Genomic DNA, 72089 nt, shown 5'->3' on the forward strand with positions numbered 1-72089 from the left:
TCTCATTTCTACCATTACATTGCCTATGACCAAATCCCAACAAAATAATTACACACACACACATTCATGAGCAGGTGACATGTATCTATTTATTTACTTATTTACTTATTTCCAAGAGGTAAGCCTAGGTGATGTTCTGGATGTTTCATCATTCAAATGCCTTCCTCAACTTTTCTAAAGAAACATTTGATCTGAGAACATCTGTGTTCTCCTTAAACATATTTTCCCAGTGTAGTACTTGACTTTAAGCTGACTAGAGATATCAAACTTTCTTTCACAGATTCTTTGACATTCTTGAACATTATTGAACAAATGTCAGTTATGTCTAACTCTCAAATTGTTGTCAATCTGAATTGAAAATGTGCTGACTTTTTTTTTTTTTTTTTTTAGCGTCATCACTCTGTTTCCATCGCAGCAGCACAATTGGACATGACTGGAAATATCGGTCACATCTATCCCTAGAATGTTTAGTTAGTTCTTCCACTGGAATTTTAGGACTTGACATTTACACTCATGCAGAACTATACCTGAGAAATTTTGACGGTAATTGCAATTCTTTTGTAATTATACAAATATGGTTGCTGATAGAATCCCAGTTGATAAAGTCATTAATTTTATAGGAGAAGTGAGAATTCTGTGGTTTTATGAAATTCATGTATCTTACTTCCTATAATAGTATTCAAACTCATTAATTTGCCTTGGTTGAGAAAAAGGACCCTCTTAACTACTGACAATTGGAATTATAAGACACTTTTGAAGTGAATAAGACTTTAAATTTTGAAGTGGTATAATGATAACTACTAACCTAGCAAAATGTTTTAAAGTAAAAGATGTATTAATAAGCAAATAATAGTAAATAAGAAGAGTACATGCCATTTATTAAAGGTTTGTTACTGTTCATGACCTGAATCAAGCATTTGTATATATTACCTAATTTACTCCTCATAATTACTTATAAGGGTAGTAACTGTTGTCATCCCCTTTACAAATGGTAAGACTGAGGCTGGGTAAGTAACTTGTCCAAGATAGTACAGCTGGCAAATAGTAAAAGATAACTCTGCCTCACTCAAAATCCCATTTACTCATAAAAAAAGTAATCGAGTACCTATTATATGGCGGGCACTATTCTAGACTCAGGGATCTTACTTTGAACATAACAAATAAAAATCTATGTCTTCCTAGAACTTATTTTCTAGTTTATTTTATACATTTATATAAGCAGGATTTTCAGTATCTCACAGTAAAGTGAATTTGCTTTCTCTAATTTTTATTAGTCTAATCTTCATGTTAGAGTATAAGTTACTTAAGGGCTGGTAATATTTTATATTTCATTTTTTAATTTCAATTTCTCTATAGCATATAGTGAAGAGATGATGGCCTGTGCTGTTCAATATGTGCTTTTTAATTGATATACATTTTCCCTGATTTCTGAGTGTCACATCATTAGCAAGCAGTTGAGAAATTACCAATCCAGGGTGGTTTTATTGTTTGTAGTTGCTACTGATTCATTGTAAGTACAGCAGAAAGGTGATTAATCCAGGTCCCTAGGGTGTCTGCAAGACTTTATTTTGCAGATGTTGTGTTGACTTGACTCATGTGTCCCATGCCAACATCTAGAGAAAAAAAGAAAAAGTAGGTTCTCTGGGCATTTAGCATCACATTGAGAAATATCCTTGTGTGATGTTGACAAAGTTCTTTGTGTGCCATGCACTTGTGTCTCCTTGTGTAGCCCTTTGGCAGAGAGAAGCGCTAGAAGGATGGGTTAGAATGACATCTGACCACTTAAGATAGCACTGCCCTCTTCTAATTAATGGATTGCTGATAGGAGCCATGCCCTTGTTAATAATCTCATGTCCTGTATTTTGGTGAATGCAGTGAAAAACAAGGATCCTCTCTGATTTCAAAACTCACTTAAAATGATGTCTAATTAGAATATTAGTTAATTATTCCTTCCTGATCCTCACAGGTATGTTAAAAAGATCCACTGATGACTTATGTTCCAGCAATGTGGTAGACTAAACATCTCTCAGTTCAGAATACCTTTGGACTGAATGCTAATGAAAACACCGTATGTCAAATTTGGGAGACACTGGGAAAACAGGATTTTGAGGGAAATTTAAATTAATGCTTATAATCAAAAAAGAAAGAAGACTAAAAATTAGTAACTTAAGTTTAACTTAGAAGTTATGAAAAGATCACACATACACAAAAGAAGAAAGTAAAAGAAAAACAAGGTAAAAGCTGAAACTAATGAGAGAAAAAACTAACAGACAATAGAAAGGAACAACAAAGCCAAAAGCTGTTTTTTTGCAGAGTTTGATAAAATTGATGTTCCAGTTTGCTAATGCTGCCATTATGCAAAATTCCAGAAATGGATTGGCTTTTATAAAGGGGGTTTATTTGGTTACAAAGTTACAGTCTTAAGGCCACAAAGTGTCCAAGATAGGCATCAACAATAGGGTACTTCACTGGAGAAAGGCCATTGGCATCCAGAAAACCTCTGTTAGCTGGAAATGCATGTGGCTGGCATCTGCTTGCTCCCAGATTGTGTTTCAAAATGGTGTTCTCCAAAATGTCAGTGTCAGCTTTCAATGGCCGTCTTCAAAATGTTTCTCTAAGCTGCAGCTCTTCTACTGTCTGAGCTCTTATAGGGCTGCAGTAAACTAATCAAGGCCCATGCTGCATGGGTGGAGCCACACCTCCATGGAAATTATCTAATCAGAGTTATCACCTACAGTTGGGTGGGTCACATCTCCATGGAAACAACCTAATCCAAAGGTTCCAACTTAATCAACACTAATATGTCTGCACACAAGAGTGCATCAAAGAACATTGAGTTTGGGGGGACATAATACATCCAAACTGGCACAATTGACATGCCATTTGCAAAACTAATCGCAGAGAGAAATCATGAGAAAAACAGGGTAGAGTGAAAGAAGACTCCAAAACAGAATATTAGGAATTAAAAGGGGAACATAACCACAGATGCTGCAAAGATTAAATAGACAATAGCTGGATAGTATGAAAATTTTGCACCAATAGATTGGACAGATTATTAAAATTGTATTAGAAAAATATAAATTACTCCCAAAAAGTCGATTTAAAAAAATGTTCTATGGTCATTTGCCTTGTTAAGTACTGAAACATCTATACACGGGCTTTTAAAAGTCCCACCCTTGAGCCTGTCACCTGAGTTACATTGCCCCCCTTCCAGGACCCTTTAAACCTCCCTACAATCCATTAACTGAAGGTAAACTGTCAGCTGAAGGGGTCCTCCAGATCTTGCTTCAGGGCTTTTGGTTGGCATCTATCCTGATTAGTGAAGCACCTGATCCAAATCACTAGTTAACTATTCTGCCTATCACTCCTGCCTGTAACTGTTAATTAAAATAAATCACAAGTTGATGATCTATCCATTAAGAACACACTATATTCAAATGGTTTTACAAATTAATTCTACTAAATATTTAATAAATAGGTAATTTTATATATTTTTATACATATTCCTCCAGATATTATAATGAGGAACAGCCTTTGATTCATGCTACAGCACCAATCTAGCTACAAATTAAAAATGAGACAAGGACATGTGTAAGACATGAAAATTACAGGTTAATTTCATCCACAAATTTAGGTGCAAAAGTTTTTAGCATAATATTAGCAAACTAAATTTAACAATGTATAAAAATAATAATACATCATTAACAAATTAGATTTATTTTAAGAATGTATCATAGCTTCAATATTAAAAATACATTGATATGATTTACCATACTAAAAGAGTAAGAGAAAAAACTAGAACCATCTCAACAAATGCAGAAAATCCATTTGATAAAATTTATCAGCTAGTCATGATTTAAAAAAACAGATTCTTAGCAAATTTGGAATAGATGTGACTTCCTTCATCCAGTGAAAGGATATGCAAAAAACTACAGCAAACTCTGTATTTCATAGTGGAATATTAAAAACTTTCTTTTTAAAATTAGGAAAAAGACAACTGTTACCACTTCTAGTCAACAAATTACTAGATCCTAGATAGCTCAGTTTGACTACAAAATAGCATAAAAGGTACAAGAATATGAAAAAAAGAGACTAACCTGTCATGATTTGCAGATGAAATGATTGTCTATAAAGAACGTCTGTGAAAGACTGCAGAAATAAATGATTACAATTAATAAGATAAATTAGCAATGTTTCCAGTAATAAAATGAATCTACAAAATTTAATTGCATGTCTCTAAAGCAGTAAGAAAACATTAGAAAATGAAATGTATAAACACATACACATACACACCATATATATATATATATATATATATATATATGTACACAAACATACTTACACACACATCTATTTATGATGGCGAAAATGATAAGAAATAAGTCTTTCAAAAGATGTGTAAAAACAATCTTTAGGGAGAATATAAAATTTTGTTGAAACACATTAAAGAAATCTTAAATAAATGGTTAGATACATCTTATTCATTCATGGATGTCAAGTCTCCCCGAATAGATTTTTATATTCAATTCAATTCCAAGGGAAATTCCACAGGTTTTTTTCAAGCTGATGCTAACATTTATATCTTGGAATAAAAGTGCTTCTTGTAAGACAATGTAGATTGGGGACAGGGACAGACAAATAGACAGAAACAACAGAATGGAAATCCCAGAAACCTGGAAACTTAGTATATGACAGAGCTGGCTTTGCAAATCAGGAAGTAAAGTAGACCCTATTCAATAAGTAATGCAGGGACAATTAGTTACCCATATGGAAGAAAATGAAATTGGAAACTTGTTTCCCATTTTTCGGAAATATCAGTCACAGATGGAATTAGGGCCTAAATATAAAAGACAAAACTTAAAACTTTTAGAGGAAGATAGGAAAAGATTTGTTAAATGAAACTCAAAAAAACAAAAATCATTGAGAAAAACAAATTGATAGCTTCAGCTGTATTAAGTTAGCATGTACCTTTAACAAAAGACGTCTTAAAGAAAGTGAATGACGTAATCCACAAACTAGGAAAAAATATTCACAACCTATATAATGAAAAAGGATTTGTATTCAGGAAAAAAAATTGACAGTTCAAAAAGCAAAAGACAAAATTTCAATAGGTAAATTAGCAAAAGTCATGAACATTCATTTTCCAGAAAAGAAAACACCAATGGTCAATAAACATATGAAAAGGTACCACATCTCATTAGTAATTAGGGAAAATAAACTAAAATCCCTGTGAGATATGCTACACAACCAACAGATAGGCAAAAATTTTAAAATTGGGCAATACCAGAAGTTGGCAAAAATGTGCAATGAGAACTTTATACTCTGCTGATTGGAGAGTAAACTGGAACAACTACTTTGGAAAATAACTTGGTAATAAACGCCTAGCAACATTGAGGATGCGTAAACCCTACAACCCAGAAATTCTGCTTCAGGAGACATGAACAAGAATGCTCAGAAAAGCAAGGCTTGTAATAGTAAAAACAAATTTCCAACAACAGTAGAAAGAATACATAAATTGTGGTATATGAAAAACAGGGAATACTATGCAGTGTGAGTGACTATAGCCATATGACAAAGGTTAGATGATCCTCAAAAATATAACATTGGGCAAAACACTCAAAATAGAATATATGCAGCTGGATTTCCTTTATAAGACCCAAAACCAGGTCGAAGTCAGTAACAGATTGTTTAGGGAGACATCCATGTGTGAAAGCAATATCAACAGGAATGATTAACAGAAAATCCAGATCATGGTTAACCCCAGCAAGGAGAGAGGGAATGCCATTGGCAAAGGGCATGCAGAATCCTAAGAGTTATGGATATTGTTCTATTTTGTATGCAGGCTGATGGGTACACATGTGTTCATTTCAATATTTTTCTTTAAACCCTGAGTATATGTTATATATACTCTTCTCTGTGGATGATATATTCTATAATAAAAAAATTTTAATATTGTGGAACTCCCATGTTGAAAATATGTTAGGAGTCTCAAAAGAAAAGCCCTGTGGATTGCATATCAAGACACAGTAGTAATTCAGTGTAAGGAATAAGCTCAGAGGCAATGTGCAGAAAATACAACTCATACAAAAGAACCCTGCTATACAGAGTAGGCAACCAGGCACAGAAGCAAAATGCAATTTAGGATCGCCTGAATCTACAAATAAATAAATAAATGACAAAAATTATATACTGGTTTCAGAGTGGAAACTCACATTTACATTTGATTGAGAATACCTCGTGCAATGAAACCACAAGGATGTAAACATGCATGCAGTCTGTCTGTGGACATTGGAAACAACTGTGAACTCCTCAGAGGGTCCTGGGCAGGGCATCCAGCACTTGCCCTAGAACGAGAACCCTGGGACGCCTGATCTGGGAGAAAGGAACAGCTGGCAATTAGAAGTCCAAGGGAGTGGGTTAGCCCACAGCTGGTGGAAATCCACCAAGTGACTAAGAAGACAAAGGAAAGCATGGGGGAAGTGCACAGAGAGAGAGAGACCAAGAGGGGAAAGAAGCTGACTAAATTAAACCAGACATCCATATAAATTAAGCTTTATTAAAACAGGGCCATAGTTCTGATTCTTTTAATACTAATTTATTGGTTTGATAGATTCATATAGCTAAAAAGAGCTCAAGGCACAGAAAGGCAGGATGTTTGTTGTACTCTGGACAAAGACCACTATGAGGCTTCCCATATTCTCCTTTTCCTTTCTTCCCCACATTCCCCCGTCCTCAAACAAGGATCTGGCCGTTTCTCTAAATAAAACCCCTGGAAGCATGCACCCACACACACACCCGAGAAAGAAAAAGACCTGAGTCAATGGCTTTAGTGATAAAGTGTAACACACACTGCAGCTGCACTATTCAGAAAACATGTCTTACTGTCAAATGCAACAGACTAAAATATATTTTGCTAAAGAGGCTGTTTTACCATTGAGGCACTAAAAGCTAAATGGGCCACATTTCTGAAAGATCTATAAAGCTTAAGAGGAATTAAAGGAGAAATATATCAACATTTATGGAAGATTAATGAAAGACTGCAAAAATGTGAAATGTAATGTCCTTAAATTAGTCTGATAAAAGAGAAATTGAACAAAGTGTTGAGAGAACTGAGATGAAATTCAGAAAGAAACCTCTTACACTTGAACATCAGAGAAATGAGGGACAAGGAGAAATCTACAGTGAAACAGGGGCTTTCCTGAGAAAAGAAGAGAAGTGGCCTGGAGGAGACAGATCATTCCGGGGCCCACTGTCAGGACTGGGTGAATGAAATGATCTGTTTTGTACTGTATCTTCCATCTTTAATGTCTCATTCCTGTCAAAACACACCAACTATCTATCTTATACCAGGACATTTCATCAAAGATGTGTCATTCCTGGGGTGGGCAAATTGACCTTAGGACAAAATGAAAATTCCGAATTTACTCAAACAGGAGCTCCTTTCCCAAGGGGCGTTCTTAACACCCTCTGACCAATTCTTCAGAGTTTTCTGGAGGTTGGGGAGAAGTGAGGGGGCAGAGGAGGGCAGTAGGGGGTAAATTGCTTTGCTTTAAATAAAGATAAATAACATCTTGGATTTTTGATAGAGCAAAAAATATTCCTGGGTCTATAATGTTAGAATCTCTGATAAATCAGAATGGATCTAATAAAAATACAAACAGGGCAGTTACTTAATTTCTCCCATTTTGTGTGTTTATTTATTTACTTATTTTCCCAAGTAGAAAAAAGAGTAATACCTCCTGGATTCCTGAAGAGCATATGAGAACTGATAAGTGAAAGTTCTTTGTAACTGTCAACAGTAAAACTTCCATAATAGAGAGGCTCCTTTGGAGTTAAGACAGCATATATGTTGAAACACTTTACATCATAAACTCTCTTTCTAACTAAATGTACAGTGAGGTAATTATGTTGACACCCTAACCAAAACAATACCATCCCACAACAAGGAGTGAGTGCTTTCTATATGCAGACATCGTCCTAAACACTTACTCATTCTGTGCAAACACCCCATGAGGTGGACACTACTGCTATCTTCATTTTCCAGAGGAAGAATGTAAAGAGATTAACTAATTTGCTTGAGGTCAAGTTGCATAAGTAATGGCAGAGGATCCAGGCTACTTCTGTCACTCAGCAACCATATGACCCTGGGAAATGTTCCTTGTCTATTAAATAGAAAAGATAGAACCTTCCTCTTGGGATTAATGGGGGACAGGGAGGAGAAGGGGGTAATGAAATAATTCTCGTAGGACACCTGGCACTAGGTAGACATTAAGCATTAATTATTTTAATTAATTGCAGAAAACAGCAGTTTCTAGATTTGGCTCACATTAGTACTTGCTGAGAAACCTTTAGGAAAATACAAAGTCCTGAGCTCCTCTTCAGATTTGTCCTACTGAGTCTAAATCTCCAGGAGTGGAGCCCATGAATTTATATTTTGAAAAATACAAAAAAAGGATTCCCTTTGCAATAGCTCCAGAGCCTCATATTTAGAAATTGTTGTCATTGGAACTCTATGCCATAGGAAGTCAGTGGAGTTTATCATATGCTCCCTGGTGACCTTCCTGCCCTGTTAAGATGCATAAGATTTAGGCTGATTGAGTCAGGTTAACAAGCACCTCCCAGTAACTACCCAATTGGTCAAGAGCATTCACTCTTCTCATTTGTGGAGCCTCTTCTAGATGTCCCAGGCAGTCAGGAGGGGAAGATCCAACTCAGATGGCTCTGCTTCCCATGCAGGCTGCAACTGGATGGGGACTTCTTGGACTCAGAAAGAAAACCATGTGGGAAGGAGGCTTGCTAGTACCTGATTCAACGTACTCAAGGTCCTGAAAGCCCATCTCACCTTAAAACTAAGGTCAGAGCAAGGTAAGGAGTCTCTGCTGACCTCAGTGCCCCCATCTAGAAAATGAGAGGGGTCAAATTAAATGACCTTATGGTCCTTCCTCCTTCCTCCTGTTCCAACATTCTATGAGCTTGAGGCTATTTATTTGTGTGCTGTGGCAGGGGGTAGTGGAGCAGGCAATTCATCTCTGGTTACTTTCTGTTATGGATTGAATCATGACCCCCAAAAAGATATGTTCAAGTCCTAACCCCAGTCTCTGTGAATGTGAACTTGTTTGCAAATAAGATCCTTGAGGATCCTTGAAGGTGTTACTCATTTAGATGAGGCCAAGCTTGGTCAGGGTGGGCCCTAATCCAATACGACAGGTGTGTTTATAAAGGGGCCAATTTTTTTTTTTTTTTTTTTGGGGGGGTGAGAGATAGAGAGAGAGAGAGAGAGAGAGAGAGAGAGAGAGAGAGAGAGAAACCTCCTTCTGACTGAGCAGAGCCAAGCCAAGGAACACCATCAAGGCTTGCCGGCCACCCACCAGAACCCAAGGGAGATAGATGCTTGGAACAGACTCATCCCTTTGAGAGGAAGCACGGCCTTGCTGAGCTCTTGATTTTGGACTTCTAGTCTCCCAAACTGTGAGACAATAAATCTATTTTATTTAAGCCAGCTAGTTTGTGGTACTTTGTTACAGCAGCCCTGGAAAATAAGATATTCCCCCATTTCAAAGCACCAACAATGTCAGGCACCCAGATTCCTACGATTCAAAATACTTCCCTTTTTCCCTTCACTGTGAATGCTGGTCCTCGCGTCTTTGTTTCTGCTATGGCTGCCCATCAGGAATCCCTCCTTCTTTTCACTACTGAGTATTAGTCAGCAGGGCCCTCTCCACATTCACCACTTTGGAAGCAGCTGTGATCTCATCTACACCCTCCCACTACAGTTTCTCTCCTGTATGTTTATCCTATTTAGAGCTATGCATGTTGTGCTTGAAATTTGACCTTCTCTTTTGTTCAGAAAATCGGCAGCACTTTCCCTGCTCCATGTATCTATACTAGTGGTAAATCAGAACTATAGTCTTCCAGAGTCCTTTCGAGCTACTAAGTTTTGGAGATCTGTTGATTCTGCATTTGCATATATATGTTAGTGAACATTCAAGCGTCTCATCTACATAAGCACAAGAAGAACATCTGTTTTCCTCTCCTAACTAGTATTGATCATAGATTTTTCAGGGGCTGTATTGCTGGGTACTCCTTGGAATCAGATCCCAGCGTGTATTAGAGAGCCACCTCCTGGCCAAAAGGAAGAAAGAAGGGAAGCCTTGCCTGTGGGAACAGCGGAGTCGCACCCCCAGGGCTTGTGCAGCCCACCTGTGAACCGAGAGTCCCTCCGACCCACGGCAGTTGGGGGTGCGTTCCCAGTGATGTTTCTGACCTTCCTTCTCTGGCAGCAGCAAATGCCATGGCCAAGGTGAAAAAGGGCTGTGAGCAGGTGTGATTTGGTTCTTAGTGATACAGGATCTCAGAGAAGTGCCGGGGACTCTGGCGGTTCCCCCAGGTCACAGGGTTTATATTACTTTTAACCCAAATCTGGAAACTGTCACTTGCTGCACTCCTAGAACCAAAATAAATCCTTTCACACTTTTGTCCAGTCAACATAAAACAATGCATAACTAGCATGCCTGACACAGAATTGTGAATTGGAAAGATAATTATGCAATTTAGCGAGACTGAAGCGGGGAGTTATGTAACTATTTTTAAAAAGAATAGCAAAGCATGTGGAGAGCACTGGACTAGGAGTCTGAACTCATGGAGTTCTTCGTGAGGAGTGTGAACTAAGCCCGTTTCTGCCCCTCCAAAGATGAATGAGCCTGGACGCCTGCTTCCTCTTCTGGCCTTAGTTTTCTCAACCATAAACAGATGAATTATAAAACCACTAAGAGCCCTTCCTTTTTATAATGGTGAGTCAGCGGGAAATCAGTCCTCTTCCCCCATTTTTATGCTTTCCCCCGCTGTTTAGCTCACCCAAAACACACACACACACACACACACACATTCACACATGCACGCATGCAGAATCCTTCGGAACAGTACCCAATGGTGACAAAATCCTCTCCTTCATCAAAATGATGCCTGCAGAGTCAAGCAATTCCTGACCTCAGTAGCTTGTATTCTTATAAGTAGAAATGAATGGAGGAGATTTTCACTGACTAAGTGAATTCCTACAATGAGGAAATAATTAAACTCCCATATCATATCATACTTTAACTTGGATCAAATCCTTCACTCTTTGAGAAAGCTTTTTAAAACTTGGGCTAAATACTAGACTTTTTTTTTTTTGGCCAGAAATGGAGACTTTTGTGGAAAATATATTTGAGAAGGGGTGGGGGTGGGAGTGCATTCAGGATACCTACTATCACCTTCTCGCAGAATATTTAGACCTCAGGTGAGGGAACTGAAGTCCAGATGTGGCACACCAGCAGCCAGATGCAGATTCAGGAACAAGGCCGGGTCTTCTAACCCCTGGGCTTGTGCTTTGCCGGCTTTCATCATATCTCTTCCCTTTGGCGTCCCCTGACATAGCAGTCACAGGAATTATGAAGTCATTGGCATGAGCAGGTGGGGTGTGTCAGGCTTTGGATGATGTCCTCCCTCAATGGGAGCAGCACAAGGGCAAGCAGAAAATGGATAAAATCTTGAACCTCAAGGGCAACAGAAGCATCATTTTAAGTTTTATTCCCAGCCATCCGGTCTCAGGCACAGCATCTGACACAGAGCAGGTACAATGAACAAAAGGTGATTAAGGAGAACGCCAAGGAAGCAAGAAGCTGAAAGCAGTGAAACCCGAAAGAGAAGGGAGAGATCAGCAGACACTGCTATGTGCCTTGCCAGGTGAAAGAAGAGTCCAGGATCACTGGCAGTCTGTCTTCTGATGATGCCTTGATTTGGACATTTTTCTCAGTCTTGAAACTGTAAGCTTGTAAGCTAATAAATTCCCACTGACAAAATCCAAAAATAAATAAATAAAGTGATTGAGTAAAGCAGGAATGGAGGCAAACACTCTGCCCCTTAGGGACCAACATCTGGCAGAACTGTCTCCTTGTTTTCTCCAAAAAGTAGGGCTAGGGCAGAGTTTCCTTGGCCATCATACAATTAAAGTGACTCATTCCTCTCTGTTGAGCTTGCAAATCCAAATGCCTACTTGGCATCTCCTCTTGGATGACTAATAAACCCACAACACAGCCAAAACACAGCTCTTGTTTGCCTATCGCCCCCTCCTACAACTTTGCACCTCTCCTAGTCTTCCTTGACTCAGTAAACGACAACATCACCCACTCAGTTACTAAGGCCCCCAAACCCAACTGTTGCCCTTTGTTGCTCTTTTTTCTTCACACCAGACATTTGATTCTTCAGTGTGTCATGTCAAAAATAATTCCAAAATGTATCCAGAACCTAGACGCTTCTCACCACTTTCCTTGAAACAACTTTATTCCACAGTGAGTGAATGAATGAATGATGTGATTGGACCTACAGAGAAAAGGGGGTTTAGGATAATATTTTTCATTGTTCCTATGGTGTAATGTCAGATCAGCATGAGGAGGGAGTTTATGAGATGTGAGCTCTGATATCTATATTCATCCTGGAAGGGAGGTCATGTCACTGCCATAATTCATTGGGGCTTTGGCTGAAAGCAAATTAAAAATTGAGTCCAGGCAGGTTTGCAAAGGTATCTTTCAGAAATTTAGAGCCCTGTTCTATTTAACCCTCTCTGTTTCTATGTACTGCAGATATCCCACTTCTTACAAAGATAAGCTTCTGGTAATGATAGCATTATGAGACTTCCACTTACAGACAAGTTGAAGTTACATGGACTGGATTTATTCTCCTCTTTGAATAAATAAAATCCCATACAAAAATATAGGAGACAACAATTTTCAAGACATTGGCTATCAGGCAAAAAACAGACAGGGAAACCTCAGACACAGGAAGCAAATGACGTGAGCCCTATGATTGTCCCAGCTTGCTGATAAGGAACCCTAGTGATCTTCTCCACTAACAATAACTAGCACTTACAGGGTGCTTACAGTTTGCCTGGCATTAGCTCAATAAACCCTTAGACCAACTCTTGGAGGTAACTATACTACTATTATCTCCATTTTCCAGAAGAGAAAGCTGTGAAAATAAAAAAAAGATTTAAAAATCTTACCCAAGGATACATAACTACAATATGGCAGAGCTGGGATTGAGCCTACATAGTGTGGCTCCAGTATTTGTGCTCTAAGCTACTACCTTAAACAGCTACTTCAATGAGATTTCTTGAGTGTGTGGCAAAGGGCGGGGTAGGGAGAGCTGTAAATGATGTATATGTAGTGAGGATGACAGAGAGGGATGAGATTTTCAAGTCAGTGTCAATGTGAAGAATTCAGAACATAAATTATCAACTAGCTCACAGGGAAGAAGACCATGTGAAGATGGAGGCAGAGATTGGAGTGATGCTGTCACAAGCCAAGGAATGACAGGAGCCACTAGGAGCTGGAAAAGGTAAGAAAAGAGTCTTTCCTAGAGGCTTCAGAGGGAGCATGGCCCTGCTGACACTTTTATTCCAGACTTCTGGTCTTCTGAACTGTGAGAGAATTTGTTTCTGTTGTTTGGCCACCACATTTGTGGTAACCTGTGATTGGCAGACTTGGAAAACTAACACAGATTTCAGTTTTCAGTGCCTGGGTTGAATGAGTGTAGCCTCTCTGAGTGCCTCAGACTGTATCGTGCTACCTGCCACTGTGGTTTTCTAGTACTCTAGAGTCATACAGCATCACATGGAGCTGCACAGACTGCGAGTTCTCAGACCCTTCTAAGAAAGGTGGAGGAGAAGTATGGTCTTGTGAACTAGAGCTTTGGCAGGGCTAACAGTTGACTTTGTCAACTGGATGAGGTGGCTTTGTGGTTTGTGATCACAATGTGAAATCCTATTTACTTTCTCAGTTGGCTCATGTCTCTCCACCATCAGCAAGGACTACCTTCTAAGATATGGAGACAATATACAACACCTTGATTCCTCTTGCTCTTCATTCCTGGAGCAGAATTTGTCTTAATACCATGATCTTTGTTTAATACCTAGCTTCAGTCTTTGTTACAACTCAGTAACTTTCAGCATATTCAATATGTCTCAGACTTCTGGTCAAGATTATATTGTGAGAATTATTCTTCCAGACAAGTGGGAGTAAAAAAGGCACTGGATTTAATCTCCCCCTTGAAACAAACAAAATACTATACAAAATATATTAAAAAGCACACTTCAAGACATTGTATATCAGGCAATAAGAGCAAATGAGGTGAGTCCTATGATGTCCCAAATTATTGTCTGAAAAGAGTATCCAGGCCAGTGTAGGGAGAGAGAATCCCTGAGTTGAGTACATGGAGCTGGAAGTACAGTTACATTCTGGCAACTAGAGTTCTCAGGGCACAGGATGAAAGAATAGAGAGCTACATGGAGATAGAACACACAAAATCTGAAGAGGGTCCCCCTGAAATCCTTAGCTTAGTACTGATCAACAGCTGTGTGTGAGGAAATATCAGGGGCCAGGGAAAGAATCACATGAAAGAATTAGAGAAAAAAATTACTTAGCTTCACACAGAGTCAGGAATAGTTCCTGTTTCTACCAGCCAGAATAGAGAACCTCACAAGTAATGGGTCATCAGAAGAGTCCTCAGAAGGTTCTGCTTCCAGAGTGGAGAAAAATTAACCCTAGATTAAACACTTTTGATCCAACCTAACAAATCTTTAAAAAAAAAACCCAAATGATTAAGCTATTTCCAAATAATGAAATCACTATGCAAAACAAGTTCAAGAATATTTACAGGAATATAAAAACATCCATCCCACACCAAAAATAACATTTACAATGTCTGATATCCAATCAAAAATTATCCAACATGTAAAGAAACAGGAAGATATGACCCATAGTGAGGGGAAAAATCAATCCATCAAAATGGGCCAAGAAATGACACACATGATCAAATTAGCAGAGAAGTCATAAAAACAATTATAACTGTATTTCATATATTCAAGAAACCAGAGGAAAGACTAGAACTCTAAGTTAAGATGAGAAATATGGTACATGAGAGAGAGAGAGATGCAAATTTAACTACTAGAGACAAAAACTGTAATAACTGAAATGAAAATTAATTGAATGGGTTTAACAGTAGATTGGATATTACAAATAAAAGACTAAAGATTGGAAAATATAGGAATATATAAAGATATTAAAAGGGGGGAGAAAAAAAAGAGTCTCAGTGATTTGTGTGACAACTTGAAGGGTCTGATATATGTGTAGGTGGAGTCCCTTGAAGAGGAGGAGAGGAGGGGAACAGAAAAAATATTTGAAGAAATAATGACCACAAGTATTTCAAATTTGATGAAAACTATAAACCAAGAGATACAAGAAACTCAACAAACCTGAAACACAAGAAAATCTACAAAACTACACCAAGGAACATCATAATCAAGTTGTTCAAAACTGGTGATCAAGAGATGGAAGAAGATGGTGGCATAGAGAGGAGTGGAAGTTAGTTAGTCCCCCTAGAGCAACTAATATACAACCAGGAACAACTAGCAAATGATATGGAATAATTGCTGGGGGACAGCTGTGACTGTCCTCACATAGTGCACCAACCTGGATTGGGAGGAATGCCTGAGATCATAGTGTGGAATCTGTAAATAGAAACTGCAGACCTGAGCCGAGAGCCACCTGATCCCATGGCAGTCTTAACTGCAAAGCCTCACTGTGATAGAGAGCAGCACTCTCTGAAAAAGCTAATATACAACAGTCCAGCTCAAACTGGTGTTTTAATTGGCAAACATGGACTGCTCAATACAAGCTATGAATCTCCAACAAGCAGACAGAGGCTTTTAGTCATGACTGACCTTGAAGAGCTAGGGGACTTCTCTGTCCTGGAGGGTGCTATCTCTGGTCAGTGGATGAAACTGGGGGCTGTTGACTGGCCCTGAAGGGGGGCTTTCTGTCCCTTTTTCTCTCTCTCAACCTGAGCATCTCAGTGGAGAAAGCCTCCACCATTTTCAGTTTGCAGTGCTCTGACATAGACAAGAGTGGAGACAGCAGAGTCAGAGAGACAAAGAACCTATTTAAATGCAGATGAAAACTCCTGAGGGTGTGTATCTTCCCTAAGAGGAAGAAGGTGGTGCCCAGATCTGCTACCCGCCTTCCATTCAGAACAAGACCCAAGAGCCTGGGAGAAAACAGCCAAAACAGAAACTAAGTGGGCCACACCTCCTTACATCAGTCAAGAGTGACAGGCTGAGAGGTGCCACCTGCTGGGTGGGTTAGGAAAAGTACAGTGGATTGAGGCCTCACAGGGTGTGTCAATCTTCTAAGACACACCCTCAGGGAAACCTGATACTGAATATTTCCCTCTTCTAAGACCTGAGCCCATTCTGGTCTGGAAAACCTGATTTGGGTAACCAAGGAAACCAGATGCTTGGACAACAGAAAACTACAGCCTACACTAAGAAAAATGAAGTTATGGCTCAGTTAAAGGAACAAACTTACACTTCAACTGAGATACAAGAATTGAAACAATTATTGCTAAATCAATTCAAGAAGTTTAGGGAAGATAGGCAAAAGAGATGAAGGCTATAAAGAAAACACTGGGTGTACATAAGGCAGAAATCAAAAGTTTGAAAAAACAACTGGCAGAATCTATGGAAATGAAAGGCACAACACAAAAGATGCAAGACACAATGAAGACATACAACAGCAGAACTCAAGAGGCAGAAGAAAACACTCAGGAAGTGGAGTACAAGACACCTGAAATCCTACACACAAAAGAACAGATAGGGAAAAGAATGGAAAAATATGAGCAATGTCTCAGGGAATTGAATGACAACATGATCTGCATGAATGTATGTGTCATGGGTGTCCCAGAAGGAGAAAAGAAGGGAAAAGGGGCAGCCCCAATAACAGAGGAAATAATCAATGAAAATTTCTCATCTCTTATGAAAGACATAAAATTACGGATCCAGGAAGCACAGCATAACCCAAACAGAATAGATCTGAATAGGTCTGTGCCAAGACACTTAATAATCAGATTATCAAATGTCAAAGACAAAGAGAGAATCCTGAAAGCAGCAAGAGAAAAGTGATCCATCTCATACAAAGGAAGCTTGATAAGACTATGTGCAGATTTCTCACTAGAAACCATGGAGGCAAGAAGGAAGTGGTGTGATATATTTAAGCTACTGAAAGAGAAAAACCACCAACCAAGAATCCTATATCTGGCAAAACTGTCCTTCAAATATGAGGGAGAGTTTAAAATATTCTCTGACAAATAGACTGACAGAGTTTGTGAACAAGAAACCTGCTCTACAGGAAACACTAAAGGGATCACTATAGACAGATAAGAAAAGACAGGAGTGAGAAGTTTGGAACACAATTATAGGTGATGGTAGCACAGCAATGTAAGTATGCTGAACAAAGATGACTGTAAGTATGGTTGAAAGAGGAAGGTTAGGAGCATGTGGGACACCAGAAGGAAAGAGGAAAGATAAAAACTAGGACTGTATAACTCAGTGAAGCCTAGAGTGCTCAAAACAATTGTGATAAAATGTACAAATATGATTTTTTCATGAGGGAGAACAAATAAATGTCAACCTTGCAAGGTGTTAAAAATAGGGAGGTATTGGGGGAAAATGCAATCAATGCAAACCAGAGACTATAATTAACAGAAACATTGTGTTATGCTTCCTTTAATGTAACAAAGGCAATATACCAAAGTTAAATGCATATAAGAGGGGGACATAAGGGAGGGGTATGGGACTCTTGGCATTGGTAATGTTGTTTGACTCTTTATTCCACTTCAGTTTAATGCTATCTTTCCTTTTGTTTCTTCTTAGCTGTCACGTTTATTTTTTGTTTTGTTTTTCTCTTTCTTTTTTCTTTTTCTTTCATCTCTCTACCTTCTTTGACTCTTCCTCCTGTTTTGTGGAAGAAATGGAGATGTCCTTATATAGATAGTGGTGATGGTGATGAATACATAAATATGTGACTGTACAGGGAAACATCAGTTGTTGACTTAGGATGGAAAGTATGGTGTGTGAAAAAAAAATCTTAAAAAAAATGGGTTGATGAAGAAAACTTGGGGGCACTTTACTGAGTGAAATAAGACAGACACCTAAGGACAAATATTGCAGTGTCTCACTGACATGAACTAATTATAATATGTAAACTCATAGACATGAAATATAAATTACCAGGATATAGAATGAGGCTAAAGAATGGGAAGTGGTTGCTTATTATGAGCAGAATGTTCAACTATGTTGAACTTAAATGTTTGGAAATGAACAGAGGTGACAGTAGCATGTTGTGAGAATAACTAATAGTGCTGAATGATGTGTGAATGTGGTGGAAAGGGTAAGCTCAGAGTCATGTATGTCACCAGAAGGAAAGTTGGATGTTAAAAGATGGGAATGTATAAAACAGTGAATCTTGTGGTGGACAATGTCTGTGATTAACTGTGCAAATATTAGAAATCTCTTTCATGAACCAGAACAAATGTATGACACTATAACTAGAAGCTAATAATAGAAGGGCATGTAGGGAAAAATATACCTATCACAAACTATATACTATAGTTAGTAGTATTTTAACGTTCTTTTATCAACTGTAACAAATGTACTATACCAATATTACGAGTCAACAATGGAGGGGGGTTGGTTAGGGGTATGGGAGTATTGGAGTTTCCTTTTTGTGTCTTTATTTCTTTTCTGGAGTAATGAAAATGTTCTAAAAATTGAAAAAAATTAGTTGTGTTGATGGATGCACAGCTGTATGATGGTACCGGCGGCAATTGATTGTACACTTTGAATCTTTGGATAATTGTATGGTATGTGAACAATCTCAATAAAAAAATAGAATAATAGGAATAATTATTTGAAAATTTTAGGCAATTCTCTTAATATTTTAAAATTGTCAGGAATCACAGAATTTCAAAAAACTCTTGAATAGTGAAATGAGGGCTGCTGTGTTTGTTATTACTATATATGGTCCCTTTAAATAGAACCCAAAACTTAACTTCCTTGCTTGCCAGTCTCCTGTACATGTTTTGTATGGCTTTGAAACATTTGTGACTCATCTGCTGACTTGTGTTGCTATTTTACTACTCAGTGTTGTTATAATTCAAAATATTTTCTTTCTAACCAACTCACCTAAGTATTCATTTAGTAGTGATGTTCATGATTGTGTTGCAAAATGTGTGTGAAAATTGATAACAATGGGATAGACTTTTTAAAATTTGATTTTGAGTATTGTGCGGTTAAATTGATAAAGGAGTCATCTGTGAAATCTGGGGAAAAGCAAAGCAGAATTAAAACAAAATTTCTTTCTAACATTTGTAGATTTATGCTGAGACTGTATCCTCTGCATTTTTCCCAAAGGGAAAATTAATACTCAACTATGTAGGGAGCGACTCTTGCCATGTCTTCACTTATACATTCTTCATTTCACTGCTGTGTATTGTAACGTGGGTTTTGTTGTTTGTTGTTTGTATATTTCTGGTTTTATGCTTTAGAATATGCATGTAATTTTTGCAAAAGTGGGAGCATGCCTTACATATTCGTGTATAAGCTGCCAATCTTTCATTTAAAAGCATTGTGAATAAGACATTTTATCTATACACTCTTATTGGGCAGATGGGAAAAACAGAAAGCAAATAGCAGTATAAGAGACTTCAGCTAAACATATAAATAATCATTAAATGTAAATGTGTTTTTAAAAAAACAAGTTAAAGGAAGAGATTTTCAGATTGTGTAAAAAGGAAGGCCCAAATACAGGCTGCCTACAAGAAACATACTTTAAATATAAAGGTAAAAAATAGTTTAAAAGCAAAGGAATGGAAAAAGATTTACATGTTAGAATTAAGGAAAAGTTGCTGAGGCCGCATGAATATCAGACAATGTAGACTGTAGAGCAAAGAAATTACCAAAGGTGAAGAAGAATGTTTCAAAATAATAAAGAGATTTATTCATCAAGAAGACATTGCAAGCCTGAATGTTTATGCCCATAACAGACCTTCAAAATAAAAAACTGATAGAAATGAAAGGAGAAATAGGCAAAGGTCTCAAGTCAAGGAACAGAGCTTCTACCTTAAGAAATTTAAAAAAGGTTAAATTGAACCAAAAATAAGTAAAAGAAAGGAAACAATAAAGAAGAAAATAGAAATTAAAGTAATAGAAAACAGAAAAACAATACAGAAAATCAATGAAGTCAAAAACTGCTTCTTTGGGAAAAGTAAACAAAATTAATAAATATTTAGGCAGACTGATCAGGGAGAAAGTGAGAAGACAAAGACCAATATCAAAAATCAGAGAGGTGATGTTACTACAGATTCTATAGAAAGTAAAAGGATAATAAGGACATATTATAAATGTCAATAAATTTGACTATTTGGGGAAAGTATAAGACAGAAATTATCAATATCAAGAATGAGAGAAGTGTCATAACTATAGATTCTATTTATATTAAATGAATAATAAGAGAATATTATGAGCAACTTTTTGCCAATAAATTCAACAATTAAATAAAATGGACAAATTATTTGAATAACACAAACTGCCCAAGTTCATGCAAGAAGAAATATATAACTTGAATAGTCCAATGTCTATTAAAATGTTGAATTTTTAGTTAAAAACCTTCCAACAAAGAAAACTCCAGGATCCAATGACTTTGATTGTGAATTCTACTGAACATTTAAGGATGAAATAATACCAATTCCACACAAAATCTTTTAGAAAATTGAAGAGGATGAAATGCTTCTTAATTCATTCTGTGGAGACCAGTATTACCACAAATCAAAAGCAGAAAAAAAAAAAGATTACAATAATACAAAACTGTAGAACAATATCCCTCATTAACATAAATGCAAAGATTCTTTTAAAAATTAGAAAATTAAATCAAACAATATATAAAAAGGAAAATACATAATGATTAAATGAGGTTTAGGCCAGGAACACAAGGATGGTGAAACATTACAAAAGCAGTCAATATAATTCATCATATTTAATTCTCTAAATAAGAAAAAAAATATATAATTATCTCAATAGATACAGATAAATATATTTGACAAAATTCAACATCAACTCCTGATTAAAAAATTATGGCAAATTAGTAATAGAAGGGAACTTTCTCAGTCTCCTAATAGACATATCAAAAAATCTACAGCTAACAGCACACTTAAAGGTAAAACACTAATGATGTTTTATATTAAGATTAGAAAAAAGGCAAGGGATTCCACTCATACCATTTTTATTCAGCATTATCCTAAGAGTTTCTGCTTGGGGCAACGGGCAAGAAAAAGAAATAAAATGCATCTCATTTGAAAAGGACCAGTACAATTGTCATTATTGACTGATGACTTGATCATCTTTGCAGAAAATCCAGTAGAATACTCAAAAATGCTGCTTGAACTAGTATGTGTGTTTAGCAAGATTTCAAGATATGTTATCAATATATAAAAAAGCAAAAGTATTTCTATATATTAGCAATAAGCAATCAGAAATTGAAATACAAAATATGATGTACCTAGGAATAAATCTGCCAAAAGATATACAAGATATATAAATTGAAATCTATAAAGCATTGCTGAGAGAATCTAAAGAGCATGTTTAAGAATGGAGAGATACCTTGTTCATGGATTAGAAGAAGACTCAATATCATTAAGATGCGAATTCTCCCCATATTGATGTATAAAGTAAGCACACTTTGCAATCAAAATCTTAGCAAACATTTTGTAGAAATGAAATAACATTGAAAAAGAAAAATAAAAAAACGGAGAACTTAAATTACATGACTTGAAGGTTTATTATAAATTTACATTAATCAAGTCAATGTGGTATTTGTGCAAAAACAGACAAATTCATGTAATTGAATATAGTCTACAAATAGACTCACCCACATATTTTTGACAAAGGTGCAAAGACATTTCAGTGTAGAAAGAATAGTCTTTTCAACAAACGGTGTTTTAAAAAGACAAGCTTTGATTTTGATCTTGCTCCATATACAAAAATTAATTAAAGATGGATCATATGCCTAAATTTACCACTTAAAATTAAAAAACTTCTAGAAGAAAAATAGGAGAAAATCTTTGTGACCTTGAGTAGGGCTACAATTTCTTAGATATGACACCAAAAGCACAATCCATGAAATAAAAATTAATAAATTCAACTTCTTTAAAAATTAAAACTTCTGTCTTTTAAAAAAAATGAAAAGAAAATTCCAACTGGAAGAAAATATTTGCAAAGCTTAAATCTATCTGATAAAGAACTTGTGTTCAGCATACATAAATGCAACATTAAGAAAACAAATGAATAACAAAATAGGGGAAAGATTTGCACAGACACAGAACCAGATATTGATGGAGAATAAGCACACAAAATGATGCTCATAATAAAATAAATGATGCTCAAAATGAAAACTATAATGAGATACCACTACACACCTATTAGAATGGCTAAAATTAAGAAGACTAACCATATTACGTGTTTGCAAGGATGTGGAAGAACTGAAACAATACACTGCTGAAGGAATGTAAAATGATACAACTGCTTTGGAAAAATGATGATTTCTTAAAAAGTTAAACATGCAGTACCACAAGATCCAGTCCATTCCACTCCTAGATAATTATTCAAGAGAACTGAAAGTATACATCCATAAGCAGTCAAGTACACAAGTGGACACAGAAACTTTATTTGTAATAGCCAAAAACTCAAGTTCACCCAAATGGCCATCAACAGGTGAATGGATAAGCAAATTGTAGTATGTCCATGCAATGAAATACTACTCAAAAATAAAAAGGAATGAACTATTGAAACACACAACAACTTGGATTATTTTCAAAATAATAACTGAGTGTGAACAAAGCCAGGCCAAAAAAAAAAAAAAAGAAAGAAAGAAAGAAAAGAAAAAAGAGCACATGTTGTTTGATACTATTTATATAAAATTTTAGAAACTGAAAATGAATTTACAGGGACAGAAAACATATCAGTGGTTGCATGGGGATAGGGATGGGGATGGGGTACAAGGAGCTGTGGTTGGGTAGGAAAAGTTTTGGAAGTGATGGATGTGTTTATTATCTTAATTTTGTGATAGTTTCAAGAGTATAAACAGTATATAAAATTTATCAACTTTTAACTTTAGATATGTACAGGTTATTGTGTGTCAATTATGCCTCAGGAAAGCTGTTTCTAAAAATGACATAGTGATTTCATGCTTGCAGTATCAGACCTCATCTCCAAATATATTTCAATGCTCTGAAATATAATAAATATCTCAATGGAGAAGTGCACCAGAAACCCAAGATTGTTAAGGGGCTCTCTTGGGGCTGAGGCTGCAGGCCTTCTGGGCTCTGTACCCAGAAGCAGGCAAGGGCGACTAAAAGCTACAAGCGTGTTGGATGATGGAACCAGGACCAAAGTCATAGTTAAAAACCAGGATGAGATGGGCCTTCCCCACTTGTGAAAAGGCTGGAACAAAACTGCAGGGACTGCTATCTGCATTTATGAATTATATAAGGCTGCTTACTCAAAGATGCAGGAGAAAACAAGCAGTTTCTCAGTCAGGTGTGGATCAAGCCGCCACTGGTTCAGCGACTAGATCTACAATATGTTGAATATAAAAATGGAGTAGGAGCTCTTAATGCTAACTGAAGACAGGATTCTGGACAAGGGTGTCTCAGGGGTTGATTGAGATCGTTCTTAAAACTACTATAGGGTAGGAGTAAGCATAAAAGGGTGCAGAGTGGGATTTCCACAGAAGATGAGCATACAAAACAAAAAGCCAAATGCCTAAGGAAAGAAATGTAAGCACGACAGCCACCAAAATCAACAATAAGGAAATTAATTCATCAGATATTTAATAAAAGCAGTAGAGAAAATTCAAATGACTTTAAAATAGCATTTACTATCCTCACAGAGATAAAAGAAGGAATAATATTCCTCTCAGAAATAGGAAATTATGAAACATAATTGAGAGAAATGAAGAAAGAATAGAAGATGAAAAAGAATCAGCAATACTGGAAATAAAAAATATAGATTTAAACCCTAAATTTGATACAAAGATGATTCATGAAGTATGAATTAATTCTAAAGAATTCACCAAAAACACAACAGGGATGAAGAATTTCTTTTTAAATAAAAGAAGGGTGCAATTTCAAAAGGTGACGTTACTGTACCTCTACAGTACTAATCTTTCAATGCTAGTTCAATGGATTATCTTGCTTTTTTACCTTATTTGGTGTAGAAATAAAGTCCCATTAAAACAGAGATTACATTTTAAAAAATTAAAGAGAAGTCAAAAGAATATATAGGGTAAATTGATAGGCTCCAAGATAGAGCTCAGAAGAGTAGAGAGGGTATAGTGAAAGGCACATGTAAAGAGCAAATGGGCAATAATTTTTCATATTTGAGAAAAGCCATGAATCCTCAGGTTGAATGTAATAAAAAGTCAAATATAAAAAATAAATTGCATTCAGACTGAAACCCGTTATAATGAAACAGCAGTATATTGATTAAAAAGATAGTCCACAAGATGCATGCTTTTTTTTTTTTTTACATTTCTAGAGCTCCTCAGAATATTGACAACCAGATTCATAACTGCTCCTGAGAAGATCCTTAAAACAAGAGAGCTTAGTAATTCAAGGAACAAATTCTTTTCAGGCAATTACTTACCAACTTCCTAGACTTATGCCAGACACAATGGGAAAGCAATGGATGTCTAAAGACAGGAAGGAGATCAAGTCCAAAGTAGAGGGGAACTCCTGTTTAAGCCATATTCCCTCAAAGCACTGCATGGATGTCACCAAAACTTATAATGAAGTTACTATGACATGCATAATAATATGCATAAATATATTGTATTAAGTATAAAAAGTCAGATTTACTCCCTATAAACTGCCAAGCCAAACAGTATTAATTCTTTTAATGTAGAGAATATAGTCCAACAAATTTATTGTCATAATGTCATTATCAGATGGAGAAACTATATATAGAAGGTATAGAACTATATTTCAAGAAATTGGAAAAGGAGTACTCTGAAACAAAACCAGCAACAAATGTTATGTAAATGCATATAAAGCAACAACCAAAAAAACCAAAACAAAACCAAGAGGTATAGCTATTAAGTATGGCATGGTTTTTGAGGGCACTGCCACCAAAATCTAACCTCACATACTTACTAATGACTGAAATTCCTCTTAATGAAGGCAAAATAATTATATTTCTTTTCACAATTAGAAATAAATGTTTTAGTCGAAAATCCTTAAGTTTGGAGTCAAAAGGCCTAATCTAGAGCCCTAGAACTAGACTCCTTACCTGAGTAACATTGGACATGACACTTCATCTCTCTGTAGCTAGGATATTTTTCTGTGTTTTAAAATGAAATTGGGCTTTCAATATACAAGATTCCTATCTGGAATGATGGAAATGTTTTGGTAATGGATGGTGGTGATGGTAGCATAAGACTGTGAATGCAATTAACAGCACTGAAATATATATCTGAATATGATTAAAGGGGAAATATTAGATTGTATATATGGTAACAGAATAAAAATTTTAAAACAAATTCATGGAATTACATTACACAGTTAACCCTAAGTTAGCCCATGAACTTTAATTAATAGTATAATTATAAAAATGTGCTATCATCAATTGTAACAAATGTTGCACACCAAGGCAAGGTGTTAGTGGTAGGGTGATGTATGGGAATCCTATATTTTAAAGCATGACTGTTCTGTGAACAATCTAATTTTTAAAAAAATGAAATAATATCTGAAAAGTATTTCCTTTGCTAAAATGCTGTGATTCTAAACGTGAAGTACCAATAACAGATCCAATTCTTTACTGATGTGGTGGTTTTAAGGGATATCCACAAAGTCTTTGATACTCCTCACCTCCCCTTGAGTGTGGGCTGGACTTAGCAACTTGCTTAGTGAATAACAAATGATAGAATTGAGAGGATGTCACTTCCAAGATTAGGTTATAAAAAAACTACAACTCCCATCTTGTGTTCTCTCTCTGCCTTTCTCTCTCCCTCCCTCCCTCCCCAACCCCACCCCACTCTCTCTCTCAACTTATCCTGGGACAAGCTACCTGACATGCCATACCATGCCATGGGGAGAGTGAAACCAGCTGTCATATCCTGAAGACACTCTGGTCACCTTGGAGAGGCTCTAGAAGTGAGAAACTGAGGAGTGTCAACAGTCACTTGAGTGAACTTGAAACACATCCTCCCCCAGACAAGCCTTGGCTTGACTGAAGCCCTGCCCAATATTTTATCTGCCACCTCTTCAGAGACCCTACAGCAGAACCACCTAATGAAGCCCCCTGAATTCCAGACCCAAAGAAACCATGCAATACTGTTGCTTTAAGCTGCTAAATGTGAGGCTATTTCTTGTGCAGCAATAGATAGCTAACACAATGGAGGAGGGGCTTACATACTCTGATTACTTAATGTAGGCAGCACACTGCATACTTGATGGACCCCGGAATCAAAACTAATGATTTAACCAAGGAGAAATGTTTTTAAAGGATGCTAACAAAGCTAATGGTGAAATTTGGTACCTCAATCTAACTAAGGCTTAGCTCTGTTTATCCTCAGCTGTGCTCAAGTGTATAGCACTGAGCACATCCACTACCTAGTCACGAAAGCTGTAGGAAAGTGGTATGATGTGCACCAACACCACTTGCCATGATTTACAACACAAACTTAGAGAAGTAAAGGCTCAGAGGGGACATGATAGCTGTCTCCAGTTATTTGAAGGTTGTCTAGGAAGATTGGGTGGACTGACATGTACCCCAGAGGCAGGAACTCAGCCCTTTAAAATGTTAGAAGCAGAACCATCATGGGTTACTGTGAGAAAAGATCTCAGTGATTAGATCCTTCCAAAAGGCAACGAAAAATCATTGTAAGTAGTTGAGCAGATAAATGATGTAATGATGGTGATTGTATTTTTCTTAAATATTTTAACACTCTACTAAAAAATTAAGTATTAGCAGATTAACTTTCATACTTTCAAATTTAAAAATGTAAAATTAAATTTCAATGTTTTCTTTTTTAACCTCAAGTGCACAGGAGAGAATTAATCACAGTTCTTGATGTATAACACATTAGCACTGGTCCATTCATGAAACACTTTAATATCATTTAGTTCTATTTTTCTTCCTTTTTTATTCCTTTTGTTGTTTTTAATTTTCATTTCTTGCTTTCTTTTTTCTCTTAATAACACAGTAAAAGCCTGCAAATCCAAGGACTAGATAATTGCCATTAACTTTATTCTACTTATGTACTCCTCCCCGATAATGCCCCCTTGACTCCTTCTAAGAAGTAACCACTCTTCTGATTTTTGCATTGGTTGTTGACTTAGTTTTTTTTTTAATTGTTTTGTCATATATACACATGATTAAACAATATGTTATTTAGGTATTCTTGATTTAGAACATTATGATATTTATTACACTATGCTTTTTTGACTGAAATTATGTTTTCAAAAATTATCAGTGCTGTTGAAGGTAGCTGTGGTACATTACTTCTTAAAAATTTCATTTTTGTATATATTACAGAACATGAACATATCATAATTTATCTATATTTGTTTTTTCCTATTTCAAACAGAGTTGCTACAACATTGTTGCATATGTCCTTTTCTGTATTTCTGAAGGAATGGAATTTCTGGGTTGTAGGACATGGAACTAGATAATGTCAAATAGTTTTCCAATGTGTAAATTAATTTATACTTCCACTAGCAACTTATGAAATACTCACAAAACTTGGTAAAGAAGCCTTATTTTTTGTGGATCAACTTGGTGTAAAATATTATCTCATGATAGTCTTGCCTCTCATTTTCCAGATTCCTAATGAGACTGAGTATCCCTTCATATGTTCATTGAACATGTGTTTTCTTTTTCATGAAATATTTGTTAATATTTTTGTACATTTTTCTATTGAATTGTTTGTTCTTCCTTATTGATTTATGAGAATTCATTACATATTCTTAAAATTAACTCTTTGTTAATTACGTGTCATAAATATTATCTTCCAGTTCTTGGCTTTCTTTTCACTTCCTTTAAGGTCTTATTTAACAGAACATTTTAATTTAATATGGCCAGAATTTATCAATCCTTTCTTTTATTTGGTTGGCACTTTCCTCATCTTGTATAAGAAAAATTTTAATCCTTCTTCAGATATGTTTTGCTTCTTTAATCTGGAGATATATGTTTTTCATCAGTTTTGAAAAATTCATAGTCATTACCTCTTTAAATATTGTCTCTTTCTCATTCTTTCTGTGTTCTTTTCTGAGACTCCAATTGGATGCATGCTAGACCTTCTCATTCTATCTTTCATATTATTTCTTTTTCACTATTTCACTCTTCAACTTTAACTAATTTTCTCTTTAAGGTTATCCAATTAGGTTTTTTTAAGTTATTATTTAAAAAAAAAAATCTATGGGTTCCATTTGTTTCTTTTTTCAATTCTTTCTTTCTAATTTCTGACAGTTTCTTGCTTAAGCTCATAAAGTGTTCTTCTATATTTATTACCTGATGCATCTTCAGTCCTTGGTGATCTAAATCAGTTCTTTTTTCTACTGTCACTCATAGTAACCTGCCATCTTGTTTGTTTGATGATTTTTGGGAGGTGTGAAGCCTAAAATGAGGAAGCTCTCCTCCAGTGAGAGTTTTCTTCTCTCTCTACTAGTAGGTCAGGAGGTCCCCCTAACTTAGGACCGCTTCAGCCCCCTCAAGGATTTTACTTCATAGCTCACTCCCTTATTTAACTGCTGTGCAAACGGCTAGTAACATTTTGGTGTTATTATAGGAATTTAGCCTCAGGTCAGCCTCATTCCTCTTGGCTGAGTTACAGTAAAGATTGGCTCTCTGCTTCTCTGCCTCTCAGCTTCTTGATTCCCAGATCATCAGATCTTGGCCCTATGCACTAAAGGTTCAGCTTCCAACTGCCCAGATCCTGGAAAAATTAGGCCAACCTCAAATTTATTTATTTTCCTGGAGAGAGTGTTGTATTAGGTTCTCCAGAGAAACAGAACCAACAGGATATATAAAGAGATTTAGTAGAGGAATTGGCTCACATGACTGGTGAGGCTGGCAAGTTTCTAGGGCAGGCTATAATTTGGAAATTCCAAGAAAGGTGAAGTTGAATTCCCCAGGAGAAGCTGGCTGGCTGAAGGATGGGCAGAAATTCTTCTTTCTGAATTCTGAACTCCTCATTTCTGGTTTTAAGACCTCCAACTGATTGGATGAGGAGACTACCCTCATTGTTGAGGGCAGTCACCTTTGTTAATTGTAGATGTTGTCAGCTGTAGATGAAATCAAGTGACTGTAGATGCAAATCCATCTATGAAATGCCTTTGCAGTAACAGTCAGCCCAGTACTTGCTTTAACAAATAAGTGGACACCATAACTTAGCCAGTTGACACATGAAATTGCCCATTACAAGGGGGTCCCCTGGTGACCTCTCTTACTTTATGTTCTGTTCTGATTCTGGTAGTTGTGGAATGGAAAAGTCCCTTGGAGCCCCTAGTCAACATGAAACTGAAAGCAAAACTCTAAAAATATTTTTTAATTAATAGGAATATCCACATTTTGAAGTACAGAGAGATAGAGGGAGAAGCCAGCTAAATAACTGTTTATTAGGTACTCATTATGCCGTACAGTATATTAAGTATTTTCCATATGTAACTTCACTTATTTTTTTGTCCACTCTGTAATATAGATAGGCAGGTGTCCTTAACCCCACTCTACACATGAAGAAATAGAAGACTGGTGAAATCTGGTGACTTGAACAAGTTCATGCACCTGATGAGTGAAGAGTCAGGATTTAAACTCATGTCCATCAAACTCCCAAAAAATAGATAAGAGTTTTAACTAGAGAAAGACTTCTCTATGATTATTATTGGTGTGATCTGGAAATCAGTCTTCAGTGACAAGACTTAAGCCAATAAATATTTTTGACAAGGGTAGAAAAAGAATGGAAATGGTGAAGAAGGGATTTAACAGGAGAGACTAAAGAGAAAGAAAGAGCCAGGTTAAATGTCTCATGGAATAAAGGCAAAAAATTCCTTTAGGAAAGTTACTAAGGCCCCATATAACAGAGAGGAAGTTTTACCCTCCTGCATAAGTTGTCAGATCCCATATCCTAATGGAATAACTAGTTAGGAAATTGTAGCTATGCTAATTAAAGTGGGGGGAGAAGAAAGCATATCTTTAAGGAGGATATGATGAAAACCTGTTCCTGATTGAACTGTAAAGTAAGCACTACTGGTAAATGTATCAAAGTGTGTGTGTGTGTGTGTGTGTGTGTGTGTGTGTGTGTGCATAATATGGGATATGGAAGAGAAATGTTTCTATGAGGAATAATAATAATGAATTAAATTATTGAGCATATGCTATGTGTTAGTGTGACACTAAGACATTTGCAATGTATTAGAATATTTTGATTTCTGAAAGATCTGTTTGAGAAGAGTTCTTTTATCTTTATTTGATAGATAAGGATACTGGCATAGATTAACTACTTGAAAAGAGTCACACAGATAGTAATTAGATATCCAAGACTCAAGGAACCTGGCTCTAAAGCCCATGCTCTCGGCTATTGTGCTACAGTTCGATAAAAGTCCTGTCAGAATCAGCACTATTGGAATCTGTTAGATCAGTAATCTTTTCTCCCTACTCAGGCACTTTGGATGTCACAGTGGTCAAGTGATGAACCATCATAGATTTTGTTACCCTATCTTTAAAATGGGGCTAATCTTATGCACTTATTCTCACCATGCCCCAGAGATTATTGTTGGATGTTGCCAATTGCTTTGAGATCTGTTACTGAAAGCTATGCTGCAAAGATAAAAGAAGACAAAACTGTGTACCCCTTGAAAAAATTAAACCGAATGACTGGATGACCATCCAGTACCTAACATTCTGTAGTCTATTAGATTGATAAATCTTCTGTAAATGTGCTTTACCCAAGAAAAAGTAATAAATACTCACAATATTTCTTTCAGGTAGCATCATTTAATTAATGATTCCTGAATTTTGAACATTGTTTCCATGTCTTTGCCATGATATAGATAACACTGTAGTAAACATCTTCCTACATTCAACCTTCAATTTCACTTAGTTTTTAAAAACTGTGATACGATATATACAATACAAAATTTCCCACTTTTACCACTTCCAAGCACACAATCTAGTTGCATTAATTACATTTACAATGCTGTGTTACTATCACCATTCATCCATTACTAAAACTTTTCCATCATGTAAGGTAAGTAAGAAAAGCTTATATGAGCTAGATTTTTCTTTCTTATACATCCTTTAAAATTTTACCTTAATTCTTCATTTGTTGTTGATCTTGGTTCAAGTTATTCCTTTAGTGAAGACTAAAGTATGAGGTTTTTGTAGAGTTACGTGAAACAGTATAAGTTTGTGTGGTAGGCAAGAGAAGCATTACTATTCTCAATTTACTGATGTTTTTATAGAGTGTTGCAGCTTGTAATTCCCTCAAGAGCAGATAAAAACTAAATTTGGGAACTTCCAGAGAAGATTGCAGAGTAGGGAGCCCAGGACTCACTCCTTCCAAAACAGATAGTAAACTGGCAGGGATGGTTTGAAATAACTGTTTTGAGACTCAGAGGCCAGAAGAACACTGTACAGCATCCAGGGACAAGCAGGAGGAAAAGGCTGATAAACTACCATAGAGAACTGTGAGTAGCTCTCTCCGCATGGTGGCTGCTGGTGTCCACCCCCCCCCACTCTCATTGCAGGCCACCTTGGGATCCAGTCACAGGCTAGCTGCTGTCAGAAAGGGATATAAAAATCCTCTTCCCCAAGAACAATTGGGGGGGGGGCATGACTGAGCACTGATCACAGGTTTTGATTAACCAATTCGGATCACTGGGTCCCAGCCCTGAGCTACTGTTTCAACCTGCCCTGGACGAAGGTGGCAGCAATTGTTTTGACCCTACTCCAAACGGGGTGGAGGCAGCAGATATTTAAAGCCACAGTGCCTCCTTTGGGCTGCAGGGAATAGTTTGTGGAAGAGTGCCATCTGCTGGGCAGGCCAGGAAAGTTCATCTTGGGGAGCCATCAGAAAAGGCTTTTCACATCTTTCCTGAATCTCTCCCTAGAGCACTTTGGAGCCAGTTTATGCCCCCTTCCTGGGTCCTTGGACCTGCTTTGGTTGGGAAATACAGACTTGGAAAGTCCTCTCTGGGATGATCCTCCTCCCAGAATTTTCCTTCCAGGCAAAAGCAGATGGAGACAATGAAAGGAGTGAAAAAAAAAAAAAAAACAAAACTATAGAGTCAAAATAAAAATAAACAGAACATGTCAAGATTCCCAATGAAGGAACAGATGATAGGAAGCTTTCTCCTGGGGTGTGAAACTGTTTTTGCACAAATAGTGCAATTTTAAAAATTGTACTGCATCTACAGGGAAGAATTGGATGAAGAAGAGCTGAAAAAATCCAATCAGTTAAACACAGGCTAGTCTAAAGGTCTAGAATAAGCTGAACCAAGTGTCAGAGGAGAGTCTTGACACAAAGCTAATCAATAATAAAACCCTAGGCAAGAGAGAGAAACTGACCTTCAGTGTAAACTCATCAAAATAATCAGATTACCAGACATCAGCAAAAAATTACAAGCCATACTAAGAAACAGGAAGATATGGCCCAAGGGAACAAATTAAAACTTTGGAGGAGACACTATATTTGGAACAACTAATCAAAGATATTCAAACAAATCTCCTAAATTAAATCAAGGAGATGAAGGAAAGTGTGGCTAAAGAAATAAAGGATATTATGAAGATACTGTGTGAGCATAAAGAAGAATTTAAAAGTAGAAAGAGAAACATAACAGAAATTATGAGAAAGAAAGGCATAATAAAAGAGACTTAAAATACACTAGAGAGGGAAGTCCTCACCCCAGGAACAGAGGGGGATGGGGCACAGTTCTGATCCAACTGCTGGCTTGTGTAATTGTACTTCTGGGTCCCACAGCATTGGTCCTCTGCAGAGAGGCACTCACAGCACCTGAAGTGCCATTATTTCCACCTGCTTCAGAAGCGGAGAAGACAGAGGGTTTCTTAAAACAACTTAACTTTATGGAGCTGTGGGGAATAGGTTGCCAAAGGGCACCATCTGCTCAGAAGCCTGGAAAAGTGCAGTCCTGGGAAGCTGATTTCCTGACCATCTCCTTGGGGTCCATTGGAAATAATCTGCACCCCTGTGTGGGACCCTGGCCCTGTTTTGGCTGGGAAATACTGATGAACCAAGTGTCAAAGAAGAGCTATAGAATGAACCCAATCAACAACAAAATCTTAGACAAGAAAGGGTAACTGACACTCAGAATAATCTCGTCAAGATAATCAGATGCCCAGGCACCAGCAAAAAAATTTCAAAACATACTAAGGAATAAGAAGATATGGCCAAGCCAAATAAACAAATTTAAAAGTAAAAATTTGGAACACCTAATCAAGGATGTTCAAATAAATCTCCTAAATCAATTCAAGGAGATGGCTAAAGAGACAAAGCATATTAAGAAGACACTGGGTAAGTATAAAGAAGAATTTTAAAGCATAAAAAGAAAAATAAAAGATCTTATGAGAATGAAAGGCACAATAGATGAAATTAAAAATCTGCTGGAGACATACAACAGCAGGTTTGAAGAGGCAGAAGAAAGGATCAGCAAGCTAGAAGACAAAACAACCTGAATTCAAATAGACAAAAGAACAGATGGAGAAAAGAAGGGAAAATATTGAACAGGATCTCAGGGAATGATTGACAACATGACGCACACAACTATACACATAATGGGTGTCCCAGAAGAAGAAGAGAAGGTAAAGGGCCAGAAAGAATATTTGAGGAAATAATGACCATAAATTTCCTAAACCTTATAAAAGGCATGAATATGCAAATCCAAGAAGTGCAATGTACACCACACAGAATAAAACCTAATAGACTCACTCTGAGACACCTCTTAATCTGAATGTCAAGTGCCAAAGATAAAGAGAGAATCCTAAAATCAGCATCAGAAAAATGATTCATCACATACAAGGGAACTCCAGTAAGACAATGTGCCAATTTCTCATCAGAAACTATGGAGGCAAGAAGGGCAGTGGTATAATAAAGTTAAGGTAATGAAAGAGAAAAACTGCCAACCAAGATTTTTGTCTGGCAAAACTGTCCTTCAAAAATGAGGGAGAGTTTAGATAACCACAGATAAACAGAAGTTAAGAGAGTGACTTAACAAGAGTCCTGCCCTACAAGAAATACTAAAGGGAATTCTAAAGGCTGAAAAGAAAAGACAAGAGAGAGAGCTTGGAGGAGAGTGTAGAGATGAAGATTATCAGTAAGGGTAACTGAAAGGATAAAAAAGAGACAAAAACAAAAGATAAGACATATAAAAACCAAAGGATAAATTGGTTGAAGTAAGTACTGCCTTTACAGTAATAATATGGAAAGTTAGTGGATTAAACTCTTCAATAAAAAAGATATGACATATAAAAAGACACAGATTGGCAAAATGGATTAAAAAAAAATATGATCCATCTATATGCTGTCTATGGGAGACTCACTTCAGACCCAAGGATACAGATAGGTTGAAAGTGAAAGGCTAAAAACAGATATTTCACACAAACAGTAAGCAAAAAAAGATGGGATAGTTATAGTAATGTTTGAAAAAATAGACTTTAAATACAGAAATTTTATGAGACAAAGAAGGATATTATATATTAATAAAAGGGGCAATACATCGAGAATAAATAACAATCATAAAATTTATACATCTAACTAGGGTGCCTCAAATTACATGAGGATAACACTGACAAAATGGAAGGGATAAATAGACATCTCTACAATAATAGTTGGAGACTTTAATACACCATTCTCATCAGTAGATAGAACATCTAGACAGAGAATCAATAAAGAAATAGAGAACTTGAATAATATGAAAAATGAACTTGACCTAACAAACATAAGCAGAACATTGCACCCCAAGCAGCAGGATCTACATTCTTCCCAAGTGCTTGTAGATCATTCTCCAGGATAGACTATATACTGGTCTACAAAACAAGTCTCAAAAAATTTCAAAAGATTGAAATTATACAAAGCACTTTCTTTAACCATAATGCAATGAAGCAGAAAATCAAATATATGGAGGTTAGACAATGCACTCTTAAGCAATCAGTGGGCCAAAGAAGAAATTAGTAAATATCTCAAGACAAATGAAAATGAGAACACAACATATTAAAACTTATGGGATGCAGCAAAAACAGTGCTAGAGGGAAATTTATAGCCTTACACACCTAAACTAAGAGAAGAAAGAGCTAAAATCAGACCTAACTGCACACCTGAAGGAACCAGAAAAAAAAAAACTAACCCCAAAGCAAGAAATAACAAAGATTAGAGCATAAATAAATGAAATTGAGAATAAAAAAAAATTAACAAAAGTTGGTCCTTTGAGAAGATCAATAAAATTGACAAACCCTTAGCTAGAATGACAAAGGAAAAAAAGAGAATATACAAATAAAAATCAGAAATGAGAAGGGGGACCTCATTACTGACCCCATAGAAATAAAGGCCTAAGAGGATATTCTGAACAACTGTATGACAACAAATTAGACAACTTAGATGAAATGGACAAATTCCTAGAAACACATGAACAGCTGCACTGACTCTAGAAGGAATAGAAGACATCAACAGAATAATTTCAAGTAAAAAGATTGAATCAGTCATCAAAAACTTCCTTAAAAAGAAAAGCCCAGTACCATACAGCTTCACAGGTAAATTCTACCAATCATTTAAAGAAGACTTAATACCAATCATGCTCAAACTCTTTCAAAACATTGAGGAGGAGGAAACACTACCTAACTCATTCTATAAAGTCAACATCACCCTAATAACAACACCAGATAAAGATAATTCAAGAAAAGAAAATTGCAAATCAAATTCTCTTATGCACATAGATGCAAAAACCTTCACACAATACTTGCAAGTTGAATCCAACAGGACATTAAAAGAATTATACATCATGATCAAGTGGGTTTTATTCCAGGTATGCAAGGGTGGTTCAACCCAAGAAAATCAATTAATGTAATACAGCACATTAACAAATCAAAAGGGAGAGCCCACATGATCATCTCCGCTGATGCAGAAAACCATTTGACAAAATCCAGCCTCCTTTCTTGATAAAAAAACAATTCCAAATCATACAAATAAAAGGAAATCTACCCAACATGATTAAGGTCATATATGAAAAACCCACAGCTAACTTGTACTCAATAGTGAAAGACTGGAAGTTTTCCCTCTGAAATCTGGAACAAGACACGGATTCCCACTGTCACCACTCTTATGTAACATTTGCGAGAAGTTCAGACTAGAGCAGATTGGCAAGAAAAAGAAACAAAAAACATACAATTGGAAAGGAAAAATATAAAAACTTTCCCTGTACGCAGATGACATGATCCTATAACTTGAAAGCCCTGAAAAATCTACAACAAAGCTACTAAGCTAATAAACAAGTACAGGAAAGTGGCATATACAAGATCAACATGTAAAAAACAACAGTATTTCCATACACTAGCAATGTGCAACCCAAGGAAGAAATCAAGAAAAAAATTCCATTTCCAATAGCAATTAAAAGAATTAAATATCTAGGAATAAATTTAACCAAGGAGGTAAGGATTTGTACACAGAAAACTATAAAACATTGCTAAAAGAAATCAAAGAAGATCTAAATAAGTGGAAAGACATTCTGTGTCCATGGATTGGAAGACTAAATATTATTAAGATGTCAATTCCACCCAAATTGATACACAGATTCAATGCAATCACAATCAAAACTCCAATAGCCTACTTTGCAGAAATGGAAAAGCCAACTATCAAATTTATTTGGAAGGGTAATTGGCCTCAAATAGCCAAAAGCATTTTGAAAAAGAATGAAGTTGGAGGACTCACACTTCTTGACTTTAAAGTATATTACAAAGCTGCAATGGTCAAAATATCATGATACTGGCATAAAAATAGATATATTACCAATTGAACCAAATTGAGAGTTCAGAAATAGACCTCACATCTATGGCCAATTGATATTAGACAAGGCTGCAATCCCACTTGACTGGGACAGAATAGTCTCTTCAACAATTGGTGCTGGGAGAACTGGATATCCATATGCAAAAGAATGAAAGAGGACCCCTATCTCATGCCTTATACAAAAATTAACTCAAAATGGGTGCAAGACCTAAATATAAGAACCAGGAGTAGGGAAGCATCTTCAAGATCTTGTGGTAGGCAATGTTTTCTTAAACTTTACACCCAAAGCACAAGCAATAAAAGAAAAAAAAAAAGATACAAGTACCTCCTCAAAATTAAAAACTTATGTGCATCCAAGGACTTTTTCAAGAAAGTGAAAAGACAACCTACCCAATGGGAGAAAATATTTGGAAACCACATCTCTGAAAAGGGTTTATTATACAGAATATACAAAAAAAAGAAAAAAGAAAAAAGAAAAAAAATCCTACAACCCAATTTAAAAATGGGCAAAATACCTGAATAGACATTTCTGAAAGAGAAAAATACAAATGACTAAAAGCACATGAAAAAATGCTCAACTTCACTATTACAGAAATGGAAATCAAAACCACAAAATTTCATTTTACACCTACTTGAATGGCCAGAAAACTATAAGTTTTGGAGATTATGTGGAGAAATCAGAACGCTCTTTCATTGCTGATGGAAATGTAAAATGGTGCAGCCTTTGTGGAAGACAGTTTGGCAATTCCTCAGGAATCTAAGTATAGAATTGCCATATGATTTGGCAATCCTGCTACTAGGTACATACCCAGAAGAACTGAAAGCAGGGACTCAGCCAGACATTTGCATACTGATGTTCATAGAGGCATTGTTCACAATTTCTAAAAGATGAAAGCAACCTACATGTCCATCAACTGATGAATGGATAAACAAAATGTTGCATAAACAAATGATGAAATATTATTCAGCTGTAAGGTGCATACTGAAACATGTGACAACACAAATGAAGCTTGAGGATATTATGTTGAATTAAATAAGCCAGAAACAAAAAGGAAAAATATTGCATTGTCTCACTTTTATGAACTAATTATAATAAGCAAGCTCATAGAGTTAGAATTTAGAATATATTCCCAATATAGATTGGGATTAGGGAACAGGGAATCAATGCTTAACTTGTACAGAATATCTCTTTATGCTGATGGTAAAGGTTTGGAAAATGGATGGTAGTGACGGTAGCACATTATTGTGAGTATAATCAACAGCACTAACTATATAGGTGAATGTGATTAAAAGAGGGAACTTTAGGATGTATGTATTACTAGAATAAAAATTAAAAGATAAAATATAGGACTGTACAACACAGTGAACCTATTGTAGATGTTGGGCCATAATTAATAGTACAAGTATTAGAATGTTCTTTCATAGGTTATAACAAATGTATGATACTAATACAAGATGGTAATAATAGAGTGGTATATGGAAAAACAAACCTAATGTAAATAATAGACAATAAAGAGAACTGTTTTAATGATTTTTCATCATTAAACTAGTCTAAATTTTCATCAAAAAGTCCAATTATTTTTAATGCAATTTTATTGAGATATATTCACATACCATACAATCATCCAAAGTGTACAATCAATTGTTCAGAGTATCATCACATAGTTGTGCATTCATTCACCACAATCAATTTTTGAACATTTTCATTACTCCAAAAAATAATAAGAATAAAAATTAAAATAAAAGTTTAAAAGAACACCCAAAACATCTCATGCTCCCTTTTGCCCTATTATGCATTTTCTTTTTGTCCCCCTTTTTTCTGCTCATTTGTCCATACACTGGATAAAGGGAGTGTGAGTCACAAGGTTTTCACAATCACACAGTCACACCATACAAGCTATATAGTTATATGATAATTTTCAAGAATCAAGGATACTGGACTACAGTTCAACAATTTTGGTATTTCCTTCTCGCTATTCTAGTACACTAAAAACTAAAAAGGGATATCTATATAATGCATAAGAATAACCTTTCAGTCTCAGCCACTGAAACTTTATTTTATTTAATTTCTCTTCCCCCTTTTGGTCAGGAGGGCATTCTCAATCCCATGATGCTGTGTCCAGGCTCATTACCAGGAGTCATGTCCCACATTGCCAGGGAGATTCATACCCCTGGGAGTCATATCCCATGTAGGGGGAGGACAGTGAGTTTACCTGCCAGGTGGGTTTAGAGAGAGACAGCCCATGTCTGAGCAACAAAAGAGGTTCTCTGGAGGTTACTTTTCAGCACCATTATAAGTAAACTTAGCTTCTCCTTTGAAGTAAAAAGCTTCATAAGGGCAAGCCCCAAGATTGAGGACATGGCCTACTACAATTATATTACCCAATGCTTGTGAAAATGTCATGAATTACCCAGGTGGGGAAGTTTAATATTTCCACATTTTTCCCCAGACTCTCAAGGGGACTTTGCAAATGCTTTTTATTCTCTGCCAAAAATACTCTGGGATGTACTGGAGTTTCATGCTACCCTGTACAAACCAACCAGATCTCACTTGCTATTCAAGGTTCCATGTAATCAGGGTGTTTGAATAAACTGACCATGCAAGTTAAATTATATAGTGTGCTACAGAAAGTATAGATTTTGCACCAAATAAGCATCTCTTCCTTTGGTCTAACACAGAAGTTGAGGTTTTAAAACACAGTCAATATCATCCTTTTCCCTTTAGTCTGGATTACCTTAGTTCTAATCAAGTCCATTTCATTCATATCTCTAATTGCAGTCTGATCTCTTTGTCAGCTTTTTTTTTTTTAACATTTGCTGTATGAAGTAATGCTGACATTCATAGCTGCTGAACTCTGGCTTTGATACCTGAAGTTATAGGGACTGACCAGGTTATACACAAATTGCTCATCATTTTAGAATTTAGAGAGAACCTTTACAACTCTTGAATAGATGTGATTGCTGTAAGAGTTTACAATCTAGGAACCTTTACCATAAGCCTTCCCCTGATAGCCTATGTTCTCAGATTCAATTCTCAGAGTTTGCACATTATAGTTAGTCCATATCAGTGAGGCATTATAAAGTTTGTCTTTTTGATTCTGGTTTATTTCACTCAGCATACTGTCCTTGAGGTCGATTCACCTGGGTGCATACCTCACGACTTAATTTCTTCTTTCTTCCTCTCAGTATTCCATTGTATGTATATACCACAGTTCACCAATCCATTTATCAGTAGATGTACTCTTAGGCCCCCTCCATCCATTGCAAATTGTGAATATGGCTGCCTTAAACACCAGTGTGCAATGTCCACTCATGTTCCTGCTCTTAGTTCTTCCAAGTATATACCCAAAAAAGGGGTTGCAGGACCATATGGCAACCCCATAGTTATCTTCCTGTGAAACTACCACACTTCCCTCCAGCTGGGTTGTGCCATTCTACTTCCCTCCCAATGGGGAATAGATACATCCCTCTCTTGACATTTTCTCCACCATTTGTATCCCTCTGTTTATTTTTTTAACAATTTTATTCAAACACCATAGAATCTACCCTAAGTAAACAATCAATGATTCACAGGATAATCACATAATTATGCATTTACCACCACAATCTATATGAGGATATTTCCATTTCTTCCCCAATGAAACAGGAAAAAGAGAATAAAATGAAGAATAAAAACACAAAAGATAGAAGAAAAATAAAAATAAAATACAATGAAAAGGTCAGACAACATCACTACCACCAAGAATCCCATATGCCTCCCTTATATCCCCCCCTTACAGACATTTAGCTTTGGTATATTACCTTTGTTACACTTAATGCAAACATCTTCCAATATTATCATTAACTATAGATTAGCTTGCATTGCTTGTATTTTTTCCCCTATACCATCTGTGCTGGTTTGAATGTATTATGTCCCCCAAAATGCCACTATCTTTGATGTAATTCTGTGTGGGCAGATTTATCAGTGTTGATTAGATTGTAATTCTTTGAGTTTTTCCATGGAGATGTGGCCCATCCAACTGTGGATAATGACTCTGACTGGATAATTTCCATGGAAGTGTTATCCCACCCATTCAGCATGGGTCTAAATTAAATCATTGGCACCATATAAATGAGCTGATGAACAGAAGGAATGCAGTGCAGCTGAGAATGATATTTTGAAGAGGAGCTACAGCCAAAAGGGACACTTTGAAGAATGCACTGGAAGTGAGAGAGGAGCTTCAGCTTACAGATGTTTTGGAGATGGATTTTGAAAGCAGACTTTTGCTCTGGAGAAGTTAAGAGAGGACAAATGCCCCAAGAGCAAATAAGAGTGACATTTTTGAGGAGCTGAGCCTAGAGAGGAACATCCTGTGAGAAAGCCATTTTGAAACCAGAACTTGGGGCAGATGCTGACATGCCTTCCCAGCTAGCAGAGGTTTTCCAGATGCCATTGGCCATCTTCCAGTGAAGGTACCCAATTGTTGATGTGTTACCTTGGACACTTTATGGCCTTAAGACTGTAACAATGTAACCAAATAAACCCCCTTTTATAAAAGCCAATCCATTTCTGGTGTTTTGCATTCTGGCAGCATTAGCAAACTAGAGCACCATCCAATTTTCAACACCTTGCAATGTTGACATTCATTTGCTCTCCCCCATTTAAAAACATACTTATATTTGTACATTCAATCCCCATCACTGACCACTCTAAGTTTCACTAAGTTATGCAATCCCAGTCTTTATCTTCTATCTTTCTTTCTGGTGTCATACATGCACCTAGCCTTCCTCTTTCAACCATACTCACACTCATCTTTGTTCAGAGTACTTACAATATTGTGCTACCATCACACAGTACTGTGATATCCATTTCTCAATCTATACAATCAATCCTGCTGAACCTTCTGTACTCCTTCAGCATCAAATGCCCAATATCTAATCTCTTTCTATCTCCTGATAACCCATGTTCTCAACTTTCAAATTTCACTTATCATTGTTAATCCATATTAGTGAGCTATACAGTATCCATTCTTTTGTTTCTGGCTAATTTAACTCAATGTAATATCTACTGTCTACCAGTTTGTCTTTTGGGTTTTATATGTCATATCTTACTTCATTTTTATTTTTTCCTTCTCTCCCTCTTTTTACCCTTACTGATAGTCTTCATTTCTACACTCTTCTCCAAACCTCTCTCCCTGTCTTTTCCTATCTGCCTGTAGTACTCCCTTTAGTTTTTCACGTGGACCAGGTATCTTGTTCACAAAGTCTCTCAGTGTCTGTTTGTCTGAAAATATTTTAAACTCTCCCTCATTTTTGAAGGACAGTTTTGCCAGATATAAAATTCTTGGTTGGCAGTTTTTCTCTTTCAGTATCATATTATATATATATATATATATATATATATATATATATATATATATATATAACCATTGCTCTCCTGCCTCCATGGTTTCTTCTGAGAATCCACACATAGTCTTGAGCTTCCTTTGTGGAGGATCACTTTTCTCTTGTTGCTTTCAGAATTCTCTCTTTGTCTTTGACATTTGATAATCTGATTATTAAGTGTCTTGGAGTCAGTCTACTTGGATCTATTCTGGGGTAACCTGTGTTTCTTGGATCTGCAATTTTATGTCTTTCAAAACAGATAGGAAATTTTCAGTGATTATTTCTTCCATTATTCTTTCTGCTCCTTTTCCCTTCTCTTCTCCTTCTGGGACACTGTGACACATATATTTTTGTGCTTAATGCTGTCATTCAATTCCCTGAGACCCTGCTCATATTTTTCCTCTTTTTTCCCTATCTGTTCTTTTGTGTGTAGGATTTCAGATGTCTTGTCCTCCAGTCCATGAATCCTTTCTTCTGCCTCTCAAATGTCCTGATGTATGTCTCCATTGTGTTTTTCATCTCTTCTATTGTGCCTTTCATTCCAATAAGTTCTGCCAATTGTTTTTTCAAACTTTCAAGTTCTTCCTTGTTTGCCCAATGACTTCTTTATATCCTTCATCTCTTTTGCCATATCTTCCCTCAACTCATTGATTTGATTTTTGTATTTAGGATACTTGTTTGATTAACAATTAGTTGTTTCAATTCCTGTATCTCAGTTTGACATGTAAATTGGTTTCTTTGACAGGGCTATATCTTCATTTTTCCTAGTGTGATATGTACTTTTCTGTTATCTAGGTATCTGGTTTCCTTGACTACCCCAGTCACATTTTCCCAGACCAGATGGGCCCAGGTCCAGGAGGAGACTGTATTCAGTATCAGGTTTTGCTGAGGGTGAGACCAAGAAGATTGTCACATTTTCCTTTGAGGCCTCTAGACTCTGTGCTTTTCTTATCCTGTTCAGCAGGTGGTGCTTGTCAGCCCACAGTGCCCCAGAGTGTAAAAAGGTGCAGTGTATATAATTCTCAGTGGACCCTCTCTGGCCAGGGACCAAGCATGTCAGAAGCCAAGCTTAAGCTGTTTCTGTTCTCCCCACCACCACCACCCAGGCCCTGAAGTCTGAGTTCTCTGAGGGAAGGCTGCAACATGAACTGGACCCTGCCCCACCCTTGTCTTAGGGAAGATAAACCCTTTAGGGAATTGTGCCTTACACTTGAGTTTTTGCTTTGACTCTATGACTATCTTAACTCCACCCTTGCCTGGGTCAGGGATGGCAATTAAAAATGCCTGAGGCTTTCTCTAATGAGCTACTTAGAATGAGAGGGGAAAAAAAAGGGATAAAAGCAAGAAGTCTCCTTTTCAGAGCCTGTTCCCAGTTCTCCTGTTCACCAGGAAAGAACCAGAATTAGTACCTGGTTCTTTATGTCCCTCTTGTTGGAGCACAGCCCTTTTCCAACATTCTGATCTCAGTGGACTCCAAAAGCCTCTGTTTTTATTTATTTATTTTTTCCTTCAGTCCTGCCTCCTCTCTGCTAGGATAAACCTCCAGTTTCCTTTCCTGCTTGCTCCAGGTTTATCTATGCTTGTAGCCTGTATTCATTAGTTCAAATTTGTTAATAAAAACTACAATTGGAGCTTGGTTGAGCTACATTCCCTTGCTCCCAGCAGGGACTGCTTCTTTTTCCCACAGCAAAGTTTTGCAATTCAGCCTGCCATGCTGGTAGGGAGGGGCACCAGCTTCACAGTTTGGGGGGCTTTACTTACAGTTCTATGATGCAATCTCTGTCATTCCACCTATTCTTGACTGGTGTACGATGTCTGGTCATAGATGTCTTGCCATCAGTTGTTCCAGACTATTTTCTAGTTGTTCCTGGCTGTTTACTAGTTGCTCTAGGGGACTAACTAAATTCCACCCCTCCCTATGCCACCATCTTGCTCCCACCCCATTATTTTTTTTAAAAGAGCTATCATTAATAGCAACAAATATTTCACACTACTGCAAGGTTTTGGTAGTGAGTTAGTGTATGAGAAACCTGTACTATATGCATGATTGTTTTGTAAACTCACAAATTCTCTGATTAAAAAAACTGAAATGGGCAGGGCATGCCAGCTACCCTCTCTGGATCTTTGAATCCTTGTCCTATAAAGAGATTGGACTCATGTATTTTCCAGCTGTCATGTGACATGTTTCTCCCTTATTCACAGCTATGCATGTCTTAAGTTTTACTTAATGGAAATTTTTCTGAAAACGGCAATCTGTGGAGAGTGAAACAGGTCACCAAAGTAGGATGTAAATATTTCTCTTTAATAATGGAATATACTGTCATCTGTGCAAAACGATTTAGACATGGTTCAGCCAAAACACAGGGAGGCAGAGGCAGCTGGGCTGACCTGAATGACCTCTGCTAATTCACTCTGGCTCACTAATGTTCTGTGTCTGCACATAATAAGCATTCTACAAATGTTTGTCAAGTAAATAAATTCCATATGCACTTGATGCATTTCTGGCTCACAAAGCATTTTCTCATGCATTATCTCATTTGACCCCACAGTATCCTTGCAAACTGCTTAGAGAAGGTAGTCTTAACCCCATTGTCCAGATCCAAGCAACTGAGCCTCAGAGCATTTAAGTGATTATCTCAAGGTCACAAAGCTAGTAAATGGCAGAGCCAGGTCTCAAACCAAAGGCTTTTAACTTTAAATGCTGTGTTCTTTCCATGGCATGATACAAGATTCATAATTCTAAGAGTCAATCCTAAAATAATGCAAAAGACTCAACCAGCCTTCTTCTTTGTTCCCTTGACCTCATTAAAGCTCTGAATGGAACTTGTCCTCACAAACTTAGGGTGCAACATCAAATCTGTCTGAGTTTCTAGGGCACATAGCAACAGCTTGCTTTAATCTAATAATTGGCTGAAGTAGAACCACAGAAAGGACATAAAAAAGGCAAATTGTTATTTTTCAAAACCAGGTCATTCCTCTGCCTAAAAGGTTCACAACATTTTCCTTTTCCAGGAAAATATTTATCCCTCTAAAAGATTTCTTCCCATTAACAATATTTTTACAGCCTTTGTGATACTTTTATAGCATTTAGAAGCAACCTAAATAATATGTATTTCAAGAATGGAGCCATTGCATTAAGAATGCTGCATATATTTAAAAGTGTCTTTTATGAGGTTTATTAAAAGAACCCATAAATTTCTGAGAAAGGTTTAAGCCATATTACATTGATCTTACTTCTCATTTAAACAAAATGTAAACTTTAAGTAAAACCTTGATGTGGAATGTAAACTCGTTCATATACTCTGAGCCTACTCATTCACATGTGCCACTTTTAAAATATTAAATCATCTGTGAAGCACTCCATTTCTTTGAGTGTTTTCCAATCACAACAAACAGCTTTGCAGTGATTGCTTGTACCTGTTGAATTTCTTGGATTCATTCACAGTGAAGAATGGGATGTGCCAGTTGGATACAGAGCAGAGTTTTAAAGTCGTCCTCGGCTTCTGCACACCAAGGACAACCTACAGCCCAGCTTTGCTCTTGGGATGCCCCCTCCTAAGATGAACAGGTAAACAAAAGGTAGGTACCATTGTTATCCCCTTTTTATAGATGAGGAAACTGAGGCACAGAAATGGATTGAGCAATTTTCCAAGGTCACACAGTTAATAAGCAGCAGAGTTAGCATGTGAACCCAGGTGGCCTGGTTCCAGATGGCCAAAGCCCAAGCCCTATTCTGTGCCTGGCACAATCCTGCTTTCTTCATAGGATTATTATGGGGATTAGATGAGATAATACACATAAAGCATTTAACACAGTCCTGACACTGGGTACTCAACAAGATTAGAAATTATTAATATCATTTTTAGCAGCCAGTTCATGTTAAGGCTGATAGTATTTTGCCAGGGCCAAGGCAAATTGTGCTGTCTGCATAAAATAACCTTCCTAGCCCAGGCCCTTTTAAAAATGCGGTTAGCAAGGATTGCCTAGCAAAGAAACAGAAGTCATAGAATCAATTGACTATATAGGGAAGAAGGGTGGTTCTTCTGTCAAGCCTTTTTAGCACTATCTTACAGTCACCTTGAATTGGAGGGAGGCATCTTGCCTTTCTACCAAAGCCCCCAGACCATCAATTCAGGCCAATTGCTATTAGTTTTGCCTTTAAGTTTTTGTGCCTTTATATGTGTCCTGAGTGTTCTTTTCCCACTTCTCCACATGACAATGCTCTTATTCATCCTTTAATACAATGGTCATAAGTGATTTCTCTAGTCTCCTTCTCTCCAGGCTTTGTTAACACTTTTTAAAATAACATTTAAATGGTTGCACGATATCTATATGTTTACATGCCCATCTCTCCCACTAAAGTCTAGACTGTGAACTTTGTGAAGACATGGCCATGCATTATTCATTATCGAATCCCACCATCTAATGCAAATGCTGCCCCAAAGAAGATTTTCCATACAAACTTGATAAGTAAATGAATGAATGATGACTCCTGTGGCCTAAGCCTACCCAGTTTACCTCAAGGGTTGGTCATGTTCGAAAGAAATCATCCACCCAATGCTAAGCCTGAACTGAGATCTGTAGAGACCTAGGGGCAAAACCTGAACCACTGAACTCTGACCTTTCCTGGCCCATGAAAAATAAAGCTGTAGGCTCAAACTTGATTGCCATAGAGCCTACCCCAGTGAAAGCACCTCCTGCTACTTCACAAAGCTTCTTCTAGGCTACCATGTCCAAATTCCCCATTTTAGTTCCTTTTAAAGTTAGGCCTTGCTAACTTTTGTCAATCACCATTCACATGCCTTCTCAGAAATGATTTGAAAATTTTAGAAATGGGTAGGTGCTCCCTGCCAAGACTTGAGCTGAGGGTATCAAATCCAAGATTTCTAGGAAGAAGGATGAAAATGGGCTTACACCAGAGAATCAGCATGGAGAAACCTTAAAACTTCCACATGGGCCAGGTGACAACCTGAAGATTTAGAACTTTTTCTAAACTGGTGATGTTGCCTCTCACCCCTGTGCATTTCACAATCCACTAGTCTTCTGCTATATTTTGCATTTTGAGAAGAAAGCCACTTTTGCATCCATTTTCTGAAGGGACTGTTAACTGGTAGGCTGAAATTCGGATATTACCACCTAACTCGCTATGTAGCAGTGACATCTACTGGGGAATGTTTTGTATGTTACTAAGTTACTTACAAATATTAACTCACTTAATCCTTGTAACAATGCTATGCTATTTTGTAGTTAATGTTATGGTCTGTATTTGCTATATGACAAAATGGAGACTCCGAGCAATTAAGTAACTGGCCTGTAATGTCCCATAGCTATAAGTGGCAGAGCTAGAATTTGAACCCAGAACATTGTGACTGTGCTTGTAATCATTAAGCCCTGCTGCCTCTTCTACCATTTGTCTTCTGCCTATTGCATAGCATTTTGCATATTGCTTTGAAATTCAAATTTATATGTCTGTTTCACCAGTGAACTGTTCTCAGGACAGTGCCTGTATCTCATTCATATTTGTAGCACAGTGTTTGACAAATATTTGTAGAAAAATATGTATTAATAAATGAACGAAAGAGTGAGTGAATCAGAAAAAGATGGTCTTAGTGTACGTGGGTGGTAGATAGAGGGTGAGCAGAGGGCGAATGGTAAGGAACAAGTGACTGCTCTCTTTGGAGCCATAGGACTTTACAATTTGATTTTCAGAAATGCATGTAAATCAGAGCAGAGGTTGTCAATACTTCAAGTCTGCTAATCAGAGATCTTTAAGACTCCTCATAATTTTCAGAATTGAGCCAACATTCTTTAGCTTGGAATAGAAGACCCTTCATGATCTGGCCCTACCTCTCCAGCTTCTGCATCTGCCACAATGACTTGAACCTTTGGTTCAAGTCATCTTGAGCAACTTGTGATTTTCTGAACAAGCCATGACTTCTCATACCTGCAGGCTTTGACATTACCTCTAACTGAAATATCCCTATCTCATGCCACACACACACACATGCACACACATACACACACACATGCATCTCTGCTGCCTGAACAAACTGTATTCATTTTTAAAGATTGAAGTAGTATCTCTTTCACCTTTCCTAGAGGTTCCAGTTAGGGCTGAGACCCTCCTCTGTAAAACAATAGCCTTGCAGGTGGAGGCTGTGCTGCATGGTGGTTAAGAACACAGCCCTGAAGCTAAGATGGCCTGGGATGGAGTCCCAGCCTGACCACTTACTTAAGCAAGTTCTGAACCTCAGTTTCCTCATTTTTCAAAATCAGGTTAATGAAAATAGTATCTCTGTCACAGAGTTCTAGAGATTGAATGGATGAACAAATGTAAAATGCTTAGAACAATGTACAATTAAGGGAAACAAAGTGTTTGCTGTGATTATCTTTATTAATGTCTGTTTAGTCATCTCTCTTTTCCTACCAGTCAATGAGCTCCTTCACTAGGAACTGTTCTTATAGGTCCTTATGTCCATAGGATCTTGCACAGTGCCTGTTAGGAAATAATAAATATCTGGAAGAGAGAGGGGAAGGGAGTGAGGCAGAAAGAAATGTGTTTGTTTTCTAGGTGTCGTTATGTAGTCCCACAAAAGGAGTTAGTCTGAAGGCAGCTCTGAGTGACAAATGAAGCATAAATGGAGCAAGAAGTATATTTTATTGTGGGTTCTGCTTCTCTCTTCTCTATGCTTTGTTCTGTGAACAGTTCATCTACGTTTCTTCACCCTCCAAATCCCCTTCCCCACTCCAAACCTTTTGAAAGTAATAACCAATATAGATATAGACATATGTCTACATGTCTTTTGCTTATTTAAATTTTTTTTTGTCTTTTTATTGTTAAGTTAAAGGATTTCTTTATAAACTCTGGATATTAATCCTTTATTGGATATGTAGTTACCAAATAATTTCTACTGTTGTGTAGGTTGTCATTTTACTCTCATGATAAAGTCCCTTGCAGTCCAAAAATTTTTAATTTTAATGAGGTTCCATTTATCTATTTTTTTCTTTTGTTGCTTGTGCTTTGGGTATAAAGTCTTAAAAAAATCATTGCTGAACACAAAGAACTGAAGACGCTTCCCTACATTTTCTTCTAGATTTTGATAGTTCTGGCTCTTATATATAGGTCTTTGATCCATTTTGGTTGATTTTTGTATAAGGTGTGAGGTAGGGGTACTTCTTTGTTGTTGTTGCTGTTGTTTTGCAAATTGAGATACATTCTTCCCAGCACCATTTCTTGAAGACATTACTCTCTCCCAATCAAGTGGTCTTTGCTCCCTTGTCAAAAATCAGTTAGACATAAATGTGAGGATTAATTTCTGAGCTCTCAGTTCTGTTCCATTGGTCTATGTCTGTCCTTGTACCAGTAACATGCTGTTTTGATCACTGTGGCTTTGTAATAAGTTTTAGGATTGTGAAGTATGGGCCTTCCACCATGATTCTTCTTTTTCAAGATGGCTTTAGCTATTTGGGGCCCCTTACTCTTCCATATAAATTTTATGATTGGCTTCTCCATTTCTGCAAAGAAGGTTGTTGGAATTTTGATTGGGATTGTGTTGAATCTATAAATTGCTTTGGGTAGGATTGACATTTAAGAGGCTTTGAATCATGAATGGGGTTTTCTTGGTAGAAGAACATTTTAAAAGGACAGAAGGTTCACCTTAGGCTGGCAAAATTTTAGGCACCCCTAATAGGAATGGGTTAAATTTTCATTACCTTAACAAGGGCTCTTGAGCTTAACAGATGCCTTTCTGGATATCTAATCCTACTTTCCTGTGCATGCTTACGCTGTCTTGGAGGGGATCTTAGAGGCTGTATCTCCCCAGTCCATCCCTAAGAAGGTTGTTAAAAACTTCTGGGAATGACTCAGAGCACAAAAAGCTAGTAAAGCCTAGTGACTCTCCTTCCCCATCATCCCTGATATTACTCCTCCAGCTTGGGACTCTCCCTCCCTGTGAAGGCTGCTCTTACTGGCAAACCACAAACTCACATTTTTAAGAATCCAGACTTCTGAGGTAAATCTGGAAGAGAACACAGGGTTACATGTTCATGGTGCTTGCTCTCAAAACTTCCACATAAATGCTGTGGACCTTTATGAACTTTAAAGACACTTCTGGATTTTCTTGTCCTTCTTGCCACAAACTTAAGTTTGGGAATCGGGTAGAGCAATGATGATAAAATCAGAAGGGAAGATGTGACTCCCCACCCCCACTCCCATGTCCAGCTTGTTAGGAATAACTAGTTTTTAATTGTCCATTAAGTGTTTGTAATCAGTGACTGATTAGTTCAAGGCAAAACAGCAAAGATGTGTGTATGCATAGATACTGTCTCAAGATGTGAACAGCCATTTGTAAATGTAAATCTTTCCCCAGATGTTGGTAATTATTCTGTGCATTGTGTGAGGAACATGACTCAGGCACAGGCTTTTCCATTGCCACATCTGCACCTTCTGTTGGCTATTGAGAAATACTGGCCCTTGAACCTAATGCTGTCTACAGCTTTATTTTCATCTCTTTCAACTCTACCCTCCCTTATTGCTTGTCATGAAAAAGCTAGTTTCTTCCACATTAACTCGCAGTCAAGTAAATATGATACATTTGTATATCAATCTTTTCCAATTTGCGAGGATTTAAATTAATATTTAAATTAATGTGGCTATGCACCAATGTAAACAGAAAACAATTGACAGTCTTGGTAAAACAAATCTTGTCCTAGTACATATGCTAGCTGTTTAAGAAATCAATTTGGGGGATCCCTGTTGTAAATATTGGAGCCTAATTATGATTGCCACTACAATGAGAAGCAGTATATTTAGAGGCCCAAAATTCCTGAACAGCAGATCCCCCTGGAGAAATGTATAAGCAAGCAAAAGACACCTCTCTTCTTTAAAAGAAAGTAAGACTTAATATGAAGGGGAGCATGAAGAAGTTGGAGAAATTCATGTCAGGACATAAAGAAGTCCTGAATTACTGTATGAATGCAGGCAGAGTATTAGAAATAGAAGTAGTTTTCCTCAACTAATAAGAAGGAGGAAGAGAGGAAGAAGAGAGGGAGGAAGAAATAGGAGAAGGGAGAGGGGGAAGGGAGGGAGAAGGAGAAGTAGAGGGAAGAGGAGGAAGAGAAAGGAAGGAAAGGAAGGAAGGAAAGAAAGAAGAAAGGAAGGAAGCTTAAATATGTTGGTTAAATCAACTGCAGTTAAGTGAAAGAGGAGCTGTATGGTAAGGATACTGAGGGAGTTCAAAAAACTGAAGGAAGAGATGAAAAACCCTAGGAACACTAGGTCCAAAGAGTAAGTGCCCCAGCTCTAGAGGAAGCCAACACTAGAGCCATGTCACTTCCCATCCCTATGATTTCTGTCAAGGTTTCAGATTCACAGAAGAGAATATCTGATTGGCCCAGCTTGGAACAGGTTTAAAATCAACCATACCAAAAGGTAGGAAAAAAAAAAAAAACCATAAATATTTTGTGTGTGCATTTACTTTGTATCAGAAGCATTTTGTGAAGCTCAAGTGGAGAACAAGCAGACAGAATTTCTGCCCTTAGAAAGCTCAGGGGTTCTGTATGGGCCAGCCTGCCACCCAATTACTGTCTATTACACTAAGCCAAGAATATGTCTTTCTGAGGCTAAAACAAAGGAAATCTGCAAACTATCAAAAGTTTGCATACAAATTTCTGGAGGAACTTTTGAGACAAAGTCCCAAGCTGAAACCTCCAAACTATGTTCCAGACTATGGAGGATTTTGGTTTTAAGAAAGGGGAGGAGGAAGGGAAGAAGGAAGAGAGAATTTGAGAGAGAATCTTTATCAAGTCTTGGAGAAGATCAAATTTGTATTAAGTGATGTTAGATAACAATTAGATTAATGGAAAACATCCAAATGGATGTTTAGAATAATTATTCAACATAGTACAGTGGATGCTTATTAAATATTAGCTGAATATGAATTTATGTTTTATTTTTTGACAAGAAGTCAGAAAGTATAGGCTTTGTAGCAGGTGTGCAGGCTTTACAGCCAGGCAGCCTGAGCTCTGGTATGTTATGCTGTGTGACCCTGGGCAAAGAAATTAAAGTCTTTAAACTAAGGACACCAAAGCTATCTTGAAAGACCATTGTGAGGATTAAATTCAATAGCTTGTATAAAGCCATATAGTAGGAGTTCAGTAAATGTTTATTCCTGCTGTTTTCTTCTTGTCTTTATTTTTTCATTAAATATGTGCTCTTAAGATTCAAGATTTGGTTTTATTGGAAAGTTCTACTTTTTTGAACATAGTCGTGAAAAATTATTCTTATAAATGGTGAACTAACAAAACAAACAAACAAACAAAAAAACAAAACTACCCAAGCCTCAGATAAATCGTATTCTTTGCAGTTCAAACAATGAGAGCATTCATTCGAGGCTGCTGCGACTACCACCTGATAGCAACATACTATATAACATTCATGAGTGATGAATATATATATATATATATATATATATATATATATATATATACACACACATATTATATATAATATGGTCTTGAACATTCCTTAGAATAGCACATACTATACATACTTAGAAGGATTTAGACAACAAATTGATGCATACAATGGAATATTTTTTGGCAATAGAAGAAATGAAGTACTGATACATGCAAAACGTGGATGAATTTTGAAAACACTATGCTAAGTGGAAGGAGCCAGACACAAACCACATATTGTGGTATTCCATTTATATGAAAAGTCCATAATATGCAAATCCATAGGGACAGAAAGTAGCTTTGTGTTTGCAGATATCTGAGGGGAGATAAAGGAATCAGTTGTATTGACTAAGGAGTAGGAGATTTCTTTTTGGGGTGATGAAATGTTCTAATAAATGGATCATGCTAATGGTTGACAACTCTGTGAATATATTAAAACCCACTGACTTGTACCCTTTAAATGGGCACAATTATAGTATGTGAATTATACCTATCTCAATAAATCTGTTAAAAAATAAAACAAGTCTAAAATGGTGAAGGAGAAATGATATCCCATCTCTCCCCTGTGCAAGCAAAAGCTTCTTCATGTTCTAACATACATTTTCAGAATTACCTATTTTCATTCAACAATGGATGCTAATATTTTATAGAAACTAATTTTGGCTTCTTAATATGTTAGTAAAAATAACATCTCTGGACCTCTATAGCTCATAGAAACAAATCACAAAATCTAAGCATTGGAAAGCAAATTACAAGCAGCTAACTCGTACATAGACCTTCCAACGTGAATTAAACAGCCCAAACTTTCATTCCTGATTCTGCTCTAGTCATAGAGAGTCTGGGCAAAGGATAAAAGGCATTTTTCATGATCTTCCTCCTTTCTCTGAACAAAGCACAGTGTCAAAATCTTTGAAAAGCACATGTTATAGTAAAGAACAAGATTCAAGAAAATGTTTGGAAGCATTCATGATACAGAAAAATAATTTCCTCTCTCCCTTCCATCCCAAAATAAAAAGCAACCTTACGATGTGTCAGATTGAAATGTTTCAATACTGAACCAGTGCCAAAAAAAAAAAAAAAAAAGATTTTTAAGCCTCAATACATTTCATGAAAGTTTAAAATGATATTATTGTCCCATTTGACTTGTCTTTCAGGACTCAAAGCTGTGTGGTCCAGATTAGGTGCTTGCTAATTTGAAAAGTAAACATGCAGCACATTTGACTTATATGGTGACATACATGATTCCCAAAGACATACATTCAATGAGGTCCATTTGCAATTGCTAGTTACTAGTATCAATTTTGTCTTCTATGCCAATGTGGTCTTTTTCTTACATATTAGATACTGATAGTTACAAAAGAAAAAAAAATAGAGGCACATGTATATACACAGGAAAGGCAACTGCAGTGTCTATTCAAACTGGATGGAATATCCAAATCTGATACTTAGAAAGATGGAAAACTGATTCTCCATAATATTCACATACATAATATGAAACCCACATATCATTTGTATACTGTAGCTGTAACATAAACAACATTATCTGCATGCCAGCAGTCATTTCTACATTCTCAGTTCTACCCATTCCATTCCCTAGAATGAAATATTTTTGCTAAAGCCAGTAACATTGGAGAAGGGTATTTTTTCTTTCCTATTCTTCTGCTTCCATCTCTTTACCAGAAACACTTTATGCAAATAGCATCTCTTCTTTTGCCACTTCCCGCTGTGCTGCAAAGTGCTGGAGAGGAGGGAGAAGGACGCCTGGTGAGAGGTGGTTAGAGAGAGGGGGCGGGGCAGGGACCGGACCGTGCTCGCTCTCAGCGGCTCCGAGCAGAGCCGGAACAAGATTGATGACACTCCCTGGGTGTACGGGAAGATCTCCTCCTTGTGAAAGACTGCTTATGAGGGCTGATAGACTTGTCATCTCTTAATAAACATCACTGATACGTCGGCAGGAGAGAGCTGGAGCAGGAGAAGGGCACACCCCAGCAGAGCGCCTGCCTCTCTCCCTGATTTACTCAGCAGGGCGCAATGATGGGGCCGCAGAGGGCTGGGGCTCGCTCCTCACATCTGGAATCCCCTGGCAGGCCTCACTTCTCTCTTGGGACCCAGAGAGCCTCATTCGGGATCCAGCTCCCCCTTCCTTTGTGCCTTCCTTATTTTCCAGGTCTCCTTGAATCTGCATTAGATGGATTCCTGAGAAAAGAAGAGACCCAGAGATTACAGAATTGTCTTCCCAGAAATATAGGGCATTCCACATACTTTCATTCTTCCCGTGGCAGCTTCTTCTGTCTGTTTTTCAGAGTGTTGGAAACAGAGCAGCTAATCAATTTTATTAAAGTCACACAGTGGCAGGAACAATCCCAGCAGAGTCTGTCCTGGATCTGGAAAGTTCTTCACTTCTCCCTGCTCTCTTCTCTTCCCCTCTCTTCTCTATCTACCCATCCTATCAATCATCCGGATAGCCAACCTTCTTCACAAATTAATTAATCTACTCCCCTGATTAATTCAATAAAAAATGCTTGTTGCTCTTTACTCCACGCAGTTCACAGAGGGGATTCTCAGAGTTTTTCTCCATTTGGCTCCCAGGGAGCTCATTCTGTTTTAGCATCCAGCTCCCAATTTAGGAGCTGACCCTGAGTAGATGTGCTACCAGCATTTGCTACTGAGTGAATGTGTGAGTGGATGAATTGCATATTCATCCTTGTTCCTTCCCAATTTGAAACCCAGCTTATTTCTGGTTTGTAAATAAACTAATAATTAATTTTGATTTTCATTTTGATATTTAATTTTACCTTCAAAAGGGCCATCAGCGCATGTGCCTCTGTGCATTTGCATTAGACCCTTCTAGAAGACCCAGTGGCCAGCTCTGGGCAGCACCGGTCCCTCTTTGGAGGAAATAAAGTCTTTCCCGACTGAGGTTGCCAATGATGATGATGATGGCTCTCACTGCCACCTTCTCTAACTACAGACATTTTTCACTGTGTTATAGGCAGCTTGGGTAACACAAGATGGAGATCTAGCCACTGGAATAAAAATCCAAAGACAAATGGCACCACAACCTGGTGGTTGCTGGAGGGCCTCCTGGCCGCAGCTTCAGGAGCTGAAGCCATAGATTCCATGCTTTATTTCCCCACAGGAAATTGCTCTTCTGATATTTTGAAACCTTTTGTGTGTAACATGTGTGTAGCCAGATAGTGAGCTTACATTTTCATCTTGAAATAATTGCAATTAATAAATTAAAATGGAACTGCAGCATGAGCTTCACTCCCAGGGGAACCATAATATGTTTATGTTCCTAGAATTCAGCCTTAGCCTGGCCTCAAAAACTTCAGCCCCCACAAGCATTCAAGTTGTTTTACAGAATGTGTGTGTTGGGGGTGGGGTTGTGGAAAGGTGCACCATTTGCCTTTGGAATACTCTTCTGGAATCTTCCTTTGTTCTCTGAACCAGGCCTGCACCTAAGGCAAGTGCTGCTCTGTATTACTCCTCTGTCCCCTACTCCCCTCACCCTCAGACCCAGCACCAGTTCATAGCATGAGGCAACAGTTCTCCTCTTGTTCTTTTCCCTCCAAGGAAAAGAGCTAAGCAGTAAGTCTGCATCAGCCAATCACTCTGCAGACCCACTTGCTGGGGAAACTGGGAAAAGAAAGTTATTCTGTGATTGTGTAGATGGAGTTAGCTGGTAAGCAATGTCAGAGAACTATTTTTAAAGCTTTTTCAGAAATACTGGTTATTTTATTGGAAATTCTAGATTATGCTACCTAAAAATGCTGAAACTCAACGAAGGCAGTAGAACAAAGAGCAAGAAGCTCCCGCTCCTGAGTGAGCTGACTTTGCTTTGATTCCAGACTCTGCCACTTTCACTTTAACTATGTGGCTTGGCAAATTTATATCACCTCCCTCCCTCCCCCATACACACACACCTGTTTTGTCAACTGTAAAATGTTGAGATCATCCATGCAGAATATCTTAAACATAATAATCACTCAATAAGTCATAGCTACTGTTATTATTTTCATTATTATTATTAATTATTATTAACATCATTAGGAATGATTGGAGCCCCTTCATTAATTTACCAAACATTTATTGATCATGTCCTATATGCTGGCTGTGGTCAAAGATGAATGAAACCATGGTGCCTGAAATAAATAAATGTACTTTTTCACCCATCCAGCTAAGCACAAAAATATTCATAGAGATGAGCAATTCCCAGGCTGTATCAGGTTGGAGGACACAATCATAAGAACAAAAGCACAACTATATGGGTTTGCTTCCTACAATTGTGGGAGCTATGGACCCACTGGGTTCTTTCTAAATGAAATTTTGGTTCTTGAGTGGTTTCTTGAGGTCTCATGAAATAATTCTCTCAGCTAGCAGCAGACATTCCCCATATTTTTTGCTCCATCTTATCCCATTGCTGCCTCTTTTGCTGGCACCCTCAATAAAACAAAAAATCAAGCTTTTCATCTGTCTTTCGATGGACCTACATGTGTATGTTTAGGGGGGAAGGGGGGGTGGCAGAGTATTTCTAAAATGCTGTCTTTAAGTCCTGTAGGCCAGATTGCCTTCTCTAGTTTGACAGACTCCACCACTCTCAGTTGTCTCACATCTGTCACCTCACATTTCGCACACATGCATGTTCCTTGCCAGGACCCTGAGAGGCTTTTGTAAATTCCCCTTCCTATAAATTCACTGGTTCCAAAGGCTAATGATACACCCTGAGGGCATCAATACTGCTGCCAAAACGAGGATGCCACGGCAGCATGACGCTTTCTCCTGCTTCATCTCCATTCCAGGAGTCCTTGCACATGAGGTGCTTCATCAAATAAATTAAGGAATGAATGCTCAGCACAAGGAATGTACTTCATATCCCTACACATTCTGACCTTAGCTACTAGAGAAGGAGGGACTTTATATAACATCTTGTGATTTTGGGCTACAAAACAGAACAGCTTTGTGATCTCAATGTATCAGGGAGATCTTATTGAAACACCATTTCATTTTCACTTTATTGTTGCTCCCTCTCACAGGTGATTTTTTATGGGAGCTGGATTGAGAAACCATAGGGAACATCCTGTTGTTCTCAAAATAGTGTGTGCTCATGTGCACCTTGGTGTTTTTACTTCCCCCTTACACAGGGTAGAAAGATCAAATAGGATTTTTTCCCTGAGATTCTTGGAAAACTCTGTTAGCAATACATTCAGCTGCAAGTAACAGGAAGTCATGCAGAGAGTGGCTTAGAAATATAAAGGATTTAGTTGCCCCATGTAACAAGAATTTCATATGTAGGCTGTTTAAAGCTGGACAGTAGTTCAATAATGTAATCAAGAACCTGTCTCCTGCTATTTTTCTGCTCTGCCATCCTTACTGAATGGTTTCATCTTTATGGTCTCAAGATGCCCCCATGTACTCCCAAGCATTATGTCCGCATTCCAGACAAGAAGAAGGGGAAAGGAGCAAAAGGTCAAAGGAGGTATGGGTCAACTTTGTCTCTCTTAAAAACTTTCATCCAGCAATTGCCACTTACATCTCACTGAACAGAACAGGGGCACATGTCAATCCCTATATTCAAGGAAGTCTGAAGAATATGAATCTTTTTTAGCCAGCCCACGACCACCGAGTATAATCAGAGTTTTGACACCAGGGACAAAAAAGAAACTGGACATTGGATAGATAATTAGCACTGTCTGCCAAAAGAACAGTGTTTGATATAGTGAATAATTTCACCAAAGACATTTGTAAAAGAAAATTTCCAGGCATAATTTCTAAGAAACATCAGCTTAGGTTGATGGCACTCTACAAAAGCATAGCAAACTGTTACAACTAGGACATTTGCTCCAGTTGCAGCCCCAAAGGCCACAAATGACTTAATAAGCACCAAGTACACCTGCATGCCAAAATGACATTATGGGCAATCTGTATGGGATTTGCAATGAGAATAACCTTTACCTGGTCCTCCAATCCTTAGCTGAGCCCACACCTCCAGCCTAAAATGAGGGATGAGGGTGTTCTCTTACCTCCAAGTCAGGTGAAGAGGCCTACAAAAGAATCACCTGAAGCTACTGAAGCTACTGACTGGTGTTCATTGGAGGTCAAGGAACACAAAGACTGGTATCTGATTCTTCCCTTGGAAAGACTCAAGTCAGGAAGTTGTTTTTGTCCCAGTCAGAGGACAGAACAAAGCAGGTGGCTGCATTCTGTGTGAGATGTGCTTCCCCCAAGAGCTGAGCAATGTACAAGTTTTTCAGGAACTGGGTGTGGGACCTCATAGACGAGAAAAATCCTGGGTTTGTTTGAAAATGGATTGTAACAAAGAAGCCTGCTATCCACCCTTAACTATAATCTCTTTTTCTCTGCAGTCACTATGAGTAGGGTGACTTGACCATCCTGGTTGGCCTGGGGAAATTCCTCTGCTGTCCCAACAACATTAATAATACTTTCTCCTTTTACACTCAGAAGTGTGCCAGTTTGGACAATAAATTATATGGTCACTTGGAAATGTAGGACTCTTACTGATATGCAGAGATGGATCACCAGTTTGACGTTTCCCGGGATCCTAGTCTATGAGGGACCTAAAACATTACAAGGAAAGTACCTTACCAAAATTCCTTTTTGAGGGAAAGTGTAAATGTGGTTAATAGGATTCCTCTGTGGTGCTGAGTAGGATGTAGCAGGATGATAGATGATTGCTAAACTGCTATTTCAAGCAGGTAACTGAAGGACCTTTATCTTGCTAAACAGGTTAGTGAGTTTGAACAGATCAGGGGAATAGAAGAAAAGACGAGGGCTATTCCCAGGGGTTTTCTCACTCTGCAGTCCCCCAGGTAGGATTGCGTAGAAAATAAAAGTTGAACAAATAGGCAAGGAATATCAGTTTAAAGAGGTGCCAAATAATATGCCTGCTCCAGATTATCACATGTCTTAGTCAGTCCTTGGCAATACATCATAATTTTAGCAATTATGAATTATCAGATGTTATATTTCTTCACAACATTATTTTGGGGCTCGTGAGGATCTGAATATGCCCATGGAGGGAGTTTCCTATACGTGAAATTCATCAGTTATATGTGCAGCAGGACAAAAAGGTTGAATAACAAATGATCATTTTAGATGCAGATTCTTTCACTATTACACATACCATCCCTCCCAGAATGTGAAGAAGAAAAACAGAGGAGAAAGAAAAGAAGGAGCCAGATATAGTCTGTAAACTATATGAATTCAAAATACCCTAGAGCAAGCATTGTTGAACAATTTGACAAAAAATATTTTCTTCAAACCAGCATTCTTCATATCATGGATAAAAATTTTGATTAGGACAGTGCTTGATTAGGTGCCATTAGAAATTCCTTCAAAATTGTAATAATTCATTAATCAGCACCTTCTGGAATTGTCAATCACAAATTTCCTAATCTGTCTACTTTATGCACAGTTCCTATTTCTCTTTGTCCACAGAGTACCATGAAAGAACTTGTTTCATTCCTTGCTGAAATCGAGGTACACTAGGGTCTACCACATTTCCCTAATATAGCCATTTAATAATACTAGCAAAGAAGGAATGGGGCTGTTGTGGCATGACTTGTTCTTTGTGAATCCAATATATTCTGGGTCCCCTTCTAGATGCCTACAAACTATATACTGTAGCATCTTGCCAAGGAACAATACTGGCCTTGTCAGGATTCATGAAATCCATCTTCTTTTCCTTTTTTGGAATCAAAATGGCATTTGCCCATTTAGATTTTTGGCACCTCCTTGGTTTACCACAATGTAAAGATGGCACATTTCAATAAAAGTTGCCAGATATTAAACACTGAGTAGGTGCCAATCACTTTGCTGAGAGCTCCTACATATGTTATCTCCTGTATTTAAGGAGTTTAATGGAGTCAGCTTTGCTATAAAAATGCAAACGTAACATGTTAATTTTTAACATTTAAATGAACATGATAGAATTTGTTGTCTATTTTCCCATAAAACCCAAGTATCCTCAAGCTCTTCTGCCTGTCAAGTCAACTTTGGCTATACTATCCAAAAGATTATCATCCAAGTCCCTGTTCTCACTGACCCCAGGAAGCCAAGTGGCTTTCTCAAGTATGTCTGAGGATCCCAAGGTGAGTTAACTTAACATGGCTGTCACTTGTCACCACTGAGAATGTCTCTTCTGGACTTTTCCCGGATGCTTCTGCAGACCACTGTACTCTTTCCTCTACACCCTATGATTTGAGCAGCAGCTCTTTCTATTCACCAAGTAGAGCTAACACTAGGCTATAATAGTCAATAAAACGTACTGAGTACTTGATAACAGCACAGTGAAGAAAGCTCAGTTCCCTCTTGCCACTCTGAAATATGATGGATACAGAAGAGAACGGGAGGAGAGGGAACTTTCAAATACTTTTATTTTTCCTCCCAGGCCTGGCAAGAGGGACCATCAGAACACTGTTCTGGGAGACCCCATAGCCACCCAACTCCTACTTTGCTCCCCACTTTGTTTTTCATACATACCAGATCTCTCTCTCTCTCTCTGAGGATGGAAGATGTAAAAGATGAGATGGGATGGACAGAAGGCCAACAATAAGAGCAATGCAAGATATAACAGGGATGTGTCTAGACACACAAATGATTCATATATTGATTCCAAAGATGCCGCCATTGTTTGAAGCATTTGTGATGTTCCCCTCTTGGAATTGTTTTTAGTATCTTCAATGGTGCCAAGTTGCGTGCTTTCATGATGATTTCAATTCCTAAAAACAGTCAAACAGTATTCGCAACAAAGTTTGACAATTAAGGTGAGTAATTTGTTTCTGGGTCAAAAACAAACCAGATGTGATAATGTTGGAATGATACTGATGTTTTTAGTAACTAGGGTAATAGCTGTTATAGATATTCCCAAAGAGGAATTTACAACAATGTTTGAATAATTGCAGCATTAAGTACAACACTCACTGAGGAAACATGGGATTGTGGTTTAAGAACATAGCTTTTGTTGGCTAGATATAGGGCTAAATACACACTCTCCCGTCCACTCTGTCAACTTGGAGATGTTTTTGACCATTTTTCTTCTCATAATCTTCAGCTGTAGTAAGAAAATAATACATGCCTGGAAAAAGTGGTTGTGAAGGCTAAGATATCATGCCAGGTGAGCGGTCCATAGTCGTGCTCAGAAAATATTACTTTAAGTGTCTATTTCAGTGGACAAAGTCTAAAACACTCAAAATCTCTTGCTTGCTTCCAATGTCAAGTTGGGATATTTTGGAAGAAATGGAAAAATGATTCCTGTTAAAATAGTCTGGCCCTTGATTTCCTTCCTCCAAGTTTCAATGTACACATGAGCAGAATAGCTATTTCTGGTTGCTAAAGAAGCAAAACTATTTCATGGGTAAGATATAATTTTATGAAATCTAAACATTCATAAGGGGTGACTCTGTCTATCGGGACATCCTAATTGCCCAATGCCCAGTAAAATGGACAACTGTCTACTACTTTACTACCTTGATTGCTGGAGAGCCCAGGTTGAGCTAATATAGTAACAAGATCCAAAGTAAACTACATAAATACTTACTGAACTGAAATTTTATTTTACAGAGTATACTTTCAGAATACATACATACACATGTGATACACAGAGAAAGATCAAGTGAAGGTGGAGAGAGACATCAAGGTTATTTCAATAATATATGTATATATATATGCAAGCTTATATATATACTGTATCTATATATATGCGAGTTTCCCATGGTACTGGCCTTTATTGAAGAAATTTTGTCATCAACTGGATATACTTATTATTAAAACTTATTTAAATAATAATAGCAATATTTATGTAGCTGCTAAGCATTGTACCAAATGCTATATCTACATTACCATATTTATTTTGATTTAGTATAAAAGTCAGTATCCTTTAATTGCATATAAAAATGAATTTCAACCTATAAATGTAGATTATATAGTCGTATCAATTTACAAGTAAAAGAAGTTGACTCCAAAGGGTTGTGCAGGCAGTTTGGATTTCTTGGCACATTATCTGGAACTGGGGAATGGACCAGGCCAACTGGGTAGGGACTATTCATAGAAACTGGGGAGAGGGAGAGAGTGCCTGAGGGTAAAGAGACAGCCCACTCATTTATTGTTGGATTGCTGGTGACAAAAGAGTTGAGTCTGGAGACAAGGGCAGCCATGTTTCACCAGCAGGCAGAGTTATGGGGTCAGTCTGAATTCCATAAAGCTTCTGAGGTTTGTGAAAGGCACTAAATGGGCCTCAATAAACAATGATCAGGTTAACCTCTTGCTTCTGAGATGCTCCTGAATTTCCATTTGCGGCAGGATCTGATTTTTGACCCTGGGTAACAGCATTCCCCACTGATCCTGCCCTTTACAAAGCAAAAGCATTGTGACAAAATGACAGAAGATAATCTCAAACTCTAAGTCCACTTGATGAGTATGGATGTTGGACTTTGGTGTGAAGGTGTTTTACATTACCAACATCTGCTTTCAGCCAAACAAAGAGAAAGCACTCTTCTGCAGAGCTTTTATGTTGTTTCAAGTCCCTCTGATGGGCTTCTGCTCTCACTAGTTATGTAGCAAAGTGATGCCATAATATATAGGGGTAGTGGGGGGGAAGTTGAACATACATGCATTTGCAGCCATAATGAGAGCTTGGAGGTAACAAGGGGGGTGATTTGGATAATAATTAATAACCTGAGCTCCAGGCACAACTGGAGCTGCATGCAAATTCTATGACCCTGCAGTGGCACCTCTTGAAGAAGAAGGTGCTTTATTGCCTCTGTCAGGCTTTCCCTTCTCCGCTGCGATTCCTCCCAGCCTTGATGGTTTGCATACTGCAGCTAAACATTAGGCAGTAATGAATGACAACCCAGCCACTCTGCGCACTGCAGTGAGAAGCTGCCATAATTGGCTTCCTCATCACCACCATCCCTCCCTCCCCCTCCACAGACAGGAGCAGGTATTGACAGCAAGCACTGGGGCAAAATGCAAAAGCGTGAGGGCCCACCACAGCACTCGGAGGGTGCAGAAGTGGTTGTGCCAAACCCATGTTTGCCCCCTTCCCAGAGACACAGAGACCACCAGCTCAGGGAGAAGATAGGAGAGCTGCAGCTCTCACCTTCACCTTGGGGAAGTGTGTGACTCCAAGGAAAGAAAGTAAGGGCTAGAATTCTGCATATGTATGCCTGCTCTAGGGCCCCTTCCCCGTCCTGTGCCAGAAGGAATTGGACAAAAGAAGTCAGCATGGCCTAATTTGGCTTTTATTTTCTCTACACTGAATCTAGGGGGATTTTAGATTTGTTTTTACATTTGTTTTATTGGGGGGGGGTGCTTTTAATGTAGGACAGATAATCAAGACTCTTGTTATTACTTGGCTCTGCCACAAATATATGATCCTAAGCAGGCTGGCTCACCATTCTACATTGTCAGATAAGGATAATGTTAGCCATTGCAAATTAAACAAAAGAGTATTTAAAATGAAACAAAATGAAAATGAAAAAAATAGTATTTTAAAAATATTTTTAAAAGTTAAAACCATATAAGTAAAAAGTTCTATTCTTATCTCTATCTTCCATTCCCATTTTCTTAAACTTCTTTTATGTTGCTGCACAATAAAAAGACCTACTTTCAGAATGGTGCAGCCCATCTAGAAGGCAGTGTGGTGATTCCACAGGAGGCCAAGTACAGGGTTGCCATGAGATCCTGCAACCCCATTATTAGGTATATGTTGGAAGAACTGAAAACAGGGAGACAAATGGACGTTTGCACCTGGTATTTATGGCAGCAGTTTTCATGATTTGCAATGGATAAGGTGACCTAAGGGTACATCAACTGATGAAAAGAATGGCGAAATGTGGTGTATGCATACAATGGAATACTGAGTGGTTGCAAGAAGGAATGAAGTTGTGAGGCCTGTAACTAGATGAATGAAACTTGAGGACAGTATGTTGTGTGAAATTCGTCAGAAACAAAAAGACTAATATTATAAGGACTCACTAATATGGACTAAATATAAAGTACAAACTCTGAGAATTGAATTTGAGAGCATAGGTTATCAGGGGGAGGCTTATGGTAAAGGTTTCTGGACTGTAAGCTCTTATAGCAGTCATATCTACTCCTCAGTTGTTAACAGTTATTTCTAAATTCTGAGATGCTGGGCTCATTGTGTATAACCTGGTTATTCCCTGGAACTTCAGGTATCTGTGTGACATCTGAGAATCAGAGCTTGAGTTCTGCAGCTATGAAAGTCATTATTACCCATACAGCAACTATTAGAAAAGTAGAAAAAGAAATCAGACTTCAATAAAGATATGAATGAAGCTGATCTGGTTAGGACTAAGGCAAATCAGACTAAAGGATTAAAGATGATACTGATGGTGTTTTAAAACTTCAACTTCTGTGTGAAACCGGAGGGAGAGATGCTTTATTTGTTGCAAAATTTATATCTTCTGTAGCACCCTAATTTAACTTGTATGGTCAGTTTATTCAAACACCATAACTACATGGAATCTTGAATATGCAGTGAGATCTTCTCAGTTTGTACAGGTTAGTTTGATGCCCAATTCATCCCAGAGTAATTTGGGCAGAGAATAAAAAAGTATTTGCAAAGCCCCTGTGAGTCACTGGAGAAAAATGTGGAAATATTAAACTTCCCACCTGGGGAATTTCTGATATTCTTGCAAGCATTGGGGACTAGCAATTTAATAGGCCAAGCCCTTGATCTTTGGGCTTTCCCTTATGAAACCTATTCCTGCAAACGAGAAGCTAAGACTACTTATAACCATGCCTAAGAACCACCCCCAGAGAAACTCCTTCATTGCTCAGATGTGGCCTCTCTCTCTCCAAGCCAATCCAGCAGGTAAACTCACTGCCCTCCCCACTACATGGGACATGACTCCCAGGGGTGTAAATCTCCCTGGCAATGCTGGACATGACTCCTGGGGATGAGCCTGGCCCTGGCATACTGAGATTGAGAAAGCCTTCTTGGACCAAAAGGAGGAAGAGAAATGGAACAAAACAGAGTTTCAATAGCTGAGAGATTTCAAATAGTCAAGAGGTCATTCTGGAGGTTATTCTTATGCATTATATAGATATCCCTTTGTAGTTTTTAGTGTATTGGAATAGCTAGAAGGAAATACCTGAAACTGTTGAACTGTAATTCAGTAGCGTTGATCCTTGAAGATAATTGTATAGTTGTATAGCTCTTAAGGTGTGACTGTGCAATTGCAAAAACCTTGCAAATGGCAATCCCTTTATCCAGTTTATGGACAGATGAGTAAGAAAACAAAGACAATTAATAAATAAATAATGGGGGGGAGATAAGGGATAAGGGATGTTTTGAGTGTTCTTCTTTTACTTTTATTTTTATTCCTTTTATTTTTTGGAGTAATGAAAATGTTAAAAAAAATGATTGTGGTGATGAATGCACAACTATATGATGATACCATGAACCCTACTGTTAGTACACTTTGGATCAGTATCTGGTATGTGAATATATCTCAATAAAATTGTATTTAAAAAAAAGACCTACTTTCTGCATCTTCCTTCTTAATGCAATTTTATTGAGATATATACACATACCATGCAATCATCCGAAGTCTACAATCAGTTGTTCACAGTATCATCATATACTTGTGCATTCATCACCACAATCACTTTTTTGAACACTTTCATTACTCCAAGAAATAAAAATGAAAATAAGAATAAAAATTAAAAGTGCAAAAGAACACCCAAAACACCTCATACTCTTCCACCTTCCCATTATTCGTTTAATTTTTGCCCCACTTATTTCTACTTATGGGTCCATACACTGGATAAAGGGAGTATGAGCCACAGTGTTTTCACAATCACGTAGCCACACCATATAAGCTATATAGTTACACAATCATTTTCAAGAATCGGGAGTATTGGATTGCAGTTCAACAGTTTCAGGCATTTCCTTCTAGCTATTCCAATATACTAAAAACTGCAAAGGGATATCTATATAGTGCATAAGAATAGCCTCCAGAATGACCTCTTGACTCCATTTGAGATCTCTCAGCCACTGAAACTTTATTTTGTTTTATTTCTCTTCCCCCTTTTGGTCAAGAAGGCTTTCACAATTCCACAATGCCAGATCCAGGCTTATCCCTGGGAGTCATGTCCCACGTTGCCAAGGAGATTTACACCCTGGGAGTCATGTCCCTGTAGCGGGGAGGGCAGTGAGTTTACCCACAGTGTTTGCTTAGAGAGAGAAGCCACATTGGAGCAATGAAAGAGGTTCTCTGGGGGTGACCCTTAGGTACAGTTATAAGCAGGCTTAGTCTCTCCTTTGCAGTAACAAGCTTCATAAGGGCAAGTCCCAAGATCGAGGGCTTGGCCTACTACAATGGTAGTCCCAATGCTGGGGAAGATTAATATTTCTAATTTTTCCCCAGTCCTTCAAGGGGGCTTTGCAAATACATTTTTATTCTCTGCCCAAATTACTCTTGGATGTGTCAGGGCTTCATGCTAACCTGTGCAAACCAACCAGATCTCACCCCCTATTTAAGGTTCCGTTTAGTTATGAAGTTTGAATAAATTGTCCATACAAGTTAAATTATATAGCGTGCTACAGAAAATATAGATTTTCCAACAAATAAACATCTCTTCCTTTGTTCTCACATAGAAGTTGAAGTTTTAAAAATCAGTCAATGTCATTCTTTTCCCTTTAGTCTGGTTTACCTTAGTCCTAACCAAGTCCATTTTGTTCATCTCTCTAATTCAAGTCTGCTCTCTTTTTCAGCTCTTTTAACAGTTGCTGTATGGGATAATGTTGACATTCATAGCTGCCCAACTCTGGCTCTGAGTCTCAGGTGTCACACAGATACCCAAAGTTCCAGGGACTGACCAGGTTATATACAAACAGCTCATCATCTCAGAATTTAGACAACCGTTACAACTCATGAATAGATGTGACTTCTGTAAGAGCTTACAATCTAGGAAACTTTACCATAAGCCTTCCCCGATAACCTATGCTCTCAGATTTAATTCTCAGAGTTTGCATATTATATTTAGTACATATTACTGAGGTGTTGTAACGTTTTTCTTTTTGATTCTGGCTTATTTCACTCAACATACTGTCCTCAAGGTCGATTCACCTAGTTCCATACTTCACAACTTCATTTCTTCTTGCCACTACTCAATATTCCATTGAATGTATTCACCACAGTTCACCATTCTGTTCATCAGTTGATAGACCCTTAGGTCATTTCCATCCATTGTGAATTGTGAATACTGTCACCATAAACACCAGTGTGCAACGTCCATTCATGCCCCTGCTCTCAGTTCTTCCAAGTATATATCCAATAATGGGATTACAGGACCATATTTGGAAACCCCATACTTAGCTTCCTATGGAACCACCACACTGCCCTCCAGATGGGCTGCCCCATTCTACTTCCCTACCAAAAGGGAATAGGTACATCCCTCTCTCCACATTTTCTCCAGCACGTGTATTCCTCTGTTTATTTTTTAAACAGTTTTATTCACACACCATACAATCCATTATAAGTAAACAATCAAGGATTCCTGGTATAGTCACATAGTTATGCATTCACCTACACAACCTACATGAAGACACTTCCATTTCTTCTGCAAAGAAAAAAGGAAAAGGAGAAAAAATGAAGAAGAAAAATATAAAAGAAGAAAAAGAAAAACAAAGTAAAATACAATGAAAAGCTCGGACAATAACACCATCACCAAGAATCCCATATTACTCCCTTATAACTCCTTCTTATAGACATTTAGCTTTGGTATATTGCCTTTGTTAAAATTAATGGAAGCATCTTACAATGTTACCATTTACTATAGACTCTAGTTTGCATTTGTTCACATTTTTTCCCTTGTACCATCCAATTTTCAACACCTTGCAATGTTGACATTCATTTGTTCTCCCTCTTTTAAAAATATTCTTATATTTGTACATTTAATCACCTTCATTGACCACTCTGGGTTTCACTAAGTTATACAGTCCCAGTATTTATGTTCTATCTTTCCTCCTGGTGTCATACTTACCCCTAGCCTTCCTGTTTCAACTGTACTCACACTCATCTTTGTTCAGAGTACTTACAATATTGTGCTACCATCACATAGTATTGTGATATCCATTTCTGGATCTATACAATCAATCAATCCTGTTTACCCTAATGTACTCCTTCAGCATCAAATGCCCAATTTCTGACCTCTTTCTATCTCCTGATAACATTTGTTCTCAACTTTAACTCTCAAATTTCACTCTTCAATGGTAGTTCATATCAGTGAGTCCATAGAGCATCCATCCTTTTGTTCCTGGCTAATTTCACTCAATGTAATGTCTACTGTCAACCATTTTGAATTTTGGAGTTTGTATGTCATACTTTATTTTATTTTATTTTCCCTCTTTTTAATCTCACTGATAATCTTCATCTATACTCTTGTCTAACCTCTCTCTTCTGTCTTTTCCTATCTGTCTGTAGTGCTTCCTTTAGTATTTCTTGTAGAGCAGATCACTTGTTCACAAACTCTCCCAGTGTCTGTTTGTCTGAAAATATTTTAATCTCTCTGTCATTTTGAAGGACAGTTTTGCTGGATATAAAATTCATGGTTGACAGTATTTCTTTTCCATTATCTGAAATATATCATGACACTGCCTTCTCACCTCCATGGTTTCTACTTGAGAAATCTGCACATAGTCTTATCGAGCTTCCTTTGTCTATGATGGATCACTTTTCTCTTGCTGCTTTCAGAATTCTCTCTTTGTCTTTGATCTTTGATAACCTGATTATTAAGTGTCTTGGAGTCAGTCTGTTTTGATCTATTCTGTCTGGGCTACACTGAACTTCTTGGATCTGCAATTTTATGTCTTGTATAAGAGATAAATTTTCAGTGACTTTTTCCTCCATTATTATTTCTGCCCCCTTTCCCTTCTCTTCTCCTTCTGCGACACCCATGACACATATATTCATGTGCCTCATGTTGCTGTTCAAGTCCTTGAGACCCTGCTCATATTTTTCCATTCTTTTCCCTATCTGTTCTTTTTTGTGTAGGATTTAAGATTTCCTGTCCTCTAGTTCCTGAATACTATCTCTGCCTCTTCAGATCTACTGTTGTATGTCTCCATTGTGTTTTTCATCTCTTCTTTTGTGCCTTTTATTCCCTTAAGTTCTGCCAATTGTGATTGCAAACTTCCAAGTTCTTCCTTATGTTCACCCACTATCTTCATGTCCTTCATCTCTTTTGCCATATCTTCCCTCAAATCACTGATTTTATTTTTGAATTGATTTAGCATATTTTTTGAAAGTCTTTAATTAGTTGTTTCAACTCCTGTATCCCATTTGAAGTGTAAGTTTATTCCTTTGACTGGGCCATATCTTTGTTTTTTTCTAGTGTGATTCATAATTTTTTGTTGTCTAGGCATCTGGTTTCCTTGATTACCCCAATCAGATTTTCCCAGACCAGATGGGCCCAGGTATCAGGAAGAGGGTGTAATCAGTATCAAGTTCCCATGAGGATGAGACCCAGAAGATTGTCAGACTTTCCTGTGAGGCCTCTAGATTCTGTGCTTTTCCTATCCTTCCCAGCAGGTGGTGCTTGTCAGCCTCCAGTGCCCCATGGGTGTGAAGAGGTGCATTGCCTTTAATTCTCAACAGATCTTGTCCCTGCCAGGGGCTGAGAGTGTCAGAAGCCAAGGTTAAGCTGGTTCTGTCTTTTTTTTCCCCTCAGGCCCTGGGGTCTGAGTTCTCTGAGGGACAGCCACCACTTGAGTTGGGCTCCAACCCCCTTTTCTTAGGGAAGATAAGCCCTGCAGTCAATTATCTTCTACACTTGATTTTTCCTTTGATTCTCTGTCTACCTTAACTTCACCCTTGCCTGGGTCAGTGTCTCCAATGTGCCACCCAGACTGAGAGGAAAAAAAGGAAGAAAGAAATCCCCTCTTCAGAGCCAGTCCCCAGCTCCCCAGTTTCCAGTCAAGAACCAGAGTTGGCACCTGGTTCCATGTGCCACCCCCTCCCAGCACTCTGAGTCCAGCCAACTCCAAAGCCTCCATTCCCATTCATTTATGTTTTGTTTTGTTTTTTTCCCATCAGCACCACCTCTTCTCTGCCTGGAGAACCCTTCACCACCACCCCCCCCCTCAGCCTGCCTGCTCCAGGTCTATCTTCACCTACAGCCTGCACTCAACAGTCCAAACTAGCCAACCAAAACCACAGCTGGACCCCAGCTGAGCCACCCTTCTTCCCTCCCCACAGACCTCCTCCTCCTCCCACAGGGAAGTGCCCCAGCCCAGCCTGTCATGGTGGTGGGGGAGAGGTGCCAGCTCTGCAGCTTAGGGATCCCCATCCACAGCACTTATCCCAGGATCCCAGCCACCCCACCCACACCAGACTGGTGCACAGTGCTTGCCCGGCCACAGATATCCCCCAACAGCTGGTCCAGACCATCCATCAGTCACTCCCGTCCACATGGTAGTCACTCCAGAGGCCAACCAAACTCCAAACCTCCCTGTGCCACCACCCTGCGCTGCCTCTCTACTTTCCACATCTTGAATTCCCTAATAAGGCAATCCTCTGCCTTTTTGTCTTAAGTGGTTGCATTTAATTGCAAATTAAATGCTGTATTTCTTATGGGTACACAGGTCTGGTGACTAGAGGGACTAGAGGGTCAGGAAAAAATGAATAGTAAGTGTTAGCCTAGTGGATCCTTTAATGTTGGATATGAAGTAAAACTCTAGAAAGCAAGTATTTGATGCTTATATGTGTAATACATATTATATTCTGAAAAAGGTCTTGGTCTTTCAATTGCAGATACTAGAAATTTGGGGGAGATTATCATTTGCAGTTCACTTGTTCATATAGTCATTTAAATAATATGTAGAATGTTTCTGTAACTTGGTAATTCATTAGTATAATGAATGATCTAAGAATGCATGGACAAATATCATGAAATAAGAACGATATATGGAACAGCCCAATGATTAAGAACAAACATTTGTGGGAAAGAGTGCCTTGGTTCAAGTAAGGAAGGAACAAAGATTGCTGTGATAGAGATTAACAGGCTGTTCCTAATATAGATAGAGTAGTCACAAAAAAATGAATAAGCAAGATGTAAAGAGCATGGCAAGAGGCTGTATCATAGGATGGGAGAGGGAGCCATGGGTGAGGATTAAGGCTTTGTAGTAGAGACTGGTAGTAAGGTATCCAAAATCCATTCTTTTCTTTTTCCTTATAAGTGAAGCCTGATTTGTGGGGAGGGGGAGATTGACAGTGTACTCACATAAAATATTATCTTTCTTAGCCTCCTTTGATTTTAGATATTTTGGACATTTGATTACGTTCTCCCCAAGGA

General features: G+C 37.7%; 1 long non-coding RNA gene across 1 annotated transcript; it reads left to right on the forward strand.

The window, feature by feature from the left end:
* Nucleotides 1-8695: 8695 nt before the first annotated feature.
* LOC119526415 lies at nt 8696-45954 on the forward strand. Its single transcript, XR_005215179.1, has 3 exons — nt 8696-8865; nt 13276-13371; nt 45736-45954. It is a non-coding gene; the product is annotated as an uncharacterized LOC119526415 (long non-coding RNA).
* Nucleotides 45955-72089: the final 26135 nt, after the last annotated feature.

The sequence above is a fragment of the Choloepus didactylus genome, chromosome 2 (genome assembly GCF_015220235.1).
Source record: "Choloepus didactylus isolate mChoDid1 chromosome 2, mChoDid1.pri, whole genome shotgun sequence".
NCBI classification, from domain to species: domain Eukaryota; kingdom Metazoa; phylum Chordata; class Mammalia; order Pilosa; family Megalonychidae; genus Choloepus; species Choloepus didactylus.